General features: G+C 53.1%; 3 protein-coding genes across 4 annotated transcripts; all 3 read right to left on the bottom strand.

Annotated features, from left to right (window-relative positions):
* Positions 1-24,088: 24,088 nt before the first annotated feature.
* C2cd4c (C2 calcium dependent domain containing 4C) lies at positions 24,089-27,342 on the bottom strand. Of its 2 annotated transcripts, none has more exons than XM_028858604.2 (2): positions 27,225-27,342; positions 24,089-26,654 (listed from the first exon to the last, which is right to left on the bottom strand). In XM_028858604.2, the coding sequence occupies exon 2, from the start codon at positions 26,625-26,627 to the stop codon at positions 25,359-25,361; it is 1,269 nt and encodes a 422-aa protein (XP_028714437.1). In that variant the 5' UTR covers positions 26,628-26,654; positions 27,225-27,342; the 3' UTR covers positions 24,089-25,358. The 2 variants fall into 2 exon arrangements, with proteins under 2 accessions (XP_028714437.1, XP_028714436.1); XM_028858603.2 differs by having other exon boundaries at positions 27,087-27,342.
* A 3,708-nt stretch (positions 27,343-31,050) lies between these two features.
* On the bottom strand, positions 31,051-53,619 carry Shc2 (SHC adaptor protein 2). The gene is made up of 13 exons (XM_028858557.1): positions 53,156-53,619; positions 45,773-45,843; positions 44,151-44,211; positions 43,906-44,025; positions 40,761-40,814; positions 40,586-40,637; positions 40,374-40,500; positions 39,805-39,970; positions 39,626-39,689; positions 37,596-37,760; positions 35,500-35,810; positions 32,926-33,059; positions 31,051-32,051 (listed from the first exon to the last, which is right to left on the bottom strand). Exons 1-12 carry the CDS (start codon positions 53,555-53,557, stop codon positions 32,931-32,933), a joined length of 1,722 nt encoding a protein of 573 aa, XP_028714390.1. The 5' UTR covers positions 53,558-53,619; the 3' UTR covers positions 31,051-32,051; positions 32,926-32,930.
* Positions 53,620-55,239: 1,620 nt separating this feature from the next.
* On the bottom strand, positions 55,240-61,098 carry Odf3l2 (outer dense fiber of sperm tails 3 like 2). The gene is given in 5 exon segments (XM_028858558.2): positions 55,240-55,794; positions 55,797-56,117; positions 57,621-57,734; positions 60,146-60,253; positions 60,972-61,098. Coding segments are annotated over 5 exon segments (831 nt in total). The 3' UTR covers positions 55,240-55,633.
* Between the last annotated feature and the right edge of the window lie 9,302 nt (positions 61,099-70,400).

Genomic DNA, 70,400 nt, shown 5'->3' on the forward strand with positions numbered 1-70,400 from the left:
CAACTTCTGTTTGCGCCTTACAGGATCTTTCAAGGTGTCCTTCTCTGGCGGCCAGGCAAGACTGTTTTCCATTTGTGTAGAAGCTTCACGTCCTCCACCACCTGATTGCTTTCCAGGAGTGCTCTGGAGGTAATCTACAGGAAACCTTCCATTTGGGCCCCTCTGCAGGGACCGCCAACTGATGAAGGTTCAGGCTGGGCTGTACCTCAGTGTCAGAGCACGCATAAGGTCGTAGGTTCAGACTCCCGCACCAGAAAGGCAGGGAGGAACAAGACAGACATGGACTCATTCTTTCACAGTTCTGAGGCTCCAAGTCCGAGCTACCTCTAAAGCTGGGGTGTCGGCAGGGCTAGGAAACTTTAAGAGCAGATCTGAGCCAGGCAGTGGTGGTACACGCCTTTAATCCCAGCATTCGAGAGACAGAGGCAGCCAGATCTCTGTGAGCAAGTTCCAGGACAGCCAGGGCTACACAGAGAAACCCTGTGGGGGCGGGGGGGGGGGGAGGGGAGAACAGACCTGAGAAGCCAACACACCCGACATTGAGCCAACTCAATAAACAGTAGCAGAGTCGAGACATTACCACACTTAGCAGTGTGGCCAGAAAAGTATGGGGCAGGGTAGGGGGCACAAGTGGACCCTGAGCCGTGAAGCCTCTCGGAGGGGGGGGCAGCTGTAGTGCGGGCAGCAGCCCAGAGCGAGAGGTTTGAGGCACACACACTCCCAAGAGCAGGGGTCTGGGAAGGGCTGTCTTCATGCTCAGACAGAGATGGGGAGCCAGACCTCACGGCTGATTTTCAGCCTAGGTCCTGTGTCTGGCTAATATCTGGCTTGGGATTTTTATTAAAAGACCATGCAATGAACTGGTATATAGTCTTTTTATTTAAAAAAAAAAAAAAAAACAGGGCCTTATATTGGGGTACATGCTGAAAGATCAGAGAGACAAAGGAACAAGCCATGTCTTACCTCCAGGACTCCTCAGTCTGAAAAGCTTTCCTCAGCCAAAAGGCTTTAGTTCCTGTCTCCTCATGCCTTATATTCCTTTCTCTGCCCACCCATATCATTTCCTGTCTCAACTTTGCTAGTGCTGGGATTAAAGGTGTGTGACTCCCAAACACTGGGAATAAAGGTGTGTGCCACCACTGCCTGACTCTGTTTCTCTCCTAGACTGAGTCAACGTAGTCCAGGTTGGCTTTGAACTCACAGAGATCCAGACGGATCTGCCTGCCAAGTGCTAGGATTAAAGGTGTGTGTTACCACTGCCTGGCCTCTATGTCTAATCTAGTGGTTTGTTCTGTTCTCTGATCTTTAGGCAAATTTATTGGGGTACAAAATATGTCACCACATTTTCCCTTTTTTGTCTAAAATAATAAAAGGTTATAACTAATAGAAAAACTATATACAATAAGTAAATAAGTATATATAATATATACAGTCAAGAATTACATTAGCAATGTCCAGTCCATTAACATTTGACAGATTCAGAGAAAATATTCCATTATTCATCCCATTTTGGTGAGTCCAAAATGTTGTACCTAATTCACTTTCTATCTTAACTAATATTACCAACTCAAAACTATCTTTTGATATCTTTCAAACTTATACACACTTTACATCTCTTTAGTGAGTTTCTTTTCTGAATTTGTTAACAAGAAAAACTATAACTATCTAATCTTCAATTCCTCAGAGACCCTAGAAGGAAATAATATTATCTAAGTAAGCAGGAAGTGCAAACAAGCAACTTCCAAAAAATGTGAGAAATGACAGAAACAGCTGGCTGCCTGGACAGCCACCCAGGGTTCCTCTGCAACATTGGGGCATCATCTTCTCCATACAGGCTTAGCATATCTGACAGACTCATCTGTGAAGCAGGATTCTCTAAAGAGCCTTCCTACTTTGTCTTGGCAAGATTTGGCAGTCCTTTCGTGTGTGTGTGTGTGTGTGTGTGTGTGTGTGTGTGTGTGTGTGTATGTGTTCCCTATTTGTCCCCTTTGGACAAACATACTGTCAGCAGTTGAGGCAAGGGCACTTTCTTGCCCAGTGACTAACTTTTGCCATAAAGAAAGTGAACTCCATATGGAGTTTCTTTGATGCCCATCATCTTCTCTGAAGTAGATTAGTGCTGCCAGGAGTAGACATGTCTCATTGTCATAAGAAAAGAATTTATGTTATTAAAACATCTTAAATGACATATTCTGTAGATATCTGAAGTATTTGAAGATGACCTGTCTATCTAAAATATATTTCTGTTTGACCTTGAAAGCATACCTAATATGACTAAAAGTTTGATTGTAATGACTAACTACTAACTTTCATTTTTTTTATATCCTAACTAGTTGGTAATAATAACTTTCAAGAACTAGTAATTTGCATTACATTGTTATATGAGCTGTATAGGTACATACCTTGAACAAGATTAGAAATATATGTACAGTATTTTCTAAAAAAAATCAATCTTAAATTTGTATCAATATACATAATTTGTATACAATATACAAAAATCCAATCCAATGTAAAATATTTAAAACTAGTAGTTGCTTTGTAAAAGTAGATTCAAGCCGGGTGGTTGTAGTGCATACCTTTAATCTCAGCACTTGTGAGGCAGAGGCAGGCGGATCTCTGTGAGTTCGAGGCCAGCCTGGTCTACAGAGCGAGTTCTAGGACAGCCAGGGCTACACAGAGAAACCCTATCTCGGAAAAAAAAAAAAAAAAGTAGATTCTATAGTCTACCTTTTTATCTTATATTTATATTCCTGTTATTTCTTTTTAGAGTAGATTTAATAATCTACCCTTTTGTCCTATTATTTCTACATAATACATTTCTATATCATATCTCCCTTTCTCCTTTTAGAAAGAGATTGACTATGACCAATAACAATTTTTAACCAACCCCTAAACAAAGACAAACATCCACAAGTCATTTTGGGGAAGAATGTGGGTATAGGTTTCTAGGCTACTTCCTGCTGATTAGGGCATTGGTAGTCTTATGGGGACACAAAGAAAATTTAGGATTATGGTCAAGTCCTGATCAGAGTTGTCTGTGAGGCTGTATCATCTCAGCTAGCCATCTCAATATTGTCCTGAGCAGTCTGTAGTCCAAAGCCAATCTTTGAATGGTGTTTGCTAGTTTGGTGGCATGATCATAGTCCTGACATGTTGCGGGCCGCAGGAATATATCATAAGAACTCAGCTGGTTATGGCAAAGTCACTACCTGGAGGGATCATGGAATTCCTCCAGAGGAAGCCAAATCCCAAGGAGTTTTTGGTGTTACTTGGCTTGTTATATATCAGCTGTATTCTGTTATGAAAATCATGTGTGCCTTCATAGCTTTCCCAATTGACTTTTCCCTAAGAAGGACTAACAGTGTAGACTGAGCACTCTCTGGACATACACATTCCAGGTAATTTGGAGAACAGCCTCAGGGAAAGGCTTTCTCTGGAATCAGATATCTCCCTTGGCCACTTTCAAGGACTACAGGAAACACCACCCAGGTGGACGCCCAACTGCCAAGGACTAACAATGATAACAGCCCACCTGAAAGTTTCCTGACTTAAATTCCACAAGGAGACATCACCCAGGTGGTCACCCAATTTCCGAGGATTAACAGTGATAACAGCCCACAGGCGAGTCTCCTGACTTAAGGTAAATTCCACAAGGAGACACTGCCCAAGTCAGGTAGACATTAAGTAATAGCTTTACACAATTTAGCTCAGACCCCTCCTTTCTTACAGCCTTACTAACTTTATAGACCTCTAGCTACTTACCTAACCACTTCTAGGAATATTTAGATAAACTTCTGTGCTAACAGCTATGCTCAGCCAGAACTCCCAGTTCAAGCCTCGCTGTAATTATCATTATTGGTAGCATCTGGCCAGGTCCATCACCGGATGGAGGAAAGTACCTTATCAGAGATACCTCTGTACTCTCTAGAACAGACTTAAGCATCCAGGCTACCTGTTTGAGAAGGCCTGGCGGATGTGCCAATTAAGCCTTACTTCCTCAGACAATCACTGTCTGAGGAAGTTCAGGCTGAGTGTCCTGGGTGGAGGGGAGGATTGTGATTTGGGGGAGATATATAACTGTAAAGCAGAGGACAGGCAGAAGAGAAGAGAATGGAAGAACGAGATGGGTAAGAACTTGAGAGGAACGAGCTGAGATGGGGAAGAACTAGATTGAAGAGCAAAAAGAGAGGACTAGAGGAACGAGATGGAAGATGAGGAAGAGCCAGATGGGGAAGAACAAGATGAGGAAGAGCCAGATGCGAGAGAAGGAGATGGGAGAGAAGCTGATGGGGAAAGAACTAGATAGATGAGAACCTAGAAGGGACAGAACTAGATGAAGGAATTAAGATAGAACCTAGAGGGGACAGTAGATAAATACAGAGAGAAATCAGGCAAGAAAGGAGCTAGACATGAGAACAGAACTGAAGCTGTGTATAAAGGATGTTATGCCAGAGGAATTAAAGCAAGTGGACTATAGAACTCGGTGTGCTGCGATTATATTTCCTGATAATAGTCCTCGCCGTCAGTAGTTCTCTCTCCTGAGCCCCTGGGATGTATAATATTGAGGCTGGTCCCTCTAATATTATACAAGACTGACAGAATCGTCATTGTGGGGTCCCATCATCTTTTTGGAGACTTCAAAGTCACTGTTAGGTATGGTCCTGGTTCACTGCAGAAAACTGATAGAGATTCAAACCCAAAATCATGTACAGGAAGCTAGATGAACCCTTTTTTCTACAATTAGTTAGTACTCTATATAACCATTAATATCATGACAAAAGTTTAATATACATATAAATCTTATGAATTTTGATATAAAATTCATACCTTAAGAAAAGTTTTAAAGAGTCCAAATAAGACCAAAGGATCATGAGATTAATAGCAATAGAGTAGTCCCTTAATTTTGATTTTTCTTCTACCCCGTATCAGGTGGCTCTTCTGACATGATACAGAAATTTTTCATTTTCTTTTCTTCTTTTTTTTTTTTTTTTTGGTTTTTTGAGACAGGGTTTCTCTGTGTAGCTTTGCTCCTTTTCAGGAACTCGCTTTGTAGACCAGGCTGGCCTCGAACTCACAGAGATCCGCCTGGCTTTGCCTCCCGAGTGCTGGAATTAAAGGCGTGCGCTGGCATTGCATTTTCTTTTAACAAGCATGCTGGGCTTTAGAGAAGGAGAGAACCACACTCCAACTCCAAATCCAGCTTTAATTTTTAATTAAACTGGGCCTACATAAAGGCCATTTGCATTATGTGTCTGCAGAAAAAAGCAGAAACAAACATTTAGAAAGACTTATGAAATGTTATCCTGTTGGTGATGTGACATACAAATAGGCCAATTTACTCTTTTTCTTGTTACATTTTTTCTAGATGATTTGCCCTTTTTCTTTAGATGTCTCATTTGTCCAGTGTTCTTCAGATTCCTTAGCCTTCATTCTCCTCAAAGACAAAAACAAAACCCTTCCCCAACCCTAACTTTGGGGAGGTTCTAAATCTAATCTTTATCAATTTTGACTTATAATTTCTCCTTAAATTTTTGTTTTATTTTCTAAATAAAGGTGTTGTAGCATCCAGAGCAGTATGGTTTTTCACAATAGTCATTAGGTTCTTTAATTGTACTGGGAAGGAGTTTCCTCCAAGATGGCAGGAAAGGATTGAACTGAATTTGTCATGGGAGCCTGTGAGAGGCCCCTCAGGGCATTTTCCCACCAGCAAAGGCAAGGGATTACCTTGTGTGTCCCTTGCTGATCTACATTTGTTAGTCCAATGTCTACCTTTGCAACGCTTTCTGCATAATCCAGAAGGGAGGGACATTCTGTTGGGATTATTTCTTTTTCTTTTTCTTTTTCTTTTTTTATTTCAGGGCTGAGGACTGAACCCAGGGCCTTGCGCTTGCTAGGCAAGCGCTCTACCACTGAGCTAAATCCCCAACCCCAGGATTATTTCTTGAAAAAACATTATTTCTAGGAATGCCCTGTTTATAATCCCTTTTTAAGTGATCTTGTTTATCACAGTTGAAACATTTGATATATTATCTGTCTAGCTTCCTAATTTGGTAACATTCTATTTACTGCTGAAGTCAGTCTTTGTAAGAAATCAGTGAAGGTTTCTTTTGGCCCTGTGTAACTTTTGTAAATGACTCAGTTTTCTTTCCTACTTCTTCAATTCTGTCCCAAGCACTCAAGGCTACCATGTGGCATAAAACTAGGATGTGATTATCATATAAAGATTGTCTTTGTATATCATCATAATCTCCTTCTCTAAGAAGTTGATCTTGGGAGATTTCCATACTCTATCCCTACTTTGTTGTTCAATGATCTTAGCCTCATCCTTCCACCAGGTCCTCCATTGTAATTGGGGACCAGTCTCTAAGACTGCTGTAACCAAATCTCTCCAGTTGTGAAGAATAATTCTATTACAAGTTGACCATGAGTTTAACATCTGCTTCACAAAAGATGAGTGGATGTCATATGAGACTATTGCTGCTTTGAATCTCCTCAAATTTAACATTTGCATGGGAGTCCAGTCAGCTTATACCCAGTCTTGGGGATATCTACCATTTGGCAGGTCCTATAAGGTTACTAAACAAATTAAGCTTGGCTGTTTGAAAGCCTTAGGCTGTTTCTCTGTAACTTTATAATGCAATGCTGAGATTGGTTCTCCTTTAAATTCTTCTGTCTGAGTCTGAATATCTCTATGATCTGTTTTAACGGGCTTTTCTAAAACTTTTATCTTGGCACACATATTAACCAACTTTTTGAATGATAAAACAAAAATGATCAAACAAATAATACTTTCAATTGACATTGTATAAATCTCATCAATATTAATTGTTCTCTCATTTAATTGTTCCATTTACAGACCATTAAATGTATAGTCAAACAGAGACCAAATGCCTTCCATTGTGAAAATGTTTCCCTTTTTTTAATGTGGGGAAAAACTTTCTTTTAACTAATTCCTCCCTTTAAGAAATCTCAATTGACTCATCAAATCTGCTGAGAGTGATGATTCAGATGACGGTATGGCAGCAGCCAGAGAAGGGGCCCCAAGGAAAGCCAAAACCCACCAGGAGAGGAAGAAAGCAAAACACTCAGCCATCTGGACAGGAGACATGTGCAAAAGCGGCCAACTCCTGTGGATCTGGAGCCCAAAAGCCTATGGAGTTTGCTGCAGAGAGGCTGCAACAAAAACTTAGCCAGCAGGTTTGAGAGTCCAGCCCAGGCAGGGTGGAGACTCTGGCCATGTATAGCTCAGACGTGAAACAGGGGCTGAAGGTCCACAGGCAAGCGGCTTTTTCATAAATTCAAACCCCACGAGTTGGGTGCCAGATGTAACATGAATTGCTAAAAGGTCTTTTTATAAAAAAAAAAAAAAAAAAAAAAAAAAAAAAAAAAAAAACCTAGAGTCTGATATTGGAGTAAATGCTGAAAGATCAGAGAGACAAAGGAACAAGCCACATCTTATCTCTAGAACTCCTCAGTCTGAAAGAGCTCCAGCTAAAAGAGCTTCCTCAGCCTAAAAGGCTTAATTCCAGTCTCTTCACACCTAATATACCTTTCTCCATAAACCCATATCATTTCCTGTCTCAACTTTGCTAGTGCTGGGATTAAAGGCATGTGATAGCCAAACACTGGGATTAAAGGTGTGTGCCACCATTGCCTGGCTCTGTTTCTCTCCTAGACTGAGTCAAACTCATGTAATCCAGGGTGGCTTTGAACTCACAGAGATCCAGATGGATCTCTGCCTCCCAAGTGCTAAGATTAAAGGTGTGTGTCACCACTGCCTGGCCTCTATGTTTAAACTAGTGGTTTGTTCTATTCTCTGATATTCAGGCAAATTTATTAGGGTACACAATATATCACCACAAGACCATTTAGAAATTCGAGCAATGTCTGGCATTCAACTTTTGGGGCATGAATCACAAATTCACCAGCTTAAGCCAGAGCCACACTCGATCAGAGGTCCTACCCTGCTAGCTAAGTTTTTGTTGCATGTAGATGTAACCAACTGTCTTATTAAATAAGAAACACAGAACCAATGCAAAGAAGAAAGCCAAGAGATCAGAGCTAAGAGCTAAAACCTTACCCTTCCTCCTGCGGTGGTCCTACCTCTCCAAACCAGAGCTACTTCCTGTGTTAAAGTCTTTATATAGAGTTTCTGTTCTGCCTTCTCATTGGTTATAAACCCAACCACATGACTGCCTCATCACGGCCTGTCTGTATAGACCTCCAGGTTTTCTATGGTTGGTATTGAGATTAAAGGCATGGGTATCCAATACTGGCTGTATCCCTGAACACACAGAGACTTACCTAGCTCTGCCTACCAAGTGCTGGGATTACAAGCATACGCCACCACTGCCCTGTTTTCCAATGGCTTGCTAATAGCTCTGACCCCCGGCAACTTTATTAACATACAAATAACATTTTAATACAAATAAAATATCACCATAGTTGCAGCCTCTGTAGCAAATTCTGTAGGTTTTCAGGCTTCAAACATGCCAGAATTAGCAGCTTTCACACACTTCCTCATGCAGATAGCTGGACCTTCACTTCTTTCCTCTCCTAGTGGGTTTTGGCTTTCTCTGGGCTCATTCTGAATCATCATTGTCAGCAGATTTGGTGAGTCAATTGGGATTTTTTTTTTTTTTAAAGATTTATTTATTTATTATGTATACAGCATATATGACCAGAAGAGGGCACCAGATCTCATTACAGATGGTTGTGAGCCACCATGTGGTTGCTGGGAATTGAACTCAGGACCTCTGGAAGAGCAGTCAGTGCTCTTAACCTCTGAGCCATCTCTCCAGCCCCCAGGGATTTCTTAAAGGGAGGAATTAGTTAAAAGAAAGTTTTTTTTCCCACATTAAAAAAATGGGAAACATTCTTACAATGAAACGTGTTTGGTTTCTGTTTGACTATACATTAAATGGTCTGAAAATGGAACAATTAAATGAGAGAATAACTAATGTTGATGGGATTTTTGTAATGTCAATTATAAGTATTATTTGTTTGATCATTTCTTGTGGCTGCATTCCTGCTGAGCTCCTGGCTTGGTTCCAGAGAGCAGCACCTAGCCCTAATCCTTCCTTTGTGTAACCACACCTTTGTTTCTCTTATCCCCCTGTGTGAATCTTGTCTGAGAGTCAAGGATCAGAGAGTCTCCAAAGGATCAAAGGCCTGGGCAAAACTTGGTTCAGGAAACCAGAAAACCATAGTACCTGAGAAATCAAGTGATTTGCACTTGGCATTTTATGGCTGGGAGCTCCTTTCAGGTTGCTTTGAAGGTATGGAAATTAACTGGCTAAACTGTAATTAGAGAGATATAACAATGCCCTAGGCAAAGGGATAGTGCTTCTGTCCTTCAGGGCTGTTCCCCCCTGCAGTCAAGTAAGGCTAGATTCATTCTTAAGATGCCTCTGAGTCTTCTTTCCATGAATCCATGTGAACCCACACAACTGTGCTGCAACACACAGCTACAATTTCTGTTTGATTATTCAAAAAGTTGATTAATATGTGTGCCAAGATAAAAGTTTTAGAAAAGCCCGTTAAAACAGATCATAGAGATATTCAGACTCAGACAGAAGAATTTAAAGGAGAACCAATCTCAGCATTGCATTATAAGGTTACAGAGAAACAGCCTAAGGCTTTCAAACAGCCAAGCTTAATTTGTTCAGTAACCTTATAGGACCTGCCAAATGGTAGATATCCCCAAGACTGGGTATAAGCTGACTGGACTTTAATACAAATGTTAGATTTGAGGGGATTCAAAGAAGTGATAGTCTCATATGACATCCACTCATCTTTTGTGAAGCAGATGTTAAATTCATGGTCAACTTGTAATAGAATTATTCCTCAAGACTGGAGAGAGGGGCTGGAGAGATGGCTCAGCGGTTAAGAGCACTGGCTGCTCTTCCAGAGGTCCTGAGTTCAATTCCCAGCAACCACATAGTAGCTCATAAACATCTGTAATGAGATCTGGTGTCCTTTTCTGGCCTGAAGGGATACATGCTGGCAGAACACTGTATACAAAATAAATAAATCTTTAAAAAAAAAAAAAAAGACGGGGAGAGATTTGATTAGAGCAGTCTTAGAGACTGGTCCCAATTACAATGGAGGACCTGATGAAAGGATGAGGCTAAGATCATTGAACAATGGAATAGGGCTAGAGGTATGGAAATTGTTCAAGATTAACTTCTTGGAACAGACAATTATGCTGATATACAAAGACAATATTTATATTATGACCACTCCCTGGCTTTATGCCACATGGTAGCCTTGAGTGCTTGGGACAGAATTTAATAAGTAGGAAAGAAAATTGAGTCATTTACAAAAGTTATGCAAGGCCCAAAAAAAACCTTCACTAATTTCTTACAAAGACTAACTTTAGCAGTGAATATAATGATACCAAATTCAGAAGCTAGACAAATAATAATTGACTCTCTGGCTTTTGAAAATGCTAATGGGAAGCAGGGGGGGGGGGCGGGGCGGCGGCGGCGGCGGCGGCGGCGGCGGCGCACGCCTTTAATCCCAGCACTCGAGAGGCAGAGCCAGGCAGATCTCTGTGAGTTCGAGGCCAGCCTGGGCTACCAAGTGAGTTCCAGGAAAGGCGCAAAGCTACACAGAGAAACCCTGTCTCGAAAAACCAAAAAAAAAAAAGATTAAATCAAACTCTAAAAGTTATGCTAAATAAACAGAAAGGGGTAACAAAGACCCCCCCCAGAAATAGATTAAAAATGTTTTATTAACTTTGAGTTTTCTCATTGCTAATGAGAAAGGAACAACAGTTGCGGAGAGACATTGGCTAATAGAAAAAAAACTACAGAATTAAATCAGCCTATATACTTTAATGATGTGCTGACCTCAGAATGGAAACCAGGATATGTGTTACATTGGGAACGAGGTTTTGCTTTTGCTTCCACAAAAGAAGAAAAGCTATGAATACCACCAAAATTGATAAATGTTTGATTTGAACAAGAGAGACCTCTTAATTGCAAGAGGTGATAGTTCATCAACCTGCATGACCATTCAATTTAAACTACCTTATATAACTAACAAATGCCTTTCATTTGATCAGATATAACTGGCCAAAAAGGAATCTCCCCAAAGTTAAGGTTGGGGAAGGGTTTTGTTTTTGCCTTTGAGGAGAATGAAGGCTAAGGATTCTGAAGAACACTGGACAAATGAGACATCTGAAGAAAAAGGACAAATCATCCAGAAAAAAATGTCCCACAAAAAAGATTTTCTGCAGTAAACCATGACCACACCCAACAGCAACTTTGAAGTCTCCAAAAAGATGATGGGACCCCACAATGACGATTCCATCAGGACAATGATAATACCATTTAGCTGACAAACACCACCCAAAAATTGGCTTTGGGCTGCCAACTACTCAGGACAATATCCAGATGGCTAGCTGATATGATACAGCTTCACAGACTACTCCAATCAGGACTTGACCATAACCCTAAATTTTCTTTGTGTCCCCATAAGATTGCCAGCACCCCCAATCAGCAGGAAGTAGTCTAGAAAACTATGATCACATTCCCAAAAAATGGCTTATGGATGTTTGTCTTTGTTTAGGGGTTGGTTAAAACTTGTTACTGGTCACAGTCAATCTCTTTATAAAAGAAGAAAAAGGGATATGATATAGAAATGTATTATGTAGAAATGATAGGACAAAAGGGTAGATTATTAAATCTACTCTGAAAAGAAAAAGGGGAGGATACAGATATGATAATATAAAAAGGTAGATTATTGAATCTACTTGTACAAAGCAACTACTAATTTTAAATATTTTACATTGGATTGGATTTTTGTATATTATATATAAAATTTGTACATTTATACAAATTTGAGATTGATTTTGTTAGAACATACTGTACATACACTTCTAATCTTGTTCAAGGTATTGTACCTATACAGTTCATGTACTGCAAATTGCTAGTCCTTGAAAGTTATTATTATCAACTAATTAGGATATAAAGAAATGAAAGTTAGTAGTTAGATATTACAGTTGAACTTGTAGTCATATTAGGTATGTTTTCAAGGTCCAACAGATATATTTTAGATAGACAGATCATCTTCAAAAACTTCAGAGATCTATAGAATATGGCATTTAAGATGTTTTAATAACATAGATTTTTTTTAATGACAACGAGACATATCTGCTCCTGGCAGCACCAATCTACTTTAGAAAAGGTGATGGGCATCAAAGAAACTCCATATGGAGTTTACTTTTTTTGTGGCAAAAGTTAGCAACTGGGCAAGAAAGTGCCCTTGCCTCAACTGCTGACAGTATGATGTCCAAATGGGATAAGCAGAACACAAAAGATAGGACTGCTGAACTTTGCCTAGACAACGTAGGAAGGCCCTTTAGAGAATGCTGCTTCACAGAGGAGTCTGTCAGATATGCTAGGCCTGTATGGAGAAGATGATGCCCCAACATTGCAGAGGAACCCTGGGTGACTGTCCAGGCAGCCAGCTGTTTCTGTCATTTCTCACATTTTTTGGAAGTTGCTTGTTTGTACTTCCTGCTTACTTAGGTAATATTATTTCCTTCTCTGGTCTGTGAGGGAGTTGAAGACTAGATAGTTATAGTTTTCCTTATTGAGAAATTTAGAAGATACTAAAGAGGTGTAAAGTGTATAAGTTTGAAAGACATCAAAAGATAGTTTTGGGTTGGTAATACAAATTAGGATAGAAAGTGAATTAGGTGCAACATTTAAGACTCACCAAAATAGGATAGATGATGGAGTATTTTCTCTGAATTCACCAAATGTTTATGAACTGGACATTGTTAATGTAATTCTTGACTGTATATATTGTATATACTTCTTGTACTTATTGTATATAATTTTTATATTAGTTATGTAGAGAGCACTTATCCTGGTTCCAGGGTAGGAATAATCACTCTTAATGCAGACTTGGTATAACACTCATTTATCACACAGTAGGATTACAAGCAATATTTATCCCATCTTCCAAATGGAAGCAGGAGTACCTCTCTGGGTGTACAGGTCCGGACTCGCCACATCTGTCCCTCTGGATCTTGGGTCAGCCTTCCTCCGGTCAGCCACGTCTGCACTGGGGACAGGATCTCACATCTCTAGTGGAGGAGAGTCGTCTCACGCGAGGGCCTGATGACCTCTGTTGGTCGGGTCTGCAGCTTTGTCTTTTATATTCTTTTCTGGCTAGGTTTCTAGTTTTATGCCTACTTCCACCCATAGCTTATAGCTTATCACTATTCCATTTGTGGTTTACTTACATCATTCTATTGCTTATCACTCCTGACCAGGGTTGTTCACCCTAGGCCTTACATGTTCCTTACAAGCTATAACCTCCTTTTATTATTTTAGACAATAAAAGGGGAATGTGGTGATATATTGTATACCCTAATAAAATCTGCCTGAAGATCAGAGAATAGAACAAACCACTAGATTAGACATAGAGGCCAGGCAGTGGTGACACACACCATTAATCCTCGCACTTGGCAGGCAGAGATCCGTCTGGATCTCTGTGAGTTCAAAGCCACCCAGGACTACATTGACTCAGTCTAGGAGAGAAACAGAGGCAGGCAGTGGTAGCACACACCTTTAATCCCAGTACTTGGCAATCACATGCCTTCAATCCCAGCGCTTGAGATCTCACACCTTTAATCCCAGTATTTGGAAAGCACACACACATGCCATTAATCCCAGCACTAGGAAGGAAGTGATGGCTGGGTAGAGAAAGGTATATAAGGTCTGAGGAGACAGAAACTAAAGGCTTTTTCAGCTGTACCCCTTTTGGCAGAGGACTCAGAGACATTCAGTCAGCGGATTCGTGGAGTTGTCGAGGTGAGATGTGGCTGTGGCTTGTTCCTTTGTCTCTCTGATCTTTCAGCATTTACCCTAATATCTGGCTTGGGGTTTTTTATTAAAAGACCTACCTCAAATTCGAGTTACACATATCTATTAGGGAATATTATTTTAAGGTATGTTGCTTTTGTTTATGTTGCATTTGTTTAACTCTGTGAAGTTGTGTTATGGAAGTTGTGTTGTTATGAAGTTGTGTTATGAAAGCCATGAAATAAGAAATGATGAAAGGAATACAGAAATAGAGAAAGGTAAAAGCCCAAAAGAAAAACCAAGATGGGATGATTCAAGTTAAGTAAAGCTGGCTAGAAACAAGCCAAGCTAAGACAGGACATTTATAATTAAGAATAAGCCTTTGTGCATGATTCATTTGGGAGCTGGGTGATGGGGCCACCAAAAGAAAACAATAACAACACAAGTCATTCATTGTTGCCCAAACTCTAGGACCTTAGGAGGCCCTCATTTTTGTCCTCGGACTTTGCAATTCCTTCCTGGAGATAGAACATCCCAGAACTTGCTCTAAAGAAGCAGAAAGGGTAGGAGCTGACAGAATTCTCAGGCTCCCACCTCTCTCCAGGGCCTTGGTCAGCACTGAAGGGTCAGAGGGGACCCAGGGCTGCCCAGGCACCCTCTGTGGCTGTGGGCAGAGGCTGCCATGAGCATCCACAAGCCCAGGCTTCAGGAAGGCAGAGATGAGCTCCAATGCGGTCCTCCATCCTGGCGTTTCCCAGCACAGTCTGGTTCCTATGGAGACGCCCAGAGTGGAACCAAGCTGAGCTGGGCTTCCCGCCATGCGCCAGGCTCTAGCCTCAGACTAAATTAAGTCGTCCCGGTGGGGGAGGTGGAAAGAGAGGGATCTAAAATGAGCCGGGTGAGTCAGCACTGGGGGCCTGAGGGGGATGCAGCCAGCCCACCAAGGTCCCATTCAGTGAGGGGGGGCCACGTAGCAGCTCCGTCTGACAGAGGTTTATTAATAGACATCAGGCTTTCTGTAATTTAAGAGAAGTGACCATCCCACTCCATGCCAGGAGCTCCCCTGGTTCAGAGAGACACACATGTCCCCAGCAGGACCCAGGGTCCCCTAGGGCAGAGTCACCTGAGTGCAGAAGACTAATCTGTGGGTGAGACAGTGAGCAGTAGCCACTGTGAAGCCCACAGGCTGCGGCAAACCACCTGCCCTCACTACCCCTCTGCAAGCAGAGGCGGCTGCCCTGAGCACCTGCCTGGTCCAGATGGCTGGTGGACAGTGGGATACTCCCACCAGGGGCAAGCCCAGAATGAGGACCAGTGAAGGGCCAAATGGCAGAGCCAGCCACCATCTGGTCTGGGTGGGATTCTGGAGCTGTAGGCTACAACTTCATATTGGCCACTAGGGCCTCAGCTTCAGGAAAACTCATGGCTCGTTTAGATTAAAACTCACTTGTTACTCTTGGGGCTGAGCTGCTGGGAGCATGCCCAGCTTCTGGTAAAAGGAAGAAGAGAGGCCTGTGAGACAGAGGGAACATTTAACCCCTCAGCTACCATCAGTGAGTGCTAAACTCCTGACTACCTCAGCCCCAGGCCAGCTAACCCGCCCCCTGCCCTACAAGGCTGATCTTTGATGTCAACTTGACTTAGCTAAGGAAGAGAAAGCTTCAGTTGAGGAAATGTCTCCACCAGATTGGTCTCAAGGCAAGTCTGTGGGAGCATTTTCTTGATTGATGATTGACGTAGGGGTTCAGCTCACTGGAGGAGGTGTCACTCTGGGAAGGTGATCCCGGTGTATATATCTCCAGGTTCCTGCTTCAGTTCCTGCACTGACTTCCCTCGATAGAGGACTGTAACCTGTAAGCCAAATGCACCCTTTCTTCTCCAAACTGCTTTTTGTTATGGTGTTTTATCTCCCTTCCCTCCCTAAGCTGCTTTTTGTTATGGTGACTGGGTGAGAGGAGAATGGTGGGAGGATGGTGGAGAATGATGAAGGATGGTGGAGGATGATGGGGGATGGTAGAGGATGGTGGAGGATGATGAAGGATGGTGGAGGATGGTGGAGGATGATAGAGAATAGTGGAGGATGATGGAGAATGATGGAGGATGTAGAGGATGATGGAAGATGGTGATAAGAGGATGGTGGAGGATGGTGGAGGAAGACGGAGGATATTGGAAGATGGTGATAAGAGGATGATGGAGGATGGTGAAGGATGATGGAGGATGGTGGAGAATGATGGAGGATGTAGAGGATGATGGAGGATGGTGGAGGATGACAGAGGATATTGGAAGATGGTGATAAGAGGATGATGGAGGATGACAGAGGATATTGGAAGATGGTGATAAGAGGATGATGGAGGATGGTGGAGGATGATGGATGATGGTGGAGGATGGTGGAGGATGATGGATGATGATGGAGGATGGTGGAGGATGGTGGAGGATGTAGAGGATGATAGAGGATGGTGATAGGAGAATGGTGGAGGATCCAGATAGTGTGGAGAAAAGACGGGAAGGTAGTGGCAGGTTGAGGGTGAGATTATGGGATGGATTTTGAAGTATGTGACGGGATCAGTCAGTGGACACCTTCCACATGGGGCTGTATTAGTTTACTGTTGCTTTGATAAAATATCCTAACAAGGGGCTGGAGAGACAGCTCAGCATTAAGGGTACAGGCTGCTCTTGCAGAGGACCCAGGTCAAGTTCCCAGCACCCACATCGTAGCTCACAGTCACCTATAACTCCAGTTCCAGAGGATCCAATGCCTCCTCTGGCCTCTGTTGACACTATAAATACACGGTACATAGACATATATGAAAGCAAAATACCCATACACATAAAATAAAAAAATGAAGAAAATAGTAAAACACCCTGATGAAAACAAATTAAAGGAGAAAGGGTTTATTTTTACTCAGCATTTGGTGGAGCATAGTCCATCCTGGCAGGGAAATCATGGCAGCCGGAGCAGCTGCTAGCCACATTGTATCCAGTCAGGAAACAGAGTGATGAATGCTGGGACTCAGCTCACTTTCTCCCTCCCCACCCCACTCCCACCCTTCCCAGAGACAGGGTTTTCTCTGCATAGCCCTGGCTGTCCCGGTACTCACTCTGTAGACCAGGCTGTCCTCGAACTCACAGAGATCCGCCTGCCTCTGCCTCTGAGAGCTGAGATTAAAGGCGTGCCCTACTACATCCAACTCACACTGCTCCCTTTTATTCAGGCCAGGACAGTCGCCATTCACATTTAGGTGGGCCTTCCTACCTCAATTAACCTAATCTGCACTGTCCCTCACAAGCGGGGCTAGAGGCTATCTACTAGAGAAGTATCAGTCACACCTCTTGTCTACTTGACGGCTAAACTTATCACCTTGAAGTCCCAACCTTCCTCCCCTTCTCCCCAGAGTCTCATGACTGGCTCATAATGTTGAATGCATCCCATCCAATTTCAAGGGTCACCTATAGACCTTAACAGTTCTAACACTTTCAGAAAGTCCAAGATATCCCTAATTGTGAAGGCCTCTAAAATCAAACACATTGCATCCTACCAATACACAACAGCACACAATAAACATTTCCATTCCCAACACGAAACAATATGGCAAGTATCTACCAGACCAAAGTAAGAAGAAAACCCAGCATGCAAACACCAAGTCCCCCAGCCCCATGTCTGGCATCCGTGGTTTAGAACCCTCTGGGCTCCAGAGGGTTTGGGTAGCCCACTCCTCCAGCTCTGCCACCAAAGCTCGCGCAGCTTTCCCTGGGGCTCACCCCACGCCACGCCTACAGCTCCCCTACACTGGTGTTCTATGGTCCCAGCACCTACTCCTCCCGGGGTCTCTGCTGAAACATAGAGTTTGCTTTCACTCACAGCGGCCTCTCAAAGCCTTGCAGAGACTCCAGCCCTGCCTCCCATTGCCTGGCTCAGCGGAGCAAGGTGTAGGACTCCATAACCCCTCCATCCTGCATCTTTTATACCTGGAAAACTGGACCTCCTGGGTGATGCTGCCAAGTTCAAGTCCAGCCTGGTCTGCAGAGTGACTTCCAGGACAGCCAGGGCTCCACAGAGAAATAAAATAAATAAAAATTAAAAAAAAAAAAAAAAGAGGCTGGGCAGTGGTGGTTTACACCTTTAATCCCAGCACTCAGGAGGCAGAGGCAGGTGGATCTCTGTGAGTTCGAGGACAGCCTGGTCCACAAAGTGAGATCCAGGAACAGGCACCAAAACTATGCAAAGAAACCTTGCCTCAAAAAAAAAAAAGTTTCTGTTTGTCCTGTCAAAGTCATTGAAAGTTTAGGTTTCTGTTTGTAACTAAGATCCTGTTTGTCCTGTGCAGGTTGAGGGTTCTGTTTGCAGTCAAAGGATAGGTTCCTGTTTGTCCTGTGTTTCTTAGTTTTTTTTTTTTTTCTGTTTCTTAGGTCTGACAGAAACTATCGCAACCCGGTTCCATGATTCCTCCCCCTCCCTCTTCCTTCCCTCTCATTGTACCTTTCTACCAATGTGGAACTGCCAACCCTCTCCCTCTGTGAACTCCTTATCTCTCCTACAAGGACCCCAAGAGACCAGCAGGGACTGCTCTCTCAAGTCCCAACAGGGTGACGCAGCCGGCTGGCCAGTCCCAGTGAGCCCCAAAATACGGTTTGCTTCAGTTGGACAACCGTAGACTTGGCCTTTTCTCCTCCTGATTCTCTGGGTTAACAGCGGGAGCAGCAACAGAGTAGCAACTCCTGGGCCTCCTCACAGACCTCGGGTGTTGAGTTTCCTCTGCCCGGGAGCCTGGCAACCTCGCTGCAAACTCTGCACCCCTCATCAGACAACGCCAGCCCCACCCCATCTCTGCCCCATGCCATCTCTGTCCTGCCCCACAGACATCTGGCCGTGGGCCGGGGGTGGAGGGTTCCTACCAAAATATCCCCAAAACCATTGCCTGGGCTGGCAAGATGGCTAAAGACTTGCACCCAAGTCTGACAACCTGAGTTTGATCCCAGGGACGCACATGGTAGAAGGAGAGAACCGACTCCCATGGGTTGTCCTCTGACCTCCTCATACACACACACACACACACATGCACACATGCACACACACATGCACACGCACACATACAGGAGCACACACACAAACACAAGTATATAAACATTCACACACATATACACACACTCAATAAATACATAAATATTTAAAAAACCTGTTTTGAGACAGGGTTTCATTATGTACCCCAGACTAGCCTAGAACTTGCTGCGTAGACCAGCCTGGCCTCAAACTCATAGAGATCCACTTGCCTCTGCCTCCCGTGTAAAATAATAATTGTTAGGTTTCAAACCCAGGACAAAAGGCTAAGGTGCCCATTAACATATCAAAGCAGACCTGGCCTCCAGGTTCTCCCAGCATCCCTCAGTCCCTACCTGTAACAGGACCCTTCTGGCTGGCATACCCAGTCCCTACCCTAAATTCTCCAGCCCAGGGCTAGGCTGCCCTTCCTTATATAATCCAGCCACTCTGGTGACCCTGCCCTCTCCCTCCCTGTCCCCCACCCCTCACATGTGCTGTGGGATGTTCTGCATGGCAAGTGTGTTGCTCTGATTGGTCAATAAATAAAACACTGATTGGCCAGTGACTAGGCGGGACTAACAGAGAGGAGAAAAGAAAGAACAGGAAGGTAGAAGGAGTCACTGCCAGCCGCCACCATGACAAGCAGAATGTGAAGATGCCGGTAAGCTACGAGCCATGTGGCAAGGTATAGATTTGTGGAAATGGATTAATTTAAGCTATAAGAACAGTTAGCAAGAAGTCTGCCACGGCCATACAGTTTGTAAGCAACATAAGTCTCTGTGTGGGACTGGCAGGTGACAGAGATTTGTCCTGACTGTGGGACTGGCAGGTGACAGAGATTTGTCCTGACTGTGGGCCAGGCAGGAAAACTCTAGCTACACCCATGGCTCAGGGTCACGCCCACTTTGGACTCTCCCAGATGTTCCGGCCTCTGGCTATGTCTTCCTTTCATCTGCAATAAACCTCCTCCTCCACCATACGTAGAAGCCAGCATGTCCTTCCTTTTTATTTCTCTTTTCATTCATCTGGCACCCAAACCCAGGAAACCTAACAATAATGATATAATAATAATAATCTAATTAAAAAACAAAAAAACCTTATACCCAGAACAAAGTGCATGAATCCCAGGCTTGTCCCCGTTCAGGACGCAACCCTTGACACACATCTCCCTTTCCTGTCCCCTCCCCATCCAGGAGGCCCCTAGTCTCGCCCTCGATGGTAGCACAGCCATGTCCTGACTGGAACACCAGACTGAGCAGGAGCTCAGGCACACGGGGGGGGGGGGGGGGGGGGGAGGAAGGATGCACCCTGTTGTCACCTCCCCTTGGGGAATATGACATATCCCAAGTTGAGAGAGGGTTTGGGATGTCATCTGGGACACTAGCCCAGGGATACGAGTCATCACAGGATCCTACCTTCTACTAGAGACTCGGGAGCCAGATTTGAGTACCAACTAAAGAATGCTGAGCACCTTCTACATGCAGAGAAGGCATTGAGTGTTTGCCGTGTGCAGCCAGCACGCACTGAGCGCTCACAGCTCGCAGCAAGTTGTATCATGTGGCCGGTAGTCCACATGTCTTAACCTCATTCCCTTCTCAGGTTAAAAAAAATCCAAAGCTTGGAAAGGGACAAAAACATCCCTGCTGCCTTCTTGTTATACCCTAGATCAAAGCTCTCTTAGTGTGGTATGACTTGGCATGGAGTGGCATTTGAGTTCTGGGGCAAGGGAGTCTGATCAGATCAAGACTGATTACCTGAGGCCTAAAGCCCTCCCCAAAGTCCTCAACCAAGACCCCCAGTAGACTTCACAGGCCCCCTCCCAGGAGTCAGGCCCAGCCCTCCCTCCCTCCCTCCCAATGGGAGAGGCTGGTTCCCACCCGGGCCCTCCAGAGAGCAGAACCAGTATCATGTGTCAGGCTCCGCCCCTCCTACATCACCATCTCGGCTGGATGCAGGGTGCTGGAGAGGCAACGGAGTCACAGGAAAGGGGCAACCTGCCCGGATGCAAACCAAGGTTGCACAGGAGCAGCCCTGAACCTGAACCCTAACTTCAGCGGCCCTAAGGGCAGTGGCTGATACCCACTGTAAAGTGAGTCGGCAGGTGGCCAGCTCACAGACCACACCCTGGAAACACCCAAGTCTTCATTGCTTTGCAGCCGTCAACTCCAGCAGCTTGAAACCCAAAGTCAGTTGAGCTGGCTGAGGGCCCTCCCACTGGGAGAGCACCGAAGGAAGCAGAGGGGGGACAGGAGGGGGGGGACAGGGTGTGTGTGTGGGGAGGGGACAACCTGCAATTACCACCTAATACGATTGTGTTAATTACCACTGCAGAGTATGAGGACTGAGCAGCGAGCCCAAGGTTTCTCTAGACCACACACACACATGCACACCACTACTACACACACACACACACACATACATACACACCACATATACCACTACACACACACACCACACATACATACACACCACATATACCACTACCCCCCCACACCACACATACACACACATACCACACACATACACATACACCACTAACACACTCACATACACACACACACACACACACACACACACACACACACACACACACACACAGGCTTTCCAAGCTAATCATGCTCAGCTGGAACCCCATACTCAAGTGGAAAATAGAAGCTTGAACTGGGGCATGGAGATGAAGGGAGGCCCCTCAAGCAGCCATAGCACCCCATTCCAGTGAGTGGGCTTTGGGGGGTCAAGTGAGGCTCAAGAGATCCTGGAAAGCTTGGGAGAGGATCAGCGAGGGCATACAGGGCATCAGCGAGACAGCAGAGCCTGGGGGCTTCCTGGTCCCTTCCACAAATCTCGGGCAGGACACTTGCGCCCTCTTCATTTCCTCCCAGCTCTGAAGTGTCCACAGCCCAGGCTTCTGGAGCTGCATCCGTTGTCTGCTTCTTCCTGGGACTTCCCAGGACAGGGACCTCACCCCTCAGTCATGAGGCTTACTGATCCAGTGTTCAGGCTGGAGCACAAAAGAGACTTAGCCCCTTTCCAAACTGGAAGAATGCCCAGCCATGGACTTTAGGCACAGCTGGACCCAGAGAGCCAACATGGACGTAACCCTCACCCTCAGTTCCGCTTCCCCTACGCTGGTCCCCTCTGAAGAAGGCACATCAGCTGTGAGTGGAATCCTCTAAGAGGCTTCTGCCTCTGAGGACCTGGCTGTCCACGGCATCTTCAAGGCAGGACGGCTCAGGTGGAAGCCACGTTGGCAGGGGTGTGTGCTGACACTCACATCTGCCTTTACCATTGCCACAGACCATATGGGGTCTGAGAACCATGAGGACCACAAGGCAAAGAGAAATTCTCCTGGGATTCCTGTCGACGGGCAACGCTGGACACTGTCCACGCTCCCTCGTGTGTCCTCCTGGGCAGCAGGAGGCAGAGTGGGGACCAGGCTCAAAGGGGCTCTCGGCTTCAGGCAGAGGGATGGGGATGGGGATGCAGGACCTGTGCTTTGACCTGGGGTCGCCACTGCCAGACACAGGGTGAACCATGGAAATAAGGGGCACACTCACATTACATACAGACACAGGTAAACGCACACAAACACACGAGTGTACAAACCGAGACAGGGATGTGTTCAGAGCCACACAGGGTATCAGGGTGACACACAGAACACTTGCTTCTGAGCGATGACGTAGCTCTGGAATGGCACACAGGTGGCCTAGGAGAAGCCTCCGGCAGCACATCCCAGGACCTCAGTGGTGCTGCTCATCTGCCCACTGGCAGCAGCGGCTGCTGGCAACTCCAAGGCAGGAGGATCCCAGTGTCAGCAAGCGGACTTCTGTCCTGGGCAGTGAGCTAAACTGGCTAGTCCCGGGCAGAGAGGGACATGGGGCCCTGTCCCGGGCAGAGGGGGACATGGGGCCCTGTCCCGGGCAGAGAGGGACATGGGGCCCTGTCCCGGGCAGAGGGGGACATGGGGTCCTGTCCTGGGCAGAGGGGGACATGGGGCCCTGTCCCGGGCAGAGGGGACATGGGATCCTGTCCCGGGCAGAGGGGGACATGGGGCCCTGTCCCGGGCAGAGAGGGACATGGGGCCCTGTCCTGGGTCAGAGGGACACAGAGGTCCTATCTTAGGTCAGAGGGACACAGGGGTCCTATCCTAGGGCCAGAAGGACATGAGGTCCTTAGTGGGGATCAGAGAGGTCACAGGGCCTTGGGTGGACACCGGAAGGTGAGCCCTGTCCTGGAAGTCTAGGAGACTTTCAGTCCGTGGGACACCCAGCCTGGGTTCTACTTGGTTCTCTCCTGTAGCCGAGGACCGACCAGGCCAGCCCTCCCCACGTGGTCACAGACTTCCCATATTCCTTCCTCCAATGTTGTAACTCATGCCCAGGATGGCAGAGGGCCACAGGCCACAGTATGGCAGCTCTAATCCTTAGCATGGGTCCCTCCCACCCACAGGGCAGAGGTTAGGAACCCACGATGACCAGAGAGGCCAGCAAGGTGACGAGGGATGGTGTGATAATGGGGGCAGAGGGACCTTCTCTCTCCAGTCTGCTGCCCATCTAAGGCATCCCTACCTGGCACCCTGGGTGTCCTGTACATGGGTTCATGAAGAATGGTGACTCCCAGGGACCAGATGATCCTATCCCAACTCTGGTGACAGACACATGGCCATGCAGTGACTCACTGCAGAGAAAACCCTGGTCCAGCTGAGAGGCCCCAAAGGGCTTCCTGTAGGAAGTGCCTACTGCAGGGCCAGCAGCCTCCAGACCTGCCTCAGAGTCTCACTGGGCCAGACAGGGGCAGGCCAGTTCCTGGTTTAGGTGACTGACAGTCGCCGAAGAGTCCCCTAGTGGGCAGGACCTAGGGAGGAAATGGAGACAGCTCTCTGGGGACTGCACAGCCTGACTACGCTCCACTCCCAACCTCAACCAGACAGCTGGGCTCTCAGCAGAATCCATGGGCCTCCAGCACCTCATGAGAGATCAGCAACGTCCTTTCTGCAGGCTGCTGTGAGGAAGGGCTGTGTTGATGGATGCAGTTGAGGACAGAGCCCAGCATTCGGATCCGTGAGTCCCCCATCACACAGGCTGGGCCTCCCTCCCTCTTCTGTCCAGTCCCAAGCAACAGAGAGTAGGTGTATGAGAAGAAAGGTCTTCCTCACCCGAGGCTCCCCTCCCTGCCCGCCATCCACAGTGAACCGCCTGTTGTTATTAAACACAAAGCGAGCAGACCTGCACCCCCGCACTCCCAAACACCTTTACTGCACTAAAAACGGCATTATAAACAAACACATTTGGGGGAGGCGTCTTCAAGATTCACACACAGTCAACTGCAAACACAGAGATATCAAACAGTATAGAAAACAGGACCCCACGAGGGAGAGGGGATGGGAGACAAAATAGCAGGGGATCCATGGGTACCTCTGTCTATCCCGACTGACCAGGTCCTGGGTGCTGCCCAGTTCCAGAGACAGTGGGGACCAGGCATAGGGAGTAGTCAACTCCAAGGTGCCACTCGGCGGGCTGCGCCTCCAGGGCCCCTAAGGAATCAGCTCCCATGCCCTTCTCTAGAGGGACTTGGGCTTTTGGAGTTTGAAGATAGCAAAAGAGGAAGGATACGGGACCCTCCCTGGTCCATCAGTGCCCAACAGACAGTCCATTCTGTTCTGAGCCAGAGTCCGTGCAAAACACAGTAGCCATTCAGGGAGCCGTGAATCCCACCCCAGGGGGGTTTCCCGGGCAGGGAAACCACTCACAGCCCAGCCCCATTCCTCCACCCACCGCCGCAGCCTATTTACACTCGGGAGCGAAGGGCATCCTGGGAAGGCAGCTTGTCTGCAGCCTGCAGGACGCGGAGGGAGTCAGAGGCTTGAGGCCGAAGCTCTGGGTTACAGGGGGCTCTGATTGGCCAGCAGGAGTGGGGAGAAGCCTGTGCCAAGGAGCCAAGAGCCAGGAGACACTGCCTCCCTCCGCTCGAGTGCCTGCGCCCCGGCCTTCCAGTCTCCCCAGCTCCAGCCAGAAGGCCAAGCCCTCCTGTGGCTCTGGATGGAACCCCAGCCCCAGAACCTGAGAGGCTGGGTCGACCTGAAGCCAGCCTGGCCAAGGAAGATGACCTCCCACAGACTGGGGGGTGTCACAGAGGGGTTCTCAGAGCGTCTGAGCAGAGAGTATAGCAACCAGACTGTGAGGGAAATCACCCCGGTGCAGCGAAGGGGGGGAAAAAACAAGGCCAGCCCCTCAGGGAACTCAGCTCGGGGTCCCAGCTGCCTTAGGTACCCGGGATCCTGGGACCCCACAGCTCTAGATGGAAGGGTCAGGCAGTTATCACAGGGGGTGGAGGGGGAGGGATGCCGGCCAGCAGAGCAGTGCTTGGCGCCTGCAGCCCATCTTCTCCCAGGAAAAGAGCGATCCACGAAGAGAGAGAGACCCAGGGAACCACAGGGCCACAGGCCCCGCCCACCCCTCCCCCCAGCTGAGCTGAGTGCGGAGGGGGAGGAGCCGGTGACCTCACAGAAAGGGCAGCAGCGAGGTCAGTGGCAGTTCCTCCTCCCCCAGGAGTGTGTCCCGCTTGAGGCTGCTACCCTTATTGACCACCTTGATCCTGAGGGCCAGCTTGCGCACGCTGGCCGGGCCCAGGCCGTCAAAGAAGAAGTCCTCGTTGAAGATGGGGTGGCGGCTGTTTTTGATGATGGTGCTCCGCTGCTTCTGCAGCTTCCCGGGCACCAGGCACAGCCCCACGCAGCAGTTGATGCTCCGGGCGTCACAAGGCCGGTCATACAGGCCCTCGGCCGCCAGCAGGCGCACACGCAGGCGGGCCTGAGCCGCCTCGTACTCGGCCAGCAGCCTCACGCTGCCCCTGGTGCCCATCCGCACTGTGTGCTCTCCACGTGGTGCCTGGCCAGACTCGGGGCCTGGTTCCGGGGTGGCCCTGCGGGTCAAGCGGCGACGGACCCCTGGGCTAGTGTCTGGGGTGCTGTCGTCGGCAGACAGGGAGCCATGGCGGCCCACCGAGTGCTTCAGCTGGCTCACCTTGGCTTGGCTGTCCTGGGCGAAGCCCTTAAGCAGCGACACAGAGCGAGAGAGCAAAGGGGACCCGAAGGGGGAGGACTCAGCAGAGGACCCCGTGTCGCTTTCCCCACCACTGAAGTAGCGGCTAGGGCTCATCAGGGCCCCCCCAGCCTCCCGGGACCCCCCATCACCCCCGTTGGCCTTGGCACCTGCTCGCCGGCGCCCGGCACCGGGGGAGCCCACCTGGGCGAGGGCCCCGTGCTCACTGTGGAAAAGGGACTCCTTGCGTCGGGTGTGGGGGCTCTCGGCCAGGGTGGCAAAGCCATAGGATGTCTGGGCCTTGGGCACAGAGGGCAGTGACATGGCCCCCTGGGCCTGGGGGTCGGCGTTGGTGGCCTCCTCGGCGGTCCAGTCCTCCGCGCTCTCTATCTGAATCACGTGTCGTGTGGCCGCCTTCAGCAGGCTCCTGCTCTCCGAGGCCAGCTTGACAGGCAGCCGGGGGCTCCGCGGGGCTCGGCGGGGCCCCGGTGAGGCCAGGTTCTGCTCCGAGGTGGACGGGCCCAGGTCTGCCTGCCCCTCGGCCTCGGCGGGGCCTGAGGGCAGCTTGGGGGGGATGAAGAAGTCGGGGATCTTGTCCGGCGTCAGCACGTTGCTGTATAGAGGGCCCTTGGAGGCCTTGTCCCCAGCCTCACCACCCACCCCTCGGCTGGCTCCGTTGTCCCCGGACCCTCGAAGCCGTTCCAAGAACCACATGTTGGTTTTTCTCATGAGGGCAACAGGCAAAGACCAGGGGGTCTGAGAAAAGAAATAGGGGTCAGGGGTGACAGCTGAGCTCAAAGGTCACCTGTCAGCGCTGTCAGAGGTGGGACCTGTGTGCATGGGTCACCTGTTAGGGTCACCAAAAGGCCGGCATGTGTGCCCAGGGGTCAACTGATTATCAGAACTGTCGGAGGCTAGCACTTGTACACCGGGTGGGGGGGGGGTCATCTGCCAGGGCCCCATGGGGTTGACACCTGGTTCAGGGGTCACCACCTGTCAGGGTCGCGGCCAGCGTAATGCAGGGTCACGCTGAGCGCTTGAGGCGCCCTGAGTAGTGTCAGCCTCCCTCCCACGCCAGCGGGGCCCAGCCTGCATCCCGCGCACCTACCCACCCACCTGAAGAGCTCGGGGTCCCCCCAGGAACCACAGGCCTGAGCTGTCCCGGCCCCGCCCCCAGCAGCCACCCACCTGTGGCTTCGCTCAGCTGCGGCGCCTTGCGTGGGGGGAGGAGGAGGCGGCGGCCCTGGGCCCCCCGCGCGGCGAGCTGACCGCGCCCCCGGCTTTCCGTGAGCGGGGTCTGGGCACCGCGGAGCGCGCGGGGCTCACCTGCCGCGGGCTGCAGCGACTCCGGAACGCGGGGCTCGGCTGCGGGCCCGGCGCAGCTGCGAGCGAGGCGGCAGCGCAGTGGCCAGCTCTGCGCTCGGCGCGGGAAACCGCCCACCAAGCCGTATTCCTCCGAATGCGGCCGCGCGCCCGCGTCCCCGCAATCCGCGAGGGGCGGGGCCTCCCGGAACTGGCGGGGGGGGGGGGAGAGACCGCGGGGGTGGGGTTCCTAATATAAATAGGGCGGGGTCTGCATGTGGGACCCGGCCTAGGAGATGGTCCCTTATTAGGGCTGGGGGCGGGGTCGGATGATGGGCGTGGCTCCTGGCTAAAATGGGGTGGGATCTGAAGAAGGGGCGGGGCTGGCCGGAGTGGCAGGACTTTGTCGGTCGGGGCCCGGGGGCGGGGCCGGTAGCATTGGACCAATTGCCTGGCACAAGGAGGGAGCGCTGAGAGGGTTAGGGGAACCCACTGGTACAGGCCAGGGGCGGATCCAGCTGTGTGGGACCGGTCTTGGGCTCTGGGCAGGGTCTCCTGATACCAACTTGTATGGCTTGTGATCCTGAGCAGGACCCCACAGTACTGATCCGGGCCTCCTGGCACTAGACTGAGTGGAGTACAGACTGGATGGAGAGCTGGGGGGTGGGGCTGGCGACACTGGACCCTGCTGAGGCTAGCTGTACCACTTCCGGTCCGGGCACCGCCCCTCATCTCTGGGGAGCATAGCAGGCCCCTTCCCTAGCCAGCGGCACTTCATCCAATAATAATAGTAATAATGATTGGAATTGGGAACTGAGTCCCAATCAGCTTCTAAATGACCTTCTCCATCTCGGGTTCCCATGGCCACCCGGCAGGGAGTCGTGCTCAGCGAGAGGTGACAGTTTCTCTCTAGAAGGACCTACCCAGAGGGAGGCCTGCTCACCTCTAACTGGGTTTCCACAGCTCAGTGTTAGGTCTTGACGGGATGCACCTTCCATGGGCCTACATTTATCTGGGACTCATCTATGGCCAAATGACCCAAACGCTGGGGACAATCTGATGGTCATCCTGATGCCCAGTGAGACAGGTGCCCACAGAGCAACACACAGGTGAATGGTACTGTAGGCGTGTGGCTCTCCATGACACAACTATAGCAAGCCGCCGTGGTGGCGCACGCCTTTAATCCCAGCACTCGGGAGGCAGAGGCAGGCAGAGCTCTGTGAGTTCAAGGCCAGCCTGGGCTACAGGGTGAGATCCAGGACAGCCAGGGCTACACAGTGAGACCCTGTCTCAAACTAACACAACAAAAACTGCAACATGAGAATGGAAGAAACTGGCATCGGTCACGGCCGATGAAGAGGCACACAGTCCCTGGGAACCAGGCTGCCTCAGTCTGCTCAGCTGGAGCTTGAATCTTATGGCCATACACACTTCCTGCTGTGTATCATCAGGCAAGCTTCCAAACCTCTGTCCCTCTGCCACCTCAGTGACTCCACCGGCCACATTTGTCCACTGCTGAGGGTCCCAGAGAGCCTGAGAGATGATGGTTAGAATTTTCTCCCAGGCCTTCTGCAGGCGAGCAAGTGTCTTAGCCAAGGATGCGGACTCAGGCGGCAAAGAGCTCCAGAGGCTGGCTCCAAAAGCTGAGCCCGGCTGCTGTCCCCTGCACCCTGTTTACATTTGGAAGCGTGGAAAGGGAAGCCCATGGGGAAAGGTACCTGGAAGTGGGTCTCCACTCCACCCTGTTGGCCCCCGTGGACCCCACCCTGCAGGGAAGGAGCCCAGCCCTTCCAGCTGGCAGATGGCAAACAGGAGCCTCTTGGTCAACAAAGCCGTCTGCCTCTGTCAGCAGAAGCACTGACAGGCAGGTGTGGCCAACCCCCTCGTATCTGGGACTCGGGCTGGGTTCACGCTGGGGAGAGCTCCTGGAGTAGGAGGTATCGATCTAGCTTCTTCCTGCGGTCCTGGATCGTGACACCTCCTGCCGTGTGACCTCAGCCCCCAGGGCCAGTGGGAGGGGCATTTCCCAGGGGTCTGTGTGGCATTCTGCTCCTGTCTGGGGCTGGAGAGACGGCTCAGTGCTTCAGAGAACTTGGCTCTCATCGCGGAGCCAGGTTCAGTTTCTAGTACCCATATGGTGCTCACACACATGCACACACACACACACACACACACACACACACACATGGACGAAACATTCATACACATAAAATACAATGCGATGCTATAGAACTAAGATGCGGGGCTCAAGACCCAGTGCCAACCCTTGTGCCCACACAGCTCTAGCAAGAGAAGTCTCCCCTCAGATCACAGAGGCCTGACTGCTCCTGCTCCTGTTCACGTCCAGACATGTGCCGTGCTTGGCAGGCCACAGGGAGCTAGGCCTCCCGTCCCTGTGTAAGGGGCTTATGGGCACTTCAGAGGAAGAGAGCCCCAGAATTCGAACTCAGAACTCCACTACACCCATCCTGAGATCCCTCGGGGCAGATGTTAATTGAGTAGTTGAAGGTGGGAAAGGTAGGGCTGGGGGTGGAATCCCCCCAGGGCCAAGCACATGGGCTTCCTGGAGAATTGAACCTGAGTCCTGGATAGGAGAAGGGTTGGCTGGCCACATAAGCCTCTCTTTACCAGCGGCTCAGCTCAGCGATCAGGTAGATGACGGAACCTGGCAGCTCCGCCATCCTGTCACCCTCACCACGTGTGGGTCTTCGGTGAGTCACTAGGATCCATCTCCTGGCCTGCACAGTGAGGTCTGGAGTCCCTAAACTCAGGCAGGTGTGAGGACATGTCCTGAGGGGCACCAGACACAGGACTTCAGAGAGGACAGGGGACTGGACCTTGTGAAGACCTGATATATGAATGGATTCATGAATGAATGAATGAAGCTAGTTTAGACCCCCCTTTGACCCAGGTTCCAGAATCTAACCACACTGCCTCTTCCTGGTCTTCAGACGTCCCTGTCCTATCAACAGGACACTCCCTGCCGGAGTGGCTCTTTTCACTGGAAATCAAGTTTATGACCTCATGCTTAAGCAGTCCAGCAGCTCTCTGGCACCTAGCCACTCCCCAGTCCTGCGTCCTCCACCCCTGGGCATCTTTCTGTTCCTTGGGCATGCCAGCTTCACATACACAGGGCCTCTGTGCATGTTCCCACTCTGCCCAGAACTCTGTCACCTCCACCCTGGGATCAAGAGCGGCCCTACAGCGATGCCCTTCAGATTTCCTGGGATCCTTTTCCCAGGTGCTACCTGGGAAGTGCCCTTAGTGGTGACTTGATCAATGCCTGGGATAGTCTTGCATCCCTGCAGAAGTCCTGGCAGATGAGAGGTGCCCCAAGGACTGTGGTGGGATGAATGGATGAGCTGGTACACAGGGAGATGAGTAAGTGGATAGAAGGGTGGGTGGGGTGTGGATAGGGCTGAAGGTGGGGTGGGTAGATGGATGGCTGGGTGGGTGAGTGGATGGGTGGGTGGGTGGATGGATGGGTTGGTAGATGGATGGGTGGGTGGGTGGGTGGATGGATGGATGGATGGATGGATGGATGGATGGATGGATGGATGGGTGGGTGAGTGGGTAAATGGATGGATGGATGGGTTGGTAGATGGATGAACTAACTAGCTGGGTAGTGGGTGGGTGGATGAAAGAATGGGCTGATGAGTGGATGGGTAGATACATGGATAGATATGTAGATGAACTGAAAGGTAAATGGATGGATGGCATATGAATGGGTGGGTAGAAAGATGAGTGGGTGGATGGATAAGTCAGGAGGCGGATGGGTAGGGGGATGGAAAGATGTGTGGGTGGGGACGGGGCTCTCAGCCTCTGTGTTTGGAGGAAGAGGATATCAAAGTGATCTGTAACTCTGCCTTTATTGGTGTCTCATGTTTGGAGCAGATGGAAGCTCTTACTCCCACGCCCTCCCTGGCATGGACTCCAGAACACCACACAGAGGTACCCAGTCCTCCCTAGGGGCCCCGTGTGCAGAGGCCATTCATTCAGGTGGGGCCCCTAGGAGGTAAGCCACAGTGATTCCAAGAAGGGGCTGGGGTAACACTGAACAGAGAAAGGCCTGCTTGTTCTTGGAATAAAATCGTAGGCTTCTTGAGAGCCGGGGCACGGGGTGGGGTGGGGGACTGTGGAGTGGTCAGACCCCACAGGCGCTCCAGCCCCAGGACTCAGCACAGCTTCCTCCTCAACCTCAGTTATCCCCCCGGGAACCCTGGCAGGTCCACACAGGCACAGCAGACTCACGTCTAACGCTGTGTTTAATTACAGTTGAAGGTCCAGGCAGGTAACAGCCAGGGGGTGCTGAGTGGACGCCACACCTCAGTGAGGTTCCTCTGCCTCTAACTCACCTGGATGCCCTACCATTCCAGGTGAGCCTCAAGGCTGCTCCCCCAGCAGGGGTTTGAGACCCAAAAGCACCTTGACCCCCCACCCCCCAAAGGCAACAGAGCATCTGGGTCCTCAGAGCCCAGCCAGGGCAGGAATCTACACCTGCCCACACGTCATTCTGTGGACACAGCCTGATGTCTCTGCCCCACGGGGAACCGAAGGCAGGGCCTGCATCTGGGGTGTCTTTGTTAAAGGCGACTCGGTCAGTCTTTGGTTTATACTACCTCACCCAAGTTCAGGGTGGAGGCCCAGGCAGGACCAGGGGCTTGGACTCTGACTCTCTCACTGGCCCAGCCAGCCGAGCGCAGCTAGGAAAGGGTGGCTTCCTGAGGCTCATGCGGAAGGAGAAATGATGGCCATTCTGTTTCTGGTGGTTTCAAGGTCCAAAAGAAAGGCTGAGCCCTCAAGGCCATGGCAAGGGCCTTTGGGGGTAGGAGCTGGGCTGAGGACCATCACCTGTGGACAGAAAGAGGTCAAGTTAGGGTGTCCGTGACAGCAGCCACCTCTGTGTTCATTGAACAGAAAGGACCTCAGCAGCCATGGACATACAGCTACCGGGGATTTGGGGTTCCACAAGCTGCTGCTGGGTACCCCAGGGCAATATCTTAACCTCTCTGTGCAGACAAAGATGCTAGCCTCAAAACCTGCCTCAGAACCGTGTGGTCTAAGAGATAGCATAAGGACCCTGAATGTTCATGTCTAGGTTCACAAATTCCTTTGAGGATAAAATAGAACCTTTGTCTGGGTGACATACACCAACCCAGCATGGTACAGATATCGGAGAGGTCCACAGGGCCACATCATTTCAACAGAGCAGTTCTGCCTGCAGCCCTGGCCCCCAGGCAGGAGGAGAGGTTGTCATGGGGACGAAGAACAGCTTGACCTGACCAGCAGCTCTGGGGAAAATTCCACAGTGCCCCCCCCTACTTCCCCCAACCCAGCTCCCACATCCAGCTGCTACCTCCTGCCCTCCCTACCACAGCCACCTCCCTCCTCCTGCTCTGCCCAGAGACCCTGAGGTCATCACGTCTTTCACTCCCTCTCCGTCAGCCCTCCATCCCTTAACACCAAAAGCCCAAAGGTAAGCCGAACCCACCCTCCCCCAGAGAGGAAACCTGGGCAAGCGGCACACAGTAGGGCCAGCCCTTGAAGGGTGGCGTGACTGCCTCTCGGGGCTGGACTTGCTTTGGGATGATAAAATGTTCTGCAATTAGCTGTTGCGACAGCCGCACCACACAGTGAATGTACGAAAGCCACAGGCGGCGGCGCACAGAGTGGGTGACTACCACAGGAACTCCGAAGGCAGCGGGCGGAGCTGGCTACTGGGCACCTGGCTCATGGCTCCCGGGAGACCACTCCGCGCAGGTGCAGCTCGCTCTCCGCAGCCACGATGGGCAGGCCGTTCTTCAGGTGGTAGTCTATGAGGTGACTGATGCTCTCAAACAGCACGTCTTTCGTCCGCACCTGTAGGCAGAGACCTCAGCACCCACCCCAAACACACCCCGCAGGCACGCCCCCACCGGCTTAGACTCCACCCCAGAATCAGCCCCAAGACTCCAGAACCAGAGGCCCGGGATGGTAAGGCACACCCATGATCCCAGTGCTCAGGGAGGCCGAGGCAGGCAGGAGGATTTCGAGTGTAAGGACAGCCCTGCAGAATCTGTCTCAAAAACAACAATAAAAAGCAGAAAAGCTGAGGCATCTCAGTCAGTAACGTGCCTGCTGAGCAATCATGGGGACCTGAGTCTGGATCCCCAACTCCCCGTGAAAGCCTCATGCATCTGTAACCCCGGTACCGAAAGGAGCCTGCTCACCAGCCAACCTAAATCTTAGAGCACCGGCCTCAGTGAGAGACCATGCCTCCAAAGAAAGGGTGGAGCTGTATGCCCTTAGCCCCAGCATTCAGGAGGGCAGAGGCTAACCTGGTCTACAAGCTACAAGCCAACCACTGCTACACATCGAGACCCTGCCTCAAAAAAGGTACAAAGCCCCGGAGAAAGACGCACAAGCACACGTGTGCACAAGACAAGGAAGAAGACAGACACAGGAAGGGGGTGGGGGAGCCAGGAACACAAAGACAGAGATGGTACCGACGTGTCCACAAGCCCAAGACAGCAAGAATCACCAGCCACTCCCAGACTCCAGCAAAGCCCTGGCAGAGGTCTCCCCAGGACAAGCCCTGCCCTTTTAAACTGTATCATTGGTGGTCCTGTGCTTCAGAAACCCAGGAAACCAAGACACCCCTGAAATCACATGAGGGTCCACCTAGACTGTGGTTCTCAACCTGTGGGTCACAAACCCCCTGGGGTTGAAAAACCCTTTCACACAGGGGTCACATATCAGACATCCTGCCTATCAGATACTTATATTACAATTCATAACAGTAGACAATTGAAACGTATGGAGCAGCACTGAAATAGTTGGGGGAGTCACACAACACGAGGAACTGTATTAAAGGGTCACAGCATTAGGAAGGCTGAGAACCACTGCTCTAGACAGTAAAATAACTACGGCTTCCATGGCTGAGAAAGCTCCAAGCCCCCTGGTGTTAGAAGGACTTCCCAAACCCCCGAGTGCTTCAGAAGCAGTCATCTGTGGTTCTCGTGGCGCCAGCAACATCCATGCCAGAGGAACGGGGAGCAAGGTCAGCCATGCTGCCTTTCAAGAGGCAGTCTGTGGTTTAGAAAAATAAGCGGATGGGGCTGGAGAGATGGCTCTGCAGTTAAGAGCACCGGCCACTCTCGGGAGGACCAGGGTTTGATTCCCAGCACCCACCTGGGCATTCATAACCCTCCAGTCCTCTGGGATCCTCCTCTAGCCTCCCAGAATACTACTGCACACACACATGCATGTAGGCAAAACACACATAGACATAAAATAATAATAACAAATTTGAAAATAAAAAGGGAAAATGAACAGAGCTGGGTGTGGTGGTGCACACCTTCAATCCCAGCACTCCGCAGAGGCGGGCAGAGCTCCAAGTTCAAAGCCAGGCTGATGGTCTACAGAGGGAGTTTCACGCCAGACAGAGCTACAGTGAGAATTTGACTAAAAAAAGGGGGGGGGTGACAACTGATTCCACAAAGGATCTGACTTGATAAATTAGAGATCCAGATAAATAAATCATAACTGCCATCCTGCATGTGGGGAGCAGGCACCCAGTGTGGAGGCTGGGGTAGAAGTGCTTCCGTGAACCCCAAAATGCTTTTCAAAGTAGAAATCCCTTTAAAATGTTTTATTACTGTTTTGTTTTGTTTGAGACAATGTTCTCATTCTGAAGTTGCAGGCTGGCCTGAAACTTACTGCAATCCTCCTGCCTCAGCATCCCAAGTGCTAGGGTGACAGGCATGAGTCACCACATTTGGATTCAACATTCTTTTTTATTAATCCCAGCACTCAGGAGGCAGAGGCAGGTGGATCTCTATAAATTTGAGTCTGGTCTTCAGAGCGAGTTCCAGGAAAGCCAGGGCTACACAGAGAAACCCTGTCTCAAAAGAAGAAAAAAAAAAAAAAAAAGCTGGGCGGTGGTGGCGCACGCCTGCACTCAGAGGCAGAGGCAGGCAGATCTCTGTGAGTTCGAGGCCATCCTGGTCTAAAGAGCAGATCAGGACAGCCAGGGCTACACAGAGAACCCTATCTCCAAAAACAAAAAAAAAAAAAAAAAAAAAAAAAAAGAAAGAAAAGAAAGGAAAAAAAAAAAAAAAAAAAAAAAAAAAAAAAAAAAAAAAAAAAAAAAAAAAAGAAAGAAAAAAAAAAAAAAGAAAACTTTAACTGAAAAATGTTTAGTTCTCCAGAAGCTAATGCCAACGAGCTTTTCGACCGTTCGGGATCATTTTCTAAAAACCGGGGCCAACCCTGAAGTCCGGGGCCCCTGCCACCCCTCCTTCCCGAAGAGCCAGCTTACCACGCCCTCGGGGTCCACCAGCAGCAGATGCTTGGGCTGCCCTGCGTGCATGCCTGTGAGGACATACTGCCCCGGGTTGGTGACGCTGTCTCTCACGAGGAAGTCCCCGTCGGCACGAAGCAGCTTCTCCGCAGCCCGACGGCTCATGCGTCCATGGTACCAGGGCTCCTGCCTCAATTGCTCCTCTGTGGGTGCAATGGGGGCCCTGCGGGTAGGGGGACTAGGCCACTGGTCCTCCAAAGGGAGCGGGGCTGCAGCGATGCCTGCTGCCACCGAGCACTCGTGCAGCTTCAGGGCATCCTCGAAGGGTCCTGTGGGTCATGTTTTTTTTCTATTGCTGGGACAGAACCCAGGCCTTCAGGCTTGCCTGGTCAGTCACTCCAGAGTCCCACCCCCAACCCCTCACTGGGGATTCTAGGCGGGGCTCCCCCTGAACGCAGCCCTCCCTGGGGATTCTGGGCGGGGCTCCACCCTGACCACGCCCTCACTGGGGATTCTAGGCAGGCTCCACCCCTGACCACCGCCCCTCACTGAGGATTCTGGGCGGGGCCTTTCACTGGGGATTCTAGCAAGGACTCTATCCCTCAGTCATGTCCCCAGTCCTTGTTTTACTTTTTGAGAGTCTCACCAAGTTGCCAAGGCCAGCCTTGAATTCTTTCTGCCTCATACTCTAACTTTGTTGAATGACCAGCGTGGAGCTGCAAGCCCAGATCTGAAACTTCCTAGGCTCAATCTGGCATTGGGCCGCAGCCTCTGCAACCCCAGCCTTGTGACTGTCGACAAGGTTTACTGGTTCCATTCACTGTCAAAGCTGTCTTCAGAGGAAGCTGAGACACACCAGAACTCCCTTCGCCCTGGCTCTACCCCCATGGACGCCTCTCTTGGCTGACCACATCTTATGCCCTCGGCCTGGCTGACTGTTGGTAACAGGTGGTGGCCTCACCTCCCTAGCTCTGTGGAGCTGTCACTGCTCTGGGCCAGGTGACTTCTCCCAGTCTCGGGACCCTCCGGGGACACAGATCGGCACCCACGTGCCTGACACAGGCCCCACCCACTCCCCTGCCAAGCGGTGACTGGGACCCCACCTCCCCGTGGAAGTCGGGCAAATGGCTGTCGCTCAGGGTCGGCTGCCTCTGCAGGGCGCTCACCCCAACCTGCTTTCCCGCTGTGAGAAGCCAGGAGGCCACGCTGTTCAACAGTGTACAGCCGCCGCCAGCCCACAGCAGGCACTCAGGAGCCCTCTCGCCACAATTGCAGCGATGAGAAGGAATGCAATGGCAGAGGCCTGGGAAATGGCTCAGTGCAAACCTGAGGACCAAAGTTCGATTCCCAGCACCCGTGAGCGAGCTGGGGGCAACGGTGTGTCCTGGTAACTCCAAAACCGAGGAAACGGAGACAGGAGGATCTTGGGGGCTCCCTGGGCAGCCAGCCTAACCTAGTTAGTAAATCCCGGGCCACTGAAAGAACGAGGTGGTTAGCACTGAGCAACAATAGCCAAGGCTGTCCTCTGGCTTCTAAATGCTTATCGGCACACACCAAAGAAAAGCAACGGTAAAGACCGACTGCAAAGATCTGGAGGAAGAAATCTCTAGCCATCTGGGAGGCCCTGAGAGGCAGCACCCCGCAGCACCCAGGTCAGGGGTGGGGCTGACATGAGAATATGAGCATTACAAACCCTTCTGGGAGGAAAGATTAGCCTGGACCATCAGACTGAGTCATCTTCCTGGGGGGGGGGGACCTGGCTCCGCCACCAGTTCTCCCTCCTCAGGATGGCGGTGTGGCCAGAGGAGGAAGGTGGACCAGTTCTCCAACCCCCACATGAGACCCTGAGTTGAGACTGAGACCACCAGAGAGATGTAACCAACAAGGTAGGGACTGCCAGGGCCACTGCCAGGTCAGGGCTCTCCCCTCACTGTGGGCAGAGGCTGGGCTGCCCACAAAAGGGGTTTCAGCCTCACCCATCAGGCCGGCTTGGGCATGGCACAGAAGTCTGCCCCAGCCGACTGAGGTTCATAGTCTGGGACCGTCTACCCTCTGGATTCCCAAGGACACATTCCCCATGCCATCCCAGATCAGACGGAGAACCGGCCACGCACGCATGTCAAACAGGTCCTTCTTCGGGCTGTCCTCAGGCAGCAGAGGTGCCTCAGAAATGTCCTCGGGCTCCATGGCGTCCAGGCCCTGGGTGTTGACATACAGGTGCTCCTCGTAGTCATGTGGCCCTCGAGCATCTGCCTGCACATAGCCATCCCCAGGTGGGGCTGGAAAGGATGGAGGGGCAGCAGGTCAGACGGAAACCCAGAGGCCTTGGAGAGGGGAGCAGGACAGTGAATGGAACAAGACCCAGAGGGAGCAGGAAGGGGCAGGGACGCCACCAGGGTCACTCCACAGGTGGCGTCTCTCCACAGGGGACAAACCCAGGCTTGTTGCAGGAGTAAAGAGCCACACAGTGCTCCAGCTGGGGACAGAGTCTGGTCACACGTGCAAGACTGGGCCAGAGCCCAGATATGCCACAGCAAGCGGGCAGCTCTCTGGCCAAAGGGAGGGTAGGCAGGGGTGCCAAGCTCCAAAGAGCTGGACGCTCACGTGGACCCTCTGTTTAAACAGTAAGAGCCGTGGCTCCCGAGCGCTTGCACTATGTGACCGGCCACATGGTTGAGCTATTCCCACACTCTGCTCCTATTTTAAGGCTGGCGGCCACCTCCTCCCTTTTCATGTGTATGTACTCTGGTTAAACTGGAATGGGTGGATGGCCAGTGAGCCCTGGGGACCCTCCTGTCTCTGTCCTCGACATCGGGACTCCAGACACGGACCATCTCACTCAGCTTTTACCTGGGTGAGAGAGATCAAATATGGCTCTTCTCGCTGTGTTTCCCTTTGTAGTTACTTCTGGAATGGGCCTGTCTCCTGAGGGCTATTCACATCGTGCCAGGTCCTACACACCATCTCCACCCACCCAGGGGTAGCAGGACACCCTGCCCCCCAGCCTCGCCCTCAGGGTCACTGGGGGCTGTGCTAACCTCATGAACAGCCCTGACTTTCATTTCTCCCGTCTGAGCTCAGCTGAGCAGATTTCTCAGAACCCCAGGCAGGAAGTGAGGCTCAGGCAGCAGCAGCTGTGGCCATGCCCTCCTCGGGGAGTGTGAGCCCTGCCTGTATCATCAGCATGATACAGGACACATGGCTCTACCCTCTAAGAGCCCAGACATGTCACTTAGCCTCTGTAAAATGGGGAGAGTAAGAGCTTAATCATAAAATACTGATGGCCACTAAATGTGAATCCAGGAGCCAGCAGGATGTGATGTTCAAGGCCAGTTGGGATGCAGAATGAGACTCTTTATCAAAGTGGGGTTTTTTTGTTTGTTTGTTTTTTGTTTTTGTCCTTTTTGTTTTAAGGAAAACGCACCTATTTGTGAGCAGAAGTTCAAGGTCATCCTCAGCTACATAGTGAATTATTCAAAGCCAGCCTCGGCTACATGTGATCCTCTCTTTATACACACACACACACACAGAGCTGAAAGTCAGAGGGGCTGACAAGACCTGAGATCTGTATGAACACTGACTGGGTCAAGTGGATGCCGGGGGAGAAGCAAGCCAAAGCTACAGCCCCAAATGGGAAGATTAATAAGGCACCAGGTGATCTCTGTCAAGTTCCAGGGCCCCATCCACCTGGGAGTGGGTGCATGGTCCCCACACCGGAGAGGCCACATTGCTTTGCATGGGGAAGTATTATACAGTCATGAAAAGATGAAGAAGTCTGCAGTGAACAGGTGCGGGAAGATTCCACAAAGGATTGTCACTTGGTCATCTATCAGTGAGCTCCGCACTGGAGACAATGGGAAGCAATTCATATTTGAAGTGCTTGAGTGTGCACAGAATTCTGGAAACCTCCAGAGTCGCCAATATGCCTGCCTAGCCAAGGTGCAGGGCAGGAGACACGGTCTCTCAGGAGGGCGGCCCCCTGGAGTTTAGAAGGGTGAGAAGCTGAGTGTGCCCCCAAATGAAGATGCAGGATAGGGGTAGAGCTGGGAGCACACAGCCTGCGGGGCACAACTACACGCAGAGAGGTCTGTCGGGGGTGGGACATTTCAGGGGACCCCAGACTCTGTGAGACCGCACGACCTACCTACTCCAGAGGGACCCATGTCCCAAGGCAAGCCACGGGCATCTCTCCGTGCAGGTGACATTCCCTGCAAGAAAGGCGTGGTGACCCTGGTATGTGCCAGGCCTCTTCCTACCCAGCACCCCTCACCACCCCGAGGACAGCCCCAGGCCCCCTGGCCCCATAGGACAGTGGAGACTGACCTGTCCGAGGCCCCCGAGTGGGACCAGTGTGCAGGGCTGTGTGACAGCCAGCCTGGAGTCCACCAGCCCACCCAGGGGTGGCTCCTTCCCCGGAATGCTGTTGTAGTAATTGTGGTCCGCGGCCTCATCATCGTCACCCCAGGCCGACTCCTCCAGCCCTGTCAGCCTGGGGGCACAGAGCAAGGCTAGAACACTTGTGTGGCCCCATTCCTGTTTATCTCATCTAGACTTCCCAACCCCCCACCTCCACCTGTCAACCACGCCTGCCCCACGGAACACGGGTGACAGTAACCATGATCCATGAGAGGGGACATGGTGCCCCGTGCAGAGGGTTGCCACAAACACCGGCCGCTGTCTGTACTAGAACCGTAAGACATCCCACCCTCCTCTGCTATCAGAAGGGATTCGCCCCTCGAGAGGACAAGGGGGCCGCCACCTGCCAGCCCTCAGGCTAGACGGGATCAATGGGGATGGGGCCACAGGAGGGATTCTGGGCAAAGGAAGGCAGAGGCAGCCGCCTCTGGAGGGCAGAGCTAGCAGCCTGGCCCCGGAACCTGGTGTCTCTTTACCTTTCGGGGGGCACTACGGCCTTGGGGGGACTGTGCAGGTATTGCTTGAAGCGCAGCTCGAAGGCTTGGCCTACAGTGCTGATGATGCTCTGGGCTAGACCCTCACAGCATTCCAAGATGTGGCAGGCTGGGGAGGTCACGGGGTCAGCGCGCCTGTGACCTCCAGCACAGCCCCGCCCCGGGCCCAGGGCCCTGAGCTCCCCTCGGCTCACCTCTCTGGTTGATGGGGTCCTTGGCCACGTAGGCCACATAATCAGTCATGTCCTGGAGAGAGAGGTGGCAGAGGCTAGCCAGGTTCAGCTCCCCGGCGTGGGGGGCAGGGGGCCCAGCTGGGGTCAGGGAAGGCTGCGGTGACAAGGGACACAGGGGTCCGCCCACCCATCTTACCGTGTCTCCGCCGGAAGCGAAGGAGATTGACTGCATATGGTGGTTGGCGATGATCTGTGAGGACAGGGAAGCAGGTGTGGTCACATGTGGTCACCAAGGGCCCTGGCAGGTGAGCCACAGTCACACGGAGTGACGTGGGGACGCTAACACCGCTGAGGCCACAGAGTCCCACCTGGTGTCAGCCCCGCGAGAACCGGACAGGGCCTAAGGAAGGACGCGGTTCGGAGTCACATGACTGTGTGCCCACCTGAACGCAGACACGGCCACACCCTCCATCACACACACACACACACACACGCCACGCACACGCACACAGAGAGGCGCGCACACACACGCACACGCACACACACACACACTCCCAGCAGCCTGTCCCGGGCTCTGGTCTCTGAATGTGGACCAGCTTTGTGTTCATTCCGCTCCTTTACGCGACCCCACCCTGTCTGCTGCCTGTCCCTCGGGTTCCCAAAGTTGTACAGGGATTTGATTTCCTCAGGATTAAAGCGTGCTCTCCTGGGGGAGAAGGAGAAAGGGGGAGCGGGGAGGAGGGAGGAGGGGAGGAGGGAGGAGGAGAGGGGAGGAGGGAGGAGGGAGGAGAGGGAGGAGAGGAGGAGAGGAGGGAGGAGAGGGGAGGAGGGAGGAGAGGGGAGGAGGGAGGAGAGGGGAGGAGGAAGGAGTGGGGAGGAGGGAGGGGAGGGGGGGGGGGGGGGGGGGGGGGGGGGGGGGGGGGGGGGGGGGGGGGGGGGGGAGGAGTGGGAGGAGTGAGGAGGGGAGGAGGGAGGATGGTGAGGAGTGGGGAGAGGGGAGGAGGAGGCTCCTAAGACTTAACATGACAAAACTCACAAGACTCACAAGCTGAAACTGAGGCTTCAGTGGCCACGTCTTCCCAGAAGCCTCTAGGACCCTTCAGCGGGACCACGGGCTCGGGAGGAGACGAACGGGCAATGTCCCTCCCACCAGCGGCGGAGCTTGGGCATCAGACTGCCCGGCCCCCCCTGCCCGCTGCTCCGGGCCCTGCTCCGTGCGCCCTGCTCCCGCCCTGCCCCCCTGCTCCCCGCCCCCCCCCCTGCTCCTGCTCCAGGCCCTGCTCCTGCTCCGCCCCTCCTGCTCCCGGCCCTGCTCCTGCTCCCCCTGCTCCTGCTCCGGCCCTGCCCCCCCCCCCTCTCCCGCCCTGCTCCCGGCCCTGCTCCTGCTCCCGGCCCTGCTCCTGCTCCGGCCCTGCTCCCGCCCTGCTCCCCCGCTCCCGGCCCTGCTCCTGCTCCCGGCCCTGCCCCCCCTGCTCCGGGCCCTGCTCCCCTGCCCGCTGCCTTCCTCTGCCTATCCCCAGGCTGTGTCCAGCGTGGTCTTCCTTCTCCGTTAACGGCAGCTCCTCCCATGCTGCAGGTCCCAGCCTCTGTGTGGGGCAGAGGCCCCACCTTCTAGACCCCCCCCTCACTAACCCGCTGGGCTGCTCGGAAGACCCCCCCCTATGCAGGGCACCACACCCCGCACTCTACCAGCTGAGTCCCCGCCCGCAAGCACGTTCCTCTGGCACCAGCTGCATCTGATGTGAGGCAGCTTGCCCCGTGTCCGATGTGAGATGGATGCCATGTGTGGCCCTGCGTGCCATCCTGCACCTCGGCATGTGCTACACCAGCAGCAGCCAGGAGGGTCAGAGACGCGTGGATGGAAGGAATGCTCGCTGCAGAACTATGGCTGTGATCACTGTTGACAAACTCAGCCTGTGCCTTGCTAGCGATAAAATTCCAGCTCAGACTTCCTTGGATCTCAGATCTACCAGGGCAAAGTGAGAATTTACGCACTAGGAGAGCCAGGTCTGCCACATACCTGATGGCCTGGTTAGGGTTGGAGTTAAGGCTAGGGGTTGGGGTAGGTTGCAATCGGGGTTAGTGTTAGAAGTGCGACTGAAGTCAAGCACCGTGACCCATGCCTTTAATCCCAGCAGAGGCAAGTGGATGATCTCTACAAGTTTCCATGTAGCCAGGCAAGGCTACGTGGTGAGTCTTTGCCTCAAAACAAAACAGTGGGGTTGGGATGGAGGTTGGAGCTAGAGTTGGGTAATCAGAATTAAGAGTTGGGCTTGGGGTTCAGGTGGTTAGAGTCGGAATGGGGTTATTGTTGGGGTCAAGGTCTTCCCGCAGCCTGTTCCCCACGGTGAGTCCCTCAGCAGGGCCTGCCCACCCTGCCTCAGTCTATCCTCATTTCAGTCCCCCCCCCCACAACACCCGGGCATGGCCCCTCTCCAGGACAACTGCTCAGCCAGCCCTGCATTGCCCCAGTTCCCAGAGATGGGAATGCCACGGTCACTACTCTCAGGACGGACTCCAGACTCCTCCCAGGTTCATGCTGTCCTTTCCCCCCAGGAGATGCCTCCCCTCCCCACGTCCAGGGGGAGCCCACTTCCAAGTCCTCAGAGTGCACAATGCAGAGAATGGTCCCCGGCCGCCACCCACTCCAGCCCAGGTGCCCTCCCGGACAACTGCCAACACATCCTGCCCTCGGGTGGCCTTGCCCTGCAGAAAGGCAGCAAGCAGACCCTTCGGATCCTGGCTACTGGGGACTTCGTGCCCATAGTGACCCCCACGCCCTGGCTCCACCTCAGCGGGCATCACATGTTTCTGGGCATCTTAAGGATCCTGCAGATTATAGGAGGGGCCTGCCAGGTGGGTGTGGCCGAGAGCTTTGAGGTCGGGTGGGGCCAAGACAGGGTGAAGGGTTTGTAGATGGACAGAGCCAAGGGTAAGGCCCAGGGGTTGGTTCACCAGTGGGTGGAATTGAGGGTGGGGCCAGATAGGACTGTGGACTGGCTTGAAAGTGGGCATGGCGGGGTCCACGGTGGCACTGACGGAGCCGCAGCAGCGCTGAGGGTGGGGATGTGGATGGAGCTAGCTGTGGAGGGACGGAAGTCACGCGGTGGTGGCAGGAGCAGACGGACCTCTGAGTTCGAGGCCAGCCTGGTCTACAGAGCGAGATCCAGGACAGCCAGGGCTACACAGGGAAACCCTGTCTGGAAGTATGGGACTGAGAAGAATGATGCTGGGTTGTGGGTAGTGGGGGTGGAGCCAAGATCAGGATGTGGGTGGGGTGAGATGGCAGGGTTGTAGGCTGGGCAGAGGTGGGGTTGTGGGTGGCGGGCAGTGGCTCCCACCTGGCGGGTGGCAGGAACAGAGAGGTTGAGGCCATCCACAGAGATGTTCACCGAGATGCTCATGCCAGCGAAGCGCAGGTTGCTCTTCCCCAGGATGGAGGCCAGCGCCTTGTTGGGGGCCTGGGAGGGTAGAGTGTGCCACCTGAGTCAGATGCCCGGGGCCAGAGCGGCTCTGGGTGGCCACAACGTTCCCTGCAGCCTCCCAAGACGCACACTAGCTCTGCAGGACCACAGGCGGCACCCACCTTCTTCTTCCAGGAGCCCCGGACACCTGGCACGGCCTCATGGAGCCGGCTGATGGCTTCCCTGCGGAAGGGGGAGACCGAACTTAGAAACACCAGGGCCGGGGGCCAGGAGACAAGCCACGGAAAGCCGGGCGTGATGATCCCTTTGCTCAGGAGGCAAAGGCAGAAAGACAGTAAGATCAATGCCAGCCTAGGCTTCATGAGAGCAGGTGGTGCAAAGGCCTAGGGCCACAGATAGGACACGGGGCTGATGGGAAGTGAAGAGTCCTGGGTACCCAGTGTCCATGCACACACAGCATGGTCCGCCCACCCACTGGGGTATTACTCAGCCCTGAAGAGGAGTGAAGGTCTGACATGCGCCACAGCATGGAGGGACCGTGAGGACACTTGTGACCGTGAGACATGTGGTTAATCACCCAGGGGTGAGCCTCAGGGGACATGTGCAGAGGGCTATCTCGATTGTGTTGAGACAGAGAGAGCTATCCACTATGGTGGCACCATCCCTAGGCAGGGGATCCTAGACTGTGTACAAGTGAACAAAGCAAACTGAGCGTAAACATGCACATGTTAATTCATCTCTTCTGTTCCCTATTATGCCTGTGATCCTCAAGCAAATTTGACTTTATTATCTATCTATTATTTGATTACATATTTATTATGATGAGCAGATCCTCCGAGCTTCTGCCTGATGCACTTCCCTCTGACGCTCTGAGTGAGCTAAATAAATCCCGTCTCCCTTGAATGGCTTTTCTCAGGGTCTCGTCAGAGCGGCACCCAGTGACTAAGACAGAGACGCAAGGCCGCGGTGTGGGGCTCCCTGCGAAGAAATGCCCGGAGACAGGAAGTGGATGCGTAGGTGCTGGGTGGGCTGTGGGCAGATAACTGCTCATGAGAACAAGGCTTCCTTTTAGGGTGTTGGAATGTTCTGGAAATAGATCAGGTGGCTATAAAACACTATGCAGAGGTATTTTAAAACAAGGAATTGCGGTGTACAGGGGTGGGTTGTTGGGGCAATAAATCCTGTCTACTGTTTTTGTTTGTTTCTTGAGACAGTCTCATTCTGTAGCCTAGGCTAGCCTGGTCATGGCAAACCTCCTGCCTCTGTCTCCCAAGTGCTAGAATTCCAGGTGTGAGTCACCACACCTGGCTTTGTGTCTTAGTTGTTTTGTTTGTTTGTTTTTGTCTTGTTTTGTTTTTTTTCCAGACAAGGCTTTGCTGTGTAGCTTTGAAGCCTGTCCTGGAACTCGCTCTGTAGACCAGGCTGGCCTCGAATTCACAGAGATCCACCTGGCTCTGCCTCCTGAGTGCTGGGATTAAAGGCGTGCGCCACCACTGCCCAGCTGTGTCTTAGTTTTTAGGTTCACAACAACTGGAATAAACAAAGCCTTTCCCATCACCCTCCGGAAGTCACACCCCACTGTAGGGCAGGCTGAAGGGAAACCGAGTCTGGGGAACGTCCTTCAGAGCCGAGACGCACAGCTGACGAGTAGCCGGTGCTGAGCCGTCTTCCACTGTCTTTGGGCGCCTGGCAGGTCACCTCCACCCCACTATGCCACCCTCAAGAGGCCTCATGATGGACGGCCAACTGCGACCCGAGCTCCCAGCCCACTCCAAGGCCTCACCTCGTCACTTGCGTTCGGGTGTTGAAATCCAGAGACCGCATGGATCGGAGCACCTCAATACAGCCCATGTACTGGGGAGAGAGAGTGTGATCAGTCAGCAGGGTGAGCCCAGCCCAGGAGCTGGTTCTCTGCAAAGAACTTAACTTTCTCTCCAGCGATCCAGAGCTCTCCTCCCTCCCTGACATCTACAGCCACTGCCCCAGGACCTTTACGCCTGGTGTCCTGGATCTACCCTCCCCACCTAACACTGAGTCCTGCGCATCCCCGACCCCAAGGCTCAATTTCAATGTCCAGGTTCTGATGCCGGATGGTGGCATGCGCGTTCACTGAGTCCAGTCACCACCCACAGGACTGGCAGACAAGATCCAGACAGGGACCATCTGGCTGGCAAAGAGGCAAACATCAGCCAGCCGCCTTCCACAGAAACCTCATAGCTGTAGTTCGGTAGGTAGAGCACTCGCTCAGCATGTATTAGGCCCTGGGCTCCATCCCAAGCACCCCATAAATGCGGTGTGGTGGCACACACCTGAGGAGGCAGGAGGATGAGGAGGATGAGGAGGTGAAGGCCATCTTTGGCCACAAAGGGAGTCTGTTTTGTGTTGCTTTTTGTTTTTCGAGACAGGGTTTCTCTGTGTAGCTCTGGCTGTCCTGGATCTCACTCTGTAGCCCAGGCTGGCCTTGAACTCACAGAGATCCGCCTGCCTCTGCCTCCTGAGTGCTGGGTTTAAAGGCGTGCGCCACCACTGCCCAGCTATATAGGGAGTCTGAGGCCAACTTGGCATACAGAGACCCTGTCTCAAAAGAAAAGGAAACTTTGTGGGCCTCTATCTAGACAAACATCTCGGTAGAAAGGGCACAGTCAGAGGAACACAGGAGGAGCAAAGCGGAACCTTCAGTACATCCACCACCTAGCTTCCCCTCTGGAAGGGAAGCTGGCATGGGGGTGCACACCTGTCATCCCAGCACTCAGGAGGCTGAGGCTACCCTGAGCTGCATAGGGAGACTGTCTCAACAGAAGGGGGGAGCGAGGAATCTAGCTAGTAGAGGAAGTGACCAGAAATGACTGCCACTTCCTTCCAACCCCATCTCGGCAGCTGGTGGCACAGCCTCCATCCACACGCTGTGTGTGTGTGTGTGTGTGTGTGTGTGTGTGTGTGTGTGTGTGTGTGTGTACATGTGAGGTTTCCTGGAACTGGAGCCGCCCAGCTGTGGGAGCTGGGAATCAAGGCAGGTCCCTCTACAAGAAGGCTCTTAACTAACACCGAGGCGTCTCCCCAGCCTGTCGCTGACTTATGTCTCATCAATTAATTTATTTTGGAGTCCTGCTTGTTGCCGAGGCTAGCCCCAAACTCCAGGCTTTGAGACATACTGCAGCTTCCCCATTCCCCAAGTGCTGGGACCGTGTATACACACGGCCGCACCCAGCTTATTCTGTAATTTTGTATTATTTGTTTACTTAGGTTGTTCGGGGGACAGGGACTCATGTAGCCCAGGCTAGCCTCAAACTCACTATATAATCAAATATGACCTTACACTCCTGACCCTCCAGTCGCCACCTTCCAAGTGCTGGGATTCCAGCCATGTGCCACCATGACCACCTCTCAGGTAAAATAAAATAAAAAGATCAATGCATACAGCCCACCAGCCCTGTGCCGTGTGGGCAGATTCCCCGTGGGTGAGGAGAAGTCAGTCGAGGCACCTACTGTCCTGTCCCCTCTCAGCACGGGACCCACCACAGCCCTCCTCTTGCAGAGACTGCCTCGGTTTCTCCTAAGGGGTTCCAGCGCTGACGGTGCTGACACAGGTGGAATGAGTTCCACAGTCACAGAGTGACGGCTGAATTCGCCGTAGCCAAATAAATCGCTTTGCAGCCCAAGTAGATCCCCTCATGCAGACACACAGACACTAAGCTCTGACTGTGCTCTCTCCAAGTTTACACTAAACTGGCTGCCCTCTGCGCTGGAGAGGCTGAACAAACACGGCCCGTGGGAGAAAACGGCCCACAGTGGTAAAACGAGGCAAGTGATTTTTATGAATTTATACGATACGATTTCCAAAGGCTGCTGCTCGGAGACGAGAGGGAAGGGGGAGTCATCACCAGGACGTTTGTGTGACTCGACGTGAAGGTACACGGGGGTGCATGCTCAGTTTGCATTCCCAAGTACATGGACTCAGCAGTCAGGCTGCCTACAGGCAGAGGACCAGGATGCCCCCGACACTCTAAAGTGACAATCAATACATCACCCCTCACAGGCCACGTGATGATTTTGCCAGCACAGTATCAGCAAGGGGAACAGGGTCTCAGAAGCACAGGGACCTCGGATGCATCCCTGGCAGTCATCTAAGGTGATATGACTGTCTAAGATGCAAGGCCAGGAGCTGGATGAAGTGCCTTGTCCCAGCCAGGCTGCTCACATGCAAAAGGGTATGAAGAGGGCACTCAGGGACCCGCCCGGTATGGAACCGCCAGGAAGGGGAGTCTGCGCTCACGTCTCTGGGCCCCATGGGAGCAGGACAGGAGGAGCTGGGCAGATGGAGCGGCAGTGCCAGGCCAGAAGTGGGAGCCAGAATATAGCTGGAAAGCCAAGGCCACAGACCCTGGTGTTACAGGGTCCATTCACTCTGGGTGGAAGAGGTACAGGGGAGCTACAGACAGAAGCGAGCCGAGCACCTCACCTAAGGGATGGGTGGTCAGTGAGGGATGAGTGGGAAGATGGGTGGATGGATGGATGAATGGGTGGATGGATGGGTAAATGAATGGATGATTGTTGGATGGGTGCGTGGGTGGGCGAGCAGGTGGGTGGATGGATGGCTGATGGCGAGCTTGTCAGTTCATGGACAGAGAAGAGTAACGATAAATGACAATATGGACTCCCTATCGGGCATGTCCACTGCGTGGCACATCAGAGGGCATCAGCCAGGCTCCCTGCTTTGGAAAGGCCCCGTTGCCCCCAGATCCCTCATTCCTGGCCCTTGTCTCTGTCAGTGACAGTGCCCCAGGCCCTACAACATGTCTCACTCTGTCCTTCTGGGGGCCTAGGGAGCGTATGACTCATGGGACAAGCATGAGGACCTGAGTTCAAACCCCCAGTACCCACATAAAAAGTGGAGCATTGTGGTATACACTGATAACCCCACTGTTAGAGATGCAAAGAGACGCAGAATTCCTAGGACTTCCTTGCTGCCCAACCTTGCCCAATTGGTGAGCTACGGGCCAGTGAGAGTACATGTGCACATGCATCACACACACACACACATCACACACACACACACACACACACACGTATGCACGCACACACGTATGCACGCACACACGCACAAACACGCACACATGCACAAACACGCACACATGCATGCACGTGCACACACGCATGCACTCGCACACACGCATGCACACGTGCACACACACATGCACGCACAAACACACATACACACATGCACGCACACACATACACTTGCACACACACATACACGCACAAACACGCACACACACATGCACGCGCGCACACACATACACGCACGCACACATGTACGCATGCACACACACATGCACACACATGTACACACATGCACACACACGTACACACATACTAAGGGAGGAGGGTTGTGCTACAGGGAATGGAGCAGCCACGTGTCACAGTCACCATCAGCTGGCACGCCTCAAGACATACACGTGCAAGGGCCCTAGTCGGTGTGGTTCTGGAGCCACACGGCCCTGTTCTGGCTGGTCAGTCAGGAAAAGCACCAAGAACGTGGGCGGCAGGAAAGAAAGCCCTTTCTCCAGGACCACCGCCCCCAGGAGAGGAGCTAGCCCGGGCAGCCAAGACCCTGAGGATGAAGATCAGGTCTCCAGGGACCACCAGACAATCCCCACAAGGACAGGGCCTACTTCCATCCACGCTCTAGAGGCCAAAGACCAGGATCCAGGTCTGCTGGGGCTGAGCTGCCTCCAGAGGCTCCACAGAGGCCCTTCCTGCCTCTCCCGGGTCCGCTGAGTCTTTTGGTTGGGGCCACACCACTCACTCTGCCTGAACCGTCACAGCCTCCTTCCCCATGTCTTCCCATGCACTGTATTTGTAAGGTCAGCAGTCACCAGATTCGGGACTTAGCCTTCCTGGCCCAAGCCCATCTCCACTGACTACATCTGCAGAGATGCCGTGCCCATGTCTGGCTGCATTCTGGGGTACCAGGTGAGCATGAATTTGGAGGGGCACCTTCGCCCCAGTACAAATGCCCACAACCTGGGTGCCTGACGGAGCCGCTGGATTAGCCAATGCAAGCTGCCCACCCAGGACCTCTGTCTTCTGACACGCCCCTCCTGGTTTGAGCCCCTCCAACAGGGCTGGCAGTGACCACTCCTGGGAAAGTCTCAGGTGGCCCTCTGCTTCCTCAGTTCTGCAGCTCAGAAAACATCCCATGTGGTGACACTGGTTCCCAGATAAACCTAGATTGCCGTTGTTTGGCCTGAGCTCATCCGCAGGGTCCCTTCTGCCACAGGCTGTGGTCACAGGGACCCAACGTGGGGGGTCACCAGTCTACTGGCCACAGAGGCCTGTGAGAGCATGTCAGGGTGCCGGGTCCTGCAGGCAGAGCCTCTGACTGATACCTGACAGCAACTATCCATAAATAAGGATGGCACCGCCTCCCTCAGGGGTCAGAGTCCTGCTCAGAGGGATCCTTGTGATCATTCCCCTGCCCCCTGCTCTGACCTTCCCGTTGTCAACCAGGAGGCCGGCCTGGCTCTCCATATTCACATTGTCAAGGCTCAGGCTGCTTCACCCACACGCCTTTCTGCCCTGACCATTTCTAACATGGACACCATTCTGCATACCCCCAGTCACCCACGTCCGAGCCACGTCAGCTCTCCCCACACCTCCCACGTCTCCCTTGAATCCCTGTAGCCCCCTCTGTGCCCCATGATGCTTTTCTGACAACACCCCTGAAAAGATCCTTTGGAAACCCCAAGCTCCATCTTATCCACGTCTCCCACTGTTACTGGAAAATTCCAGATCTGCCCCCGGCCACAGGGCCTTTGCCCTGGTTGTGTCCTGCCAGAAGAGTCTCCTGTGCTGGGGGTTTCCACAATTTCTGGTCTCAGCCCTTGAGAGACGTCTTCCAAACCACTGTGACTGGAGAAGTTACAGCTCCCACCGACGTCATCCGATTTTACCGTCCCTGCTCCTTCGGGACCCGCAGTCTTCCCATGGGCTGTCTTCTGGTGTATTTATTATCTGTGTCTCCCGCTGCAATCTAAGACTTGGCAGACAGGGACCAGAGATTCCCCACACCCTCTACAAGGTCACTATTCCACCAGGGCTGATCTAAACACCACACTGCTTACACCCCAACATCAGGAGCCCCAACAACGACAGTTTCTGAACTCTCAACACATATCCACCAGACAGGACAGGGCCCTGGAAGAACTGGGTGTGAGGCAGCTGAATGAATGGGATGCTCTCTCACAGTGTGACACCAGAAGCCAGCTGAACATCAAACCAGACACGGGAGAAAGGGGACGGAAGCCAGAATGTGGGCACGAGCTACAGAGGGCACTCAGATCCCGCACGCGAGGAGCCAGAGGGGATCCAAACATGGCCTGAGCGCTGCGGGGACCCACAGCCACAGCCGGCACCAGGCACGCACCCAGAGGCTTCAGTGTCAAGGCTGAAGCGCTGGAGGGTGATCAATCATCCGAGCTACTGCAGCCATGGACCCAGGCGAGGGACAGAAGACAGCAAGAGTGCTCTCACTCCCTTCTGGAGGCTGGTCTGTGCAGATGGCGCTCCCTCTGAGGCTCCACAGAGGGTCCCCTTCCACAGGGGGCTCCCAGGAATCGCCAGTGGCCCCATGCCCACCTTCTTTTTCTTTGGATATGTAGCCCAGGCTGGCCTAGAACTCTTGGCAATCCTTCTGCTTCGGCCTGAATGCTGGGATTACAGGTGTGCCCCACCATTCTCCGCTGAACTCACTTCCAAAAAAGGTCCTATTTGTAGATCCCCACTGGAGGGCTCACCCAGCCCAGGGAGGAGGGAAGTGACACTGTGCGGAAAGTGACATCCCCGTGGGGAAAACAGGGCACAGTGAAAGACACAAACACCCTCTCAGCATCCTAGTCCAGGACATCCAACAAGCAATTCTGGGATCGCTTGTCATCTCATAGATTGTGGTGGGCATGACACCAGACTAGGGTGCCCATCAGACTAGGAGCATCACGGAGCAGCTTACTTTCAAGTGGTCGATCAAACTGCACACACAGGGATTGATGCTTGGAGTGAAGATAAAATGTCCTGGGGACAAGTGGGAGACCATCCCCCACACCGCATCCCTTGCAAAGGTCACAATAAAAACCTGGTAGGGGGCCGGGGGTGGTGGTGGCACACCTTTAATCCTAGGACTCGGCAGGCAGAGGCAGAGCCAGGCGGATCTCTGAGTTCGAGACCAGCTTGGTCTACAGAGCGAGTTCCAGGACAGCCAGGGCTGTTATATAGAGAAACCTTGTCTCGGAAAACAAAAAAACCTGGTTGGGGGGTGGGGATTGAAGCAGGCGCTCATTGGATACAGATCTCGCTCATTGGATACAGATCTCACTCATTGGTTACAGATCTCGTCTGGCATAAACAAGGCTTTGAGTTCCACCCCCAGCACCATATAGACGGGGTATGGTGGATGACTGTCACCCCAACATTCGCAAAGTGGAGGCAGGAGGATCAGGAATTCAAGGTCATCCTTGGCTACCTAGTGACTTCCAGGCCAGCCCGAGCTACAAGAGACTCTGTTTCAAAAACAAAACAAAGAATAAAGTTCCGGGAGTGGCGGCACACATCTAACACCCCAATATCCGGGAAGTGGATGAGGCAGGATTGGCGGCTGGCAGTTGGAGATTGAAATTCTCTCCCCAAATCCCTACCCCCTCCCACCCCTGCCAAAATAAAAGGGATAAACATAGCCAGGCCCATTCACTACAGCAGTTCTGGTGTCGACTCTGGAGCCCTGAGCGAGCTTAGGTTCCACGCTCCATCCAAGGTCTTTGCGTGTTCCCACTAAATAGCTGCAAAGTCGCTTTTCCTGAGGCTCGGAGGGTGACGGGGTCTTCCGCTCCCGGCCTCACCTAGGGACCTCTCGCGCCCAATAGCGGTGGGGGGGGTAATAGCCTGCGCATGCGTGTGTCCCCTCCCCACCTGCGCCCTCTCCCCGCCCCTCCCCACGTGACGCCGTGGGAACTCGGACCCCAGTGCCTGCGGGTGGGGGCGGCCAAGAAGCGCGCACTAGAAACGGGGGTTCCAGGGTAGTGGGGTGAGCTCACTTGGCTCTGGGGATCCGGGAGACCAAACTGGAGGGAGTCCCCCACCCCGGCGTGCGGGTAAGGAGGCTGGGCGCACTCACCCGCACGATGTAGGAGACCCCGGGCCCCAGGACCCTAGCGTCGGGGTGCAGCCAGCCGTGCGCCGGCTTGTGGATGAAGCCGCCCTTACGCGCCCACTCGTCGGCGACGTCGGGGGTCCCCCGCGCGCCCCGCGCCCCTGAACCCCGGCAGCGGCCAAGCGCGGGCAGCGGGCAGGGCGCGGCACAGCGCGGTTCACAGGCGCCCAGCACGGCGGCCAGCGCGGGGACCCCGGGCTCGGGTTGTGCCTCTGCCGCCCCCGCTGCGCGCGCCGCCGCCGGACCGCGACCCAGGAAGCCGCCGGGCGCCGCGAACTTCCACTGCGGCATGCGCGGCAGCAGCGCGCAGAAGGTGGTGGGCGCCTCGGGCTCGGGGGCCGCGCGGCCACCCGGACCCTGCGTCATGGCCGCGGCCGCCGAGGAGCCCCGGCTGAGCCTGGCGCCGAGCCGCGCGCTCCTCCCCGCCGGGTGATGTCACCGCCTCGCGCAGCGCGCAGCCGCGGGGGGCTGCGCTCCTGGGACCCCGGCCCTCCGCTGGCGGCACCGCATCCGACCCTGCACGGCCTGCCGGGAGCTCCCGGAGCGGCTGTCCAGTCACGCTCTGACCGATGGGGAAACTGAGGCTAGGGGTCCCAGATGGGAGGTGGGGCGGGATCCTCCAACCTCGAAGTCCCCCTTCGCCCCCGCTCCAGCACCACCCTACCCTACCCTTTTTCTAAATGGAGAAACTGAGGCCTAGGGTCGCAGGTGCGGGGCGTCATCCTCCAACCCCGAGGTCCCCATCACCATTCCAGCAACATCCTGCTCTTCTTTACTTCTAAATTGGGAAACTGAGGCCTGGCTTTGAAGAGGCATCTCCGGGCCCTAAAGTGCTCCCTAAGCCACTGTTCCAGCTGGACCTTGCTTTCTCTACTGAGTAGGGAAACTGAAGCTGGGGCGGGGCAGTAGCGCACTGGGGAAACTGAGGGCTAGGGCAGGGAGAAGGCACAACAGGGGAGTTGGGGTGTGGCTGGGGTGGCAGAGGCGGGCTGAGAGGGTCCCAGTCGTCGACACTGTTTCATCCATATCCTGCCCAACTTCTAAATAAGGCCTGGGGCAGGGCAGTGGCCGGGGTCCAGGACTAGAGAACTTCGAACTCAGAGGTCCCTCCCCTTATCCCCTCCACCTGGACCTTGTCCTCTTTTACTGTTTAGTGGGAAAACCGAAGCCGGGATGGAGCCAGGACGAGGTTTAAAGGGAAACTGAGGCCTGAAAGTACATCAGGTGCCCAGGACACCGCAGGTAGGGCTGCGGTGGAAGGGTCTGAGAGTAAACACAGGCCTGTGTCCCAGACTGTCAGCCAAGGACACCCGTCGGTTCTTGGAGTTGCCAGTTCCATCCCAGGTTCAAGGGACCTCTGAGATGCCTCCCTCGGACCCCGAGGGGATTCCTTCTGTGAGGGAAAGGGGGTGTCATCCTCCTCCTCCTCCCCTGCGCCCTACCCAGGACAGTCCTGCCGGGAAACAAAGAGAAGAGGGCTGGGCGGGGCAGGGTGCGGAGGAGGGGCAAGGCCAGCCAGATCGATGAGGAGAGAAACTAGATCACCGCCGGCGAAGGGGGCGGGGACGCGGACGCGCGGGCGGGGATGCTCAGCCGTGTCCACAAAGGCACACCAGCGAGCCTTTGGTGCTCTTGGGTGGGGCAGAAATGCTGCTGGGCTGAGGTCTGAGAAGGGGCTGTGGGATCTGGCTGTATGGAGTGTGGACCACGGCATTCCGAGTCTAGGTGCCCATCCATCGTGTGTCCTCCCATCTGAATGGGGAGGTTATAGGGAGCATTGGCTCTACTCTTTAATCCGAGGTACAAATGACAGTAGATCATACTGCAATACTTTAAACTCCTATACATCCTTCAAAGCCCAGTTTACAGTTCCCCTTCCCAAGAACCTAGCAGGTCCCACAATCCAAATCCATGCTCCTGGTGGCAGGGTCTTCCATTTGCCCCATCTGAACTGGGAGAGGTTTGTAAAGTTGTGGGCCTGGAGGGCAGTGTTTAGTGTTCTTTTGTGGCGTGACTAGAAATGCTAAATAAACCAATGTGCACGGGGCTGCCAGCTGTTGGTGGGCGATTTATTGGCAAGCAACTCTAGAGGGTGGTGTAGAGAGGGCAGAGGCATCAGGGCCACCTCCAGGAGAAGTCTCCTGCCTCATCTGCAGAAACCCAAGTGGCCTAGATGTTGAATTCTAGGACACACAGCTCCCTGTCCAGCCAGGGGAAGGGACACTTCTCCCTGGCCTGGCTTGACCTGGGAAAAGAAACTGGGGCCCTGGAGGGAGGCTCACCCTCACCCTGGATGGGGCCTTGGGTCACAGGCGCCAGGGACAGAGAGATCAAGTGGCCTCCAAGGACCTCGGACTGCAGAAGGGGAGGGAGGCACCTCTTTGCCCCATTCTGAAGAAGCTAGGCCCAGAAAGGGCCCCAGCTCCCTGTGCCGGGCAGCCATCAGTATTTGGTGTACCCTGCCATGGTAGATGCCCGCTTTGAATGACGGATGCCCATGGTGTATGCTGGAGCCCGGGCCCGATTCACGGTGACCTGTTCTGGGTTGTGGGTACCAGGACCAGGTGTCTCCTCCAGGGGCCGCGGGGTTCGGGGTCTCCCAGTATGCTGAAGGCCGGCCTACGCTGTCGGTAGGTGTTGGGGTCAGGACTCTCGTACTGCCCAGGGCCTGGAATCTCTGAGGGATCCTGAGGGGGGCGTGCTGGGGGCGTGCGGCCCACAACTGTGTAACTGGGGCTGCTAGGCTTGATAAAGATCTGTGACCCCCAGAGGGGTGGCATGGTGTAGGCATTGGGGGCGGGAACAGAGGCGTCCGGGGGCTTCTGTCGGAGACGGGAGCCCAGAGTGAAAGCTGGGGGGTTCCGCTGGCGTACCGGGGGCGCTTTCTCTGGGCTGTAGGCCCCAGGGCCTGGTGTCACCTCCAGACCTGGAGAATGAATGAGCATTGGCACAAGATGGAGGCCTCACCTGACCTGCACCAGAGGTCATGCAGACCCAGTCTCCCCCAGGAACATTCTTCACACTGCATTCTTTGCCTGATACTCCCGGCCCTGAGCCAGCAAAGGCTCCCGCTTCCACCCCTTCCTCCAACCACCCCACGCCCACCAGTGGTACCTTCTACCCCTCCAAGGCCACGTGATCACCCAGATTATCCTCTCTGAAGATCTGGGCACCCTGAGATGGACGACTAAGGTGGGCCTGTGTCCACCAGGAAGTTCACTAAAAATGTCTAAGCTGCTTCCTTCCTATATTTGACTCAGCATTAGTGTGACTAAAGAGCTGGGGTGGGGCAGTGAGAGAAAGCTGAGCAGAGCCACGGAGCGCAGGAGATGGATGAGTGGGTGAGCAGGAAGGTGGCGGCATGGGCAGATGAGTGGATGGGTGGGTGGGTGGACATAGATAGTAGATGGGTGGGTGGGTATATAAATGGCTATATAGGTGAATGGTGGGTGGGTGGATGGGTAGAAGGTGGATGGATGGGTGGGTGGGTGGATGGATGGACGGGCGGGTGGACAAACAGACGGATGAATGGACAGACAGTTGGACGGACGGATGGAGAGGTGGGTGGGTGGATGGATGGATAGGTGAGTGGATGGCTGGGTGAGTGGTGGATAGGTGGGTGGGAGTGGATGGGTGGGTGAGTGGATGGGTGGATGGATAGGTAGTGGATGGATGGATGGATGGATGGATGGATATAGAATAGATGGATGGGTATATGAATGGCTGGGTAGATGGATAGGTGAGTAGATGGGTGGGGTGAGTGGATGGGTGGGTGGGTGGGTGGATGGGTGAGTGGATGGGTGGGTGGGTGTGGGGGGGGGGGGGGGGGGGGGGGGGGGGGGGGGGGGGGGGGGGGGGGGGGGGGGGGGGGGGGGATGGATGGATGGTGGATGGATGAGATGAATGGATGGATGGGGGGATGTGGCTGAGTGATGGATGGTAGATGGGTGGGTAGAGATGGATGGATGGTGGGTGGGTGAGTGATGGGTGGGATGGATGGATGGGTGGATGGATGGGTGGATAGATGGGATATGAGACATGGAAGAATGGATTAGAATAGGGTGGATGGATATGGATAGATATGAATGGCTGGGTAGGTGAATGGATGGATTGAGAACACGTGCAGAGAATAAAATCAAGTGTCTGAGCATTCCTCTGGGACCATGAAGTGGGGGTAACAAAGGGGCCAGAGCCAGGCCTCCCTGCCCCGAGGCAGCAGGGTCACCAGGTGCTGCCACCTCAGCTCAAGGCTGTGGGACTACAGAAGTGACCCTTCATCTGAAACGGGTTTTATCCCTGCAAACACTGAAGATCTCAGAGCTCCAATCGTGCGGGAAGAGGACGGTCTCCAAGACCACGAGAGGCCGGTTCCCACCACACCCGCCGGTTCCCACCACACACACCGGTTCCCACCGCACCCCGTACTCACCTCGAACCTTGCCCCGGCCCTGCATGGAGTAGGCAGGGGGACAGCTACGGCCAAATCGAGTAACTTTGGGGTCCAAGAAATAGACAGGTCCTGGGCTGGAATCCTGAAGAGGTGCTGGGGAAAGGACCCAGAATCCCAAAGGTGCCCCGAGCTAAGGGCTCCCCACGCCCGGCCCAGAGCCTCCCAAGAACCTGAGGTATATCTCAGCCTTGGCTCAGGCAGAGGGACTGTGCAGGGCACGCCAATCCCTGCAGGGCCTTGGCTCACAGGGAGTCACCTTGAGTCACCCTTGAAATGGCTCAGCCTGCCTGACCCACATTTTCATATCAACACGGAAGGCAGAGATCACTGAAGCCACAGCTGGTCACTATTTTCACAGTTGTCTATGTGGGAATGGAACCCAGGCCTTCATAAATGGTAGTCTTGCGCTCTCCCCCTGAGCCATACCCCAGCCCCTCCCTGGGGGATTCTAGGCGGGGCTCCACCCTGACCACGCCCCCAGCCCCTCCCTGGGGGATTCTAGGCGGGGCTCCACCCTGACCACGCCCCAGCCCCTCACTGGGGATTCTAGGCGGGGCTCCACCCTGGCCATGCCCCCAGCCCCTCGCTGGGGGATTCTAGGCGGGGCTCCACCTTGACCACGCCCCTCACTGGGGATTCTAGGCGGGGCTCACCCTGACCACACCCCCAGCCCCTCGCTGGGGGATTCTAGGCGGGGCTCCACCTTGACCACGCCCCTCACTGGGGATTCTAAGTGGGAGCTCCACTCCTTTTTACTTAAACTCATGATCCTCCTGCATCAGCTTTGGAGTTGTCCAAATGACAGGTCTGCACCGCCATGCCTGGCCTGATCACTGATTGTTGGACTTCAGACATACTAGCATGTGCATGGTGAGCATATGAGTTCAATCAGCATGGTAAGTGTTGGTGCACCCATACTGGGCCCTGGAAGGGACTGATACACCTCACCAAGTTTTTCTCGAAGCCTCAGTGAGTCCCAGGATGTGCATAGGTACCACCCAGGTGTGGGCTTCTGTGCACACACACACAGGCAGTTTTTGCACACACAGTAGCCTCCCTGTCACCTCTGTGATGGTCACTAATGTTAAATGATGGCCCTCAGAAACACCTCTATGCGCCTATTTGAGTGACAGGAATTTGTTCCCAGCTCTCCCCTAGCTCAGAGCTAATCTAAATGACTCCCAGGATAGGAGCAGATGGGGTCACAGTCACCAATATGTGCTGGGCCACACACAGGAAGATGCCTGTCCCTTGTCTCCTCAGCCTGTGGGAAAGAGGACTGTCAGTGCTTAGCCCCTGATCTGCATGAGCAAACCTCCTTCCCATTTTCCTACCCAGTTTGTGTGGTGAGAGACCCCAGCTCACCCACCAGGACATGTCCCACCCAACCTGCAGGCTGCACCTGGTGGGCTCTTCTCCTGGGTCCCCCTTCACCAAACTTTTCTCTGTAAGACCCCCTGGCTGTCCTGGAACTTGCTCTGTAGACCAGGCTGGCCCCGGACTCACAGAGATCCTCCTGCTTCTGCCTCCCGAGTGCTAGAATTAAAGATGTGCGCTACCACAGCCAGTTAAGACTTCAGTTTTCATTTTAAATGATGTGTATTTGTTGGGGAGGATCCGTGCACTGTGGGTGCAGGACCCACAGAGGCCAGAAGACAGCATCAGGTCCCCCTGGAGGTGGCGTCACCGGAGGTTGTGAGCCACACTATGCAAGAACTCGCAAGGGTTGCCAATACCATCTCCAGGCCCATCCCACCACCATCTCACTGACCTCACAGCCCACAGCCCACCCAGGGCCCTCCCAGCTTGGTGAGAGGCTCAGTGGATCCTCCAGCCTTCTGCCTCATGGCCTCTAAGTATTTACAGCAGTCCCGGACCCAGATGGCCCCTGTCCAGTCCACTGGGGCCTCGGAGCAGCTTTAGGGGCAAGCACTGGGACTAAAGGCTGTGTGTTCAGCCAACATCACTGAGAGGGCAAAGCTTGCCTTGGGGCTTAGAAGCCACACACTGAAGACTGTCAGAGGGAGGGAGACTCCTGTGCCTGCATCTCTGCCAGCCACTGAAGACCACCCTGCACTTGGGACAACAGATGCACTCATACAGCTTGAGTGCTTTTTGGACACCAAGCAGGACCATTGTTTTTTTTTTTTTGTTTGTTTGTTTTTAATCAAACCTAAGGTCTTACACATGGCAGGCTAGCGCTCTACCCACTGAGATACACCCTATACCCTAGCCACCCAGTCCTTGTCGATCCATCAGAATCTTGGTGTCTGGCCAGATGTGGTGATACACATCTGTGATCCCAGAGTTTGGGAGGTGGAGGCAGGAGGATCGGGAGTTCAGAGTCAGCCTGAGCGATACGAGAAGGCAACAGCTTACCCAACGGGGCACAGCAGCGGGGAGGAAGACCCGACCCGCCTGCCCCGCGTCGCTCGCCCTGGTGGCTCCTTCAGTAGGACTCTGGAGGCCCAAGGATGGACCCTGGATCCCTCAGCTGGCCTTACCTTCACTGGGCCTCCGAGCGAGCGAGTAGGCGGGACTGGCTACCTTGGTGCAATCGTGATTGACATAGCCAACGGTGGATGGAAGGATGTACAGGCCAGGTCCGGAGCCTAAGACCCGGAGACTGGATCAGAGCTGGCGCCCGGCACCCTGAGAGGCTGGGCAAAGAGTCCCACCCTGGTCCCCAGCCACCCCCATGGCAGAGTAAGGAAAGGGGTGCTGGAGGACTGAGCGACACCTCCATTGTGAGCTAGTCATGAGTCACAGGACTGTAGAGACTGGGGAGGCAGAGAGCAAGGAAGACAGGCTAACACAGGGAACTGAGGCTAGAAGCAAAGACCACCGCCGGTGGGGAAACTGAGGCCAGGGTATAGAGATTGCTGCAGCTAAGGAAACGCAGGCCGGGGACATAGAAACCACTGAGGGAGGGAAACCGAGCCCAGGACAGAGAGAAACGCCACCTCAGAGGTGGGGAGACAGAACCCGGTGTAGATGTGACTCCACTGTCCATCCTAGGTAGGAAACTGAGGCACAGGCTACAGCCTGAATCCTCCACCAATGTCTCCCCTGCCGAGCATCCAGCTGCAGCCCCTGCACACACTCCATAGCTCTGCAGTCCCCACAGGTACCCTCCCTCCGACTTCCTCCCTCCGGTTCTCCCCTACTGCGCTCAACCTGTCCCCATGCAGGGCAACTGTGCAGGGCCAGAGACCCCACAGAGGACATGTGGACCTGCCTGCACATACTTCCTCTACTGAACTCTAGAACATCCCAGGAGCCCCCAGAAGAAAGACAGGAGGGGCCCTCCCCCACCAAGCCAGCACGAACCATTCTCCAGGGTGGCCATCCCACAGGACTTCCTCAGCCCGGTCTCCGGAATGTGGCCCTCAGCCACCCGTCGGGCCACGGGCACTGAGGCCAGCCTGGCCGCTGGGTCGCAGCTGAGGGTCCCCATGGTGAGCAGGGCCTGGTATGGGCTCCTGCGCCCTGTTGTGCTGCTGCCACGAACCAGGCACTGTCCCCAATCCTCGCAGCTCAGCCAGTATGCTGGCAGAGGCCTGGCCTCACCACACCCTCCCACCACCACACAGACAGCCCCTTGTCCCTACTCGAGGATCTCAGGGCCTGGCCCGAGCCAGGCTGGCCGGCCGGACGCTGGCCTGGAAGTGGAGTTGAGATCAAGTGTCAGCCAGGTGGCTGGATGGCCCAGGAAAGACTCCAGTGTCAGCCGAACAGATCCCCAGGGAGCCGGCTGAGCCGGGCCACGGGGCCAGAGCGGGCCCCAGGGAGCCGGGACTGCAAACGGGACACCACCACCAGCAGGGATGAAGAGCACAGCGCCCCATTTCCACGGAGCCCAGGGCTGTGCACAGCACGTCCCCTACCCAGCCAGGTGATCATTCACCAGCAAGCATGTACCCAGCACCTGATGTATCCCAGATTCCTTTTAGGGTGGTGTGACAGACCAGAAACAGACTGGTGAAGGGCGGGTGTGTTCTCCGGGTGGGGAAGGAGGCTAAACGATAAAGTGATCGATTGTTCTGGCGTGAACCATGCTGAGAAGGAAGAGCATGCCAGGATGAGAGGACCAGCCGTGCGAAGGTCCTGAGGCAGGGCTGAGGACAGCGGTCCAGGGTCATCCTGTGTTTTCACCTTTGCTGAAGGCTACTGCTGTGTTCCCGCCAGGACAGAGTTCTGGGAAGGTTAGCCGAACGAAACACCGACATATTTCTTCCCGTTTTGTTTCTACGCTACTGGGAATTTTTTTAAATGTAGTGACTTGGGTTTTGCTTTGTGTTGTTTTGTTTGAGACAAGGACTCACAATGTAGCCCAGGTTGGTCTTGAACTCCTGATCCTTTGGTCTCAGCCTACCTGGTGCTAGGATCCCTCTTCTATGGTCACAGATGGAGGATATGGAGGTGAATTCACCTATATTTCTTTTCTTCTTTCTTTTTCTTTTCTTTTCTTTCTTTCTTATTTTTTTTTTCCAAACAGAATTTCTCTGTGTAGCCCTGGCTGTCCTGGAACTCACTCTGTAGACCAGGCTGAGTGAGTTCCAGGACAGCCAGGGCTGCACACAGAAACCCTGGCTCAAAACACAAACAAACAAGCCGGGCGGTGGTGGCGCACGCCTTTAATCCCAGCACTCGGAGCAAGGTAGGCGATCTCTGTGAGTCGAGGCCAGCTGGGCTACAAGTGAGTTCAGGAAAGGCCAAAGCTACAGAGAAACCTTGTCTCGAAAAACCAAAAAAAAAAAAAAAAAACAAACAAATGAACAAAAGCTAAATCAGCTGCACAGAGTTCAAGAGTTTTGAGGAGCTGAGAAAGAGTCCACACCGGATGATGATGAACTAGACCAAGGCCAGAGGAGGTTGCTGGGGTCAGGGCTGGAGGGTGAAGCTTGCCATGTTCTGTTACAAGGTAAAGGCCACACGGTCTGGAGCAGGAAACAGCAGGTTCAAATCCTGGTCCAGATGGGCAAACAGGTGGCTAGCGGGCAACACAACAGGCAGCGCCAGTGAGGGACCTGAACTGAGCCAGTGTGCCAGGAAGAGTCGGGGGTCCGCGGCTTGTTGCTCCTGGACACACAGGCCAGGCATCAGATGATGAATGAACTGGTGTGCGGCCAGGCCACCAGTGTCCATCAGTTACAGGATCCAGGTGAGGGAGTTACACCTTTCCTCTGTTGGATGTGTCTGATAAATTGGTCCTGGTTTACCTGATGTGATTTTAATATGTCTGTGTGTCCCCCACAATCTCTATTGACCTCAGTAAACAGAGTGGCTCCTTTTCTACCTCCAGGAATACATCATGTGCCAACCTTGTATTGCCCGCCCAGACGGTGCAGCTCCTGGGTCCACCCAGGGACTGTGGTCGTTCTTTTCCCTCGGGACAAAGTCAAAGGCTGCTTGTAAAATGGATGATGGCGGAGTTGCCTAGAGCAATGCACAGTTGGGAGGGAGACTGTTTCATACACTATGGAGTAACTTAGTAACTGAGGGATGGAGAGAGGGAGGAGACAGGAAGGAAGGAAGGAAGGAAGGAAGGAAGGAAGGAAGGAAGGAAGGAAGGAAGGAAGGAAGGAAGGAAGGAAGGAAGGAAGGAGGCAGAGGGCAGTGGGGCTGGTATGAAAGGCCTGGTCTGGGCAGGAAGGAATCTTCACCCTGGAACTCGTCAGGGGAAGGTCTGAGGGCTGGTGGATCCCAGAGCCTACTGCACACGGGTACCCTCTGGTGGATGACTGGAGAACAGGCCCTAGCATGTCTCTAGGTCTGTGGAATACTCTAGAAAAGATGGGGACATGAGAAGACAGGTAAAAGCAGATAGGAAGGGATGAATAAGAGGAGGACAGTGAAGGGTGATGGAGGAGGTGGGAGGATGGTGAAGGATGAAGGAGGAGGATGGAGGAGGTGGGAGGATGGTGAAGGAGGATGGAGGAGGTGGGAGGATGGTGAAGGATGAAGGAGGAGGATGGAGAAGGTGGGAGGATGGGTGGGGGATAATGGAGGAGGTGGGAGGATGGTGGAGGATGATGGAGGATGGTGGGGGGGGGGGGATGGTGGGGGATGGAGGAGATGGAAGATGATGGGAGGATGATGGGGGATGACAGAAGGATAGTAGAGGATGGTGGGAAGACGGTGGACGATGGTGGAGGATGGTGGGAAGACGGTGGACGATGGTGGAGGATGGTGGAGGATGGTAGAGGACAGTTGAGGGTGGCAGGAGGTCGGTGGGCAGAGGTGTGAGATAGGGGAGGATGGTGACAACTGAGCACTATTTTATTTTCTTTTTTGGTTTTTCGAGACAGGGTTTCTCTGTGTAGCTTTGGTGCCTGTCCTGGATCTCGCTCTGTAGACCAGGCTGGCCTGGAAGTCACAGAGATCCGCCCGTCTCTGCCTCCTGAGTGATTAAAGGGATTAAAGGCGTGCGCCACCACCAGCGGCAATGGGAGGTTTAAAGGAAGACTAACTACGAAATGGAATGAAGAGAGTGGTATCCTCATGGGGAGACCCACAGCTAATCCTGCAGCCTGTGAGCGGGGAAAAGTCTACAAATGTAACTGAAGGAGGGACAGTTCCAGCCCCGACAGACAGGAGAACTTGGCAGCTTCAGCCACGTGGCTCTCGCTTTGTCGAGAGGATACAGGAGTCAAGGGGCTGCGGAATCTTCCTCTATGGTTCAGCAATACCACTAAGACCAGGGGTGGGCCAGGGGAGTCCCTCCTGGAGGCCTGGAGAGACCATTGTGTGACACTGATGAAGCCTGGATTGCCTTGAAGACCCCACAATGTTGGAGAATGCCAAAGCCGTGGACGTTGGCCAAGTAGAGCATCAGATAAAATGCCTGAGAGAGAAAAATGTGTTGCAGTCAGCAAAATTGCAAGGAATGGGAAACCTGAGGAGTCGTCTAGTAAGCCCTTTGACAACATCAGGCATATAGACACAGAATGTGAGGTTTATCCTGCTGGGTTCTGGTCTTGCTTTGTTCAAATATATGTGTGTGTGTGTGTGTGTGTGTGTGTGTGTGTGTGTGTGTGTGAGATGTGTGTGTATGTATGTATATATGTATTTATATGTGTATATATGTATATATGTATATATATATTGCTATTCCCCCCTTTTTCCCTTCTGGAATGATAATGTATGTTCTTTTCCATTGTATTTGGAATTATGTAATTTTACACCGGGTCACAATTAAGATTGCCTTGAGTCTCAGAAGACTTGATCTTTGAGAGTGTTGAGATTGAAAGACTACAGGGACTTTTTACATTTTACATACATTGGTGTTCTGCCTGCATGTATGTCTGTGTGAGGGTGCCAGACCCCCTGGAACTGGAGTTACAGACAGAGCTGCCATGTGCACGCTGGTCCTTTGGAAGAGTACCCAGTGCTCTCAACCACTGAGCCATCTCTCCAGCCCCCAACAGGGACTTTTAAAGTTGAACTGAATGCGTTTGCATTATTACATAGCCATGAATTTGTGGGTTTCAGGGGTAGGATGTGGTGGTTTGAGTGAGAATGTCCCCCGTGAGCTCATATATTTGGATGGTCGGTCCCCAGTTGGTGGAACTGTTTAGGAAGGATTAGGAGGTGTGGCCTTGCTGGAGGAAGTGTGTCATTGGGAGTAACTTGGAGGTTTCAAAAGTCCTCCTCAGGCCCAGGCTCTCGTTCTGCCTCCACCTGTAGACAGGATGTAAGCTCTTGGCCACTGCCCAGAGTCATGCTCCCCATCACCATGGCCATGGACTCACCCTCTGACACTGCAAGCAAGCCACCAATTAAATGCTTTCTTTTACAAGTTGCCGTGGTCACAGTGTCTCTTCACAGCAATAGAACAATGACCAAGGCATGGAGGAAAGGGTTTATTTTAACTTATGTGTCCGAATCACAGCCCTTCATGAAGGGAACTTCGGGAACTGGAAGCAAGAACTGAAGCAGAGGCCATGGAACAAGGGTTCTCATCATGTGGGTCACAAACCCTTTGGAGTGAAAGGACCCTTTCAGGGGAATTGCATATCAGATATCATCCTGTATATAGGATATTAACATTATGATTCATAACAGTAGCAAAATTACAGTTGTGAAGGAGTGATTTTTATGCCTGGGGGCTTACCACAACGTGAGGGACTGTATTAAAGGATCATGGCATTAGGAAGGTGAGACCCACTACCATGCAGGAATGCTGCTTACAAGCTCGCTCCCCATGGCTTGCTCAGCCTGCTTTCTTGTAAAACTCACGACCACCTGCCCGGGGTGGCCCCGCCCACAGTGAGCCAGACCCTCCTGCACTAATCATCAGTCAAGAAAATGCCATAAAGACTTGTTTCTGGGCAATCAGATGGGCGCATTTCCTCAATTAAGATTCCTTCTTCCTGCAGGTGTGGTAGCACACACCTTTAATCCCAGCACTGGGAGGCAGAGGCAGGCAGATCTCTGTGAGTTCGAGGCCAGCCTGGGCTACCAAGTGAGTTCCAGGAAAGGCGCAAAGCTTACACAGAGAAACCCTGTCTCAAAAAAAAAAAAAAACTACACAAGAGAAACCCTGTCTCGAATAACAAACAAAAAGAAAGAAGGAAGGAAGGAAGGAAGGAAGGAAGGAAGGAAGGAAGGAAGGAAGGAAGGAAGGAAAAAAAGAACCAAATAAATAAATAACGAAATGAAAAAGATTTAAAAACACAAGACAGACAGACCGCCGTTGGGGAATGGCTCCCGGACTGAAGGGATGATGGCTCAGTGGATAAAGCACTCGCTGAGCAATCATGAGGACCTGTGTTCAAATCCTCAGAACCCACATAAATCTCTGTGGCAGAAGCCATCTGTAATTCCAGTGCTCCGAAGGCAGGAGGGGAAGTGGAGTCAGGAGACGCCCCAGAACTCTCAGGCCGGCCACCTTGACATGTGAAGGGACAAACAAGACCGCATCTCAAACAAAAGCAAGGACTGACACCAGCTGTCTTCTGATGTCCACGTTTGTGCAACCCATCCCCACCGCACCCACATACACCAGGAACCTCCATGTTGTCCTCTGGCCTCCACACACACGCATACACACACATGCATACACACATGCATACACACACATGCATACACACACATGAACATGCATACACACACATGAACATGCATGTACACAAAGAGGATGTAGGAGATTAAACAACAAAACAGACTTCTCATTGTAGCAGGAATCTTAGAAGTTCTTATTAATGGGGTTGGGGATTTAGCTCAGTGGTAGAGCACCTGCCTAGCAAGCGCAAGGCCCTGGGTCCGGTCCTCAGCTCTGTAGAAGTTCTTATTAATAAAATCAAACCTGAGCCAGTTATTGGGGGGAATGCCGGAAGGTCAGAGAACCAGAACACCTCACCTCGCCGGATCCTCAGCTGGTCTTGTTTCCTCAGACTGGAGGCCTCTAAGTCCTCATCCAGAATGGGTCTCAGCTGAACTGTGCTGCTCAAAACCTAAAAGCTTAACCAGTCAAATGCTTAACCAGCCAATGCTAAACCAGCCAAATGCTTCTTGTTCCTGGTCCTCATGCCTTGTATACCTTTCTGCTTTCTACCACCACTCCCTGGGATTAAAGGCTCACTTTCTGGGATTAAAGGCGCGAGTCACCATGCTTGGCTGTATCCTTGAACACATGGATTTCTGCCTCTGGAATGCTAGGATTAAAGGCGTGTGCTACCACTGCCTATCCTCATGTTTAATAGTGTGGCTGTTCTGTCTCTGACTCCAGATAAGTTTATTAGCGTGCACAATATTTTGGGAAACACAATACCACGACATCTCGTTGATGGAGGATGTAGTGGGAGGCGACTGCATTGACGCAGACAGGCTCCAAGGACCGGGCTGGTGTGGGACTGTGGGTGACCAAACAAGGCAGATTCTAGATCAACTCTGTTATCCCAAGGCAGTGGGCAGGAGATGGAGGGTGGCAGGCAGGCTGGTACATGCCTGTCACCCAAGCACTGGGGAGACTGAGGCAGGAAGACTGTACAGCCTGAATGGGCACTCCCGAGGGGACTGAGTGTCTTGGATTCCTGTTGTTTGTGTCTCTGGCCTCTGGGGACAATGGCGACTCAGAAGGCGGACGTCGGTAGGTGCCAGCTCACAAACTGCCCTCCCAGACACCTTGATCTGTCCCTCACCTTCCTGGTACCGCTCATCTTGTCCTCTGTCCCAGAGCCAGGCCCGCTGACTCATACAGAGCTCTGCAGTGGCCTGCTGGCTGTGTCCCATGGGGACACTGACAAAGAAAACCTGTCCCAGCCCAGCAGGACTCCCGGCCCAGCAGGACTCCTGTCCCTTCCCTCCCAGAAATAGTTGCCAGCCTTGCAGGTCAGAACTGGTTCCCATGCTCTGCTGGGGGATCCAGCCTCAGGTTCAGAACAGGAGGACCTGAACCTCCCCGGAAGCGAAAGGCTCAGGTGCTGAGGACCGGTGGGATCTGGAGAGGGGACCCACAAAGCCTTTCCTTTCTGGCGGCCCCTCCTGTTTCCCAGCACACCTCACACCGCCCCTTCTGCCTGGTGTGCCCTCTCCTCCCCTCCCCCAGGCCTTTGTCTGTCCTCACATGAATGACCTTCCTGACCCCAATCTACCCCACAGGTCACCCCATGCCCATTCAGCCAGGCTGTAGCTCAAGACACTCACCAAGCACTTTCCAGTTCACAAATCCTGTTTTCCAAGCTGGAAGCAAGCCTGGAGTGCCCCCAAAAGACCCTGTGTCCCTGCATAGGAGGTGGTGGACGCTTTAAAAGCAGTCCTACTGAGTCTATCAGGTCGATCTCAGTCCTCGGGGGTGGCCTTGATCTGGAGGTGGTGGGAATGGGGGGTGGGCTGGGGGGAAGGGGAGGGGGGCAGGAAGGGGGAGAACAAGGGAATCTGTGGCTGTTATGTAGAACTGAATAGTATTGTAAAAAAAAAAAAAAAAAAAAAAAGAGCAGTCCTAGGCAGAGGTCCCAAGGTCACTGATGTCATACCCTCACAAAGGCTTGTGGGACTCCAGTCTCTTACTCACTCTCAGCCCCTGTTTTTGTCTTGTTTTGTTTTTGAGACAGGGTCTTATGAGGAAGTCCAGGCTAGGTTCAACTTCATGGCAATTCTCCTGCCTCAACCCACTGAGTGCTGGGTTGGCAGGTGTGTGCCACTATTCCCAGGTCTCTCTCTTTTGTTTCTTGGCTGCAAGGTGAATAGGATGCTCCACTACACACATCCTGCTTCACTACAAACTAATTAATCCTGAACTCCCAAAACTCTGAGTCAAAATAAGCCACTTCCCAGGCATTATAGTAACAGAAAATGTTCTACTCAGGGCTCAGACTCCTCCCCCTAGAACCAAAGCTCCAGGACTGGGGATGTGACTCACGGATAGAGACCCTACCTAGAATCCCCCAGTGAGGGACTGGGGGCGTGGTCAGGAGTGGAGCCCCGCCTAGAATCCCCCAGTGAGGGCTGGGGGCGTGGTCAGGAGTGGAGCCCCGCCTAGAATCCCCAGGGAGGGGCTGGGGGCGTGGTCAGGGTGGAGCCCCGCCCAGAATCCCCAGTGAGGGGCTGGGGGCGTGGTCGGGGTGGAGCCCCGCCTAGAATCCCCAGTGAGGGGCTGGGGGCGTGGTCGGGGATTCCCTGATTAAAGTCCCCCAGTGAGGGCTGGGGTGTGTGATGATAGTAGCGAGCTTCCCTACCACACACGATGCCCACAGTTAATCCCCAGCACCCTCTCTACCATGCAAGGCACAGAACATAAGATCCTCGGGCCAAGAGTCTCTGTGGTACTTAACACAACACTTACTATAGAGCATCATTCATCCTGAGTTACTGACCATCCCTTATCCTAGTAACTAGGATTATCCTAGTAACTCCTACTCCAGGACCTCCAAGCTCTGCCCACATCTGTTGTATCGAACGGGACCCTGGTGTCCAGTACCATCACGTCTGTTTCCAGACACACCCTGCAAACCTTAAACAAAACGCTGCAGCTGCATGCAGTGGTGTACACAAGTACCAAGGGGTCAGGAGGCTGAGACAGGAGATTGAATATGAGCCTGGGTTACATAGTGAGTTCCTGGCCAGCCGGGGTTACGAAAATTAAATGAATAAAACAATATCAGATTCCCCTCGTATCTTCACCCCAGGTAAGGAAGTGAGGCACTTGAGTCCATCCTGATGACAAGGCCTGCTGCTTAGCAACCTTGCCGTCATAATCTCAGCCCCCTAATAATAGGTTGGTAACTTTGGTAACAGAACCCAGACACAAGGAAATTGAACCCATCTCCCTAGAAACAGGACCCCAGACCTATCAACATTCAGCCAGCCCCTAGCAACAGAACCTCAGGCTTAGCGCAGTTCTCCACCCTTAGCAACACAGTCCCAGCCCCTAGCAACAGGATCCCAGCCTAGCAACACTGTCTCAGCCCCTAGCAACATCATCCCAGCCTAGCAACATCATCCCAGCCCCTAGCAACAGGATCCCAGCCTAGCAACATCATCCCACCCCCTAGCAACAGGATCCCAGCCTATCAACATGGTCCCAGCCAACAGTGCCAACTCCTGAGCGGGTAACACAACCCTGCCACAGGGAGACCGCGAGTGCGTCTTTGGTCTCCAGTGCCTGCACCCTGGCACTGGCCAAAGCTCCCTAAGTGAGACTCGTGATTGACAAGTAAATGAGAATCGAAGTTTCCTCAGCTCCAAAGGCCCCTGCAACCCTTGCATCCTCCGTTGAGAGTGCTGAGGACTGAGTGCCCAGGTGCCTGGCTTCCA

The sequence above is a fragment of the Peromyscus leucopus genome, chromosome 22, assembly GCF_004664715.2.
Source record: "Peromyscus leucopus breed LL Stock chromosome 22, UCI_PerLeu_2.1, whole genome shotgun sequence".
In the NCBI taxonomy this organism is placed as follows: Eukaryota; Metazoa; Chordata; class Mammalia; order Rodentia; family Cricetidae; genus Peromyscus; species Peromyscus leucopus.

Bases quoted from the DNA above. Each gene is read 5' to 3' on its own strand.
- C2cd4c (XM_028858604.2), bottom strand. From the start codon at position 26,627: ATGAGAAAAACCAACATGTGGTTCTTGGAACGGCTTCGAGGGTCCGGG.
- Shc2 (XM_028858557.1), bottom strand. From the start codon at position 53,557: ATGACGCAGGGTCCGGGTGGCCGCGCGGCCCCCGAGCCCGAGGCGCCC. The intron at 44,026-44,150 runs GTGGGTGCCGCC...CTACCCTCCCAG, and splicing joins GGGGCTCCTGGAAGAAGAAG to GCCCCCAACAAGGCGCTGGC. The intron at 39,971-40,373 runs GTAAAGAGACAC...CTGTGCCCCCAG, and splicing joins GCCGTAGTGCCCCCCGAAAG to GCTGACAGGGCTGGAGGAGT.